The following is a 72,089-nucleotide window of genomic DNA, read 5'->3' on the forward strand; positions in this document are numbered from 1 at the left end:
TTGCCTCCCCAGAAACTGCCCTCTGCCAGTGGTTCTATTCCCTGACCGGCGGCACGCTCGGCACGGATGCCCTGGCACACAGCTGGCCCCAGGGTCTGCGCAAATATGCGTTTCCCCCAGTGAGCCTTCTCGCACAACTCCTGTGCAAGGTCAGGGAGGACGGGGAGCAGGTCTTGTTAGTGGCGCCGTACTGGCCCACTCGGACCTGGTTCTCGGACCTCATGCTCCTCGCGACAGCCCCTCCCTGGCCGATTCCTCTGAGGAAGGACCTCCTGACTCAGAGACGGGGCACCCTATGGCACCCACGTCCCGACCTGTGGAACCTCCACGTGTGGTCCCTGGACGGGATGCGGAGGTTCTGAGTGATCTCCCTCAAGCGGTCGTAGACACCATCACTTCCGCTAGAGCTCCTTCCACGAGGAGCCTCTATGCGCTGAAGTGGAACCTATTCGTCGAATGGTGCACCTCTCGCCGAGAGGACCCCTGATTATGCTCGGTCAGATCCGTGCTTTCCTTCCTGCAGAAGGGTTGGAGCGAAGGCTGTCTCCCTCCACCCTGAAGGTGTATGTTGCCGCTATCGCTGCACATCACCACGCAGTTGAGGGTAAGTCCCTGGGGAAACACGATCTGATCGTCAGGTTTCTGAGGGGTGCGAGGAGACTAAATCCTCCTCGCCCTTCCTCCATACCCTCTTGGGTTCTGACCCTGGTTCTTACATCTCTCTGGGGTCAGCCCTTCGAACCTTTGCAATCAGTCGAGTTAAAAGTACTGTCTCTCAGACCGTCCTCCTGGTTGCATTGGCTTCTCTGAAGAGGGTAGGGGATCTGCACGCATTTTCGGTCGACGAATCGTGCCTAGAGTTCGGGCCCGGTGACTCTCACGTCATCCTGAGACCCCGGCCCGGATATGTGCCCAAGGTTCCTACCACTCCCTTCAGAGATCAGGTAGTGAACCTGCAAGCGCTGCCTTCGGAGGAGGCAGACCCAGCCCTAGCTTTGCTCTGTCCCGTCCGCGCTCTGCGTGTGTACGTGGACAGAACGCGAAGCTTCAGGACCTCAGATCAGCTCTTGTCTGTTACGGAGGCCAGCAGAAGGGAAAGGCTGTCTCCAAGCAGAGGATTGCCCACTGGATAGTGGATGCCATCGCCTTGGCGTATGATTCCCAGGGCGTGCCTTGCCCGCCTGGGTTGAGAGCCCACTCCACCAGAGGAGTGGCCTCTTCCTGGGCGTTGGCTCATGGCGCCTCGCTGACAGATATCTGTAGAGCTGCGGGCTGGGCGACACCTAACACGTTCGCTAGATTCTATAGCCTACGTGTAGAGCCGGTATCTTCCCATGTACTCGCTTCCACTAGCCGGTAGACGCGTTGAACCCGCTCTAAGTGTCGGCTTGCAATGCCATTCCCGCCCCCTGGGCCGGATGCGTGCATATTTTGACTCCAGTCATGTTCCCCGTTTGGCGAACCCTGTCGAGTTCCTCTGCCTCCCCCTTCGGCTCGGACATTGCGGAGTGTCTGATGCCAGGCCTACATCCGTCGCTGATGCTGTCTGTTGGCTGGGGCCCATATGTCGTGACTCCTCTACGTGAGCGGTCCCATATGTGTATCATCCACGGTTTAAAACTCCCTACGGGCGAGTCCGTGTCTTTCCCTTAGCAGAGCCAGCTCTGCTGTCACCTGTCAGATGAGTCTCCCCCTACCCAGGTGGAGCCATCCCAGGGACTCCATATGCGTACTGCCCCCCGGGCCAGTCCATATGTGTATTCTCCACGTAAACTCCTCCCCCATTGGGTTGGTAGTGGCCTCCGCAGCGTCCCCTACGGGTTCGCTTCCCCAGTGTAGTCTAGTTTACTTAATGGGTATGTCGGAACAGCAGTAGACTCTCTCGGCGTAAGCTCGCCCCCTTCACCGTCCAATTGGTGCGATGGGTGGCTAGAGCTTGCACTGGGCACTGGAAGGGGTTTCGTAACTGTGACGCTTTATTTGGGATCCCAATTCGTCGGTCACTACTGACGTACGTAGAACGTGACCGACTGAAAGGGAACGTCTCGGTTACGTATGTAACCCTCGTTCCCTGAAGGAGGGAACGGAGACGTACGTCCCATCGCCACAGTTTCTGTACCCTCGCTGTTGTGCGGACACCAGTTGTCTCCTCAGCGAAAAACAGAGTGCGATTGCATCTGCTTCCTATTTATATACACCTGTCGGAGGCGGTGCGCATTATGCAAATGTCGCACGCCAATTCCATTGGCTTGTTTTAGTTCACTCGAAGCTGATAGGGCTCTCTAGCGATATCCCAATTCGTCGGTCACTACTGACGTACGTCTCCGTTCCCTCCTTCAGGGAACGAGGGTTACATACGTAACCGAGACGTTCAACAATATTACCATTGATTATTTTTTGTTCACCATCATGTCAACATTAAATGCGGGTGCAAAAGTGATGTTGAAAAAATATCACTTCATAATGTTGATTCAATGATATTACCATTGATTTGTGGTTGAAATCTCAACATTGCTTCAACATTAACTGAGGGTGCAAGAGAGATACTGAACCAACATCACTTTGTAACGTTAATTCAGTGCAATTAGTACTGACGCATCAACACTGACTCAACATTATTTCAATGATTACATGCTATCTAGGTTATGATCGAACTCTAAATAGCAATATTGGAGATGCGTCCTTCGATAGGGTGTGATCACACATTTTTCTCACACATTTGTGACAGTTTGAAAGCACTCGAATCGGTCGGCCGCCGGGCAGTTTTTGTTCGTCGGCCGACTAAGTTTTCTCAGTGTGTTCCACACCATCGGCTGAAGTTGGTCCTCGTCGGCTTTTTTCAGCCGATTCGGCATGTTGAGCTCGTCGATCCTCGTCGGACCATCTGATCATTCTGATTGGCTGTTCAGCTACTGCCACCTGCTGGTTCAGCTAATCTATTAAATGTTATCTACAAATAAATATATCTAGCATGAATGTCTAAATATAAAGCTGCTATGTAATGTGTGTTCTTTTATTAATTTGTCTTAAAGTCTTACCAGTGCACTGAACTACTAAACTAGATCTGATTGAGACACACTCAGAAATTTAGATTGGATGTGTTTTTAGTCTAATCAGATAATTTAAAGGTCATTAATTCTCATATATATTATCTGTATGTGATCTAAGACACGAACACTGTCGCTAGATAAACTTTAACAGCATTCCATTAAGTTTTCCGTCCTACTCTGTCAAGCAGCTCGCTCATCTCTGTATATTCAGTTTCCCAAACCTGGCATTTGACGCTTCCCCCATGAATATCGTGGATTATAATCGTATTATTCTATTATAAATAAATAACAAAATTATCTATTTTCACGTTGCAGATCTTGTTTTTGTCCTGATACTGTTCCCTGTATATTGTACGTGTGTTTATTACCTGTTGGAAGAGTCCTTTGTTGATTTTGTTTGTACAGTTGTATTTTACTGTTCAGTCATCACATTGTTGTGTGTGAGGCTGGGAAGGCGCGGGCAGGTAACAAGTCGCGCGACATTCTAGTCACACATTAGACACACTAGTTTAGGAGAGAGTGCCACCCACTGTATATATATATATTTTTTTTTTTCTCTTTTTGGGTTAGGCAGAGTAGTTTAGTTAGTTTCTATACCAAAGACCTTTTTTCACATTTTCTTGGGTAGTTTAGGTTGGTGAAATAGTTAGCTGTGTTTTGTTTTATTTATTTATTTTATTTGGCATCTCTCATGCTCCCATTCCTACCTCTGTATTTGTTATTTGTTTTCTGTAAATACTGTAAATATTGTGAGTTTTGACAACACACTTTCACTTGCTGTGCACTTCTGAACAATAAACACCTTAAACAGAGTTTTCATGTCCTTCTGCCTTTTCTACCATTCATGTATATACACACACAAACTTTGAAGTGTTAAGGCCTGTACACACCGGGATGAATATCGCACGATTATCACCGACGTTTAACGCCTCGTAACTAAACAAAGGGCACGAATGTGAGTGTGTACACCGACGCGAAAAACGGCAGGCGTAAAAGAGTCAATTTTTAAAAAACGCCTCGGGTTCGTTTTTCTGGTTTTACACACCACGTTAAAAACTGGCAGACAAATGAGAGTGGTGCTTTTGTTCACATCCATGGAGCTGCTGAAGTTACAGTAAAACACGACTTGGTGGCGCTCAAGCACAAAACGGTCTTGCCAAGCACACATTGATACCAAGATGATGAAGAGGAAGTAAGTAGACGAGGAAGACACTCAGTAATTCATGGGGCTCACAGATGGAGCTCGCTGCAGAGTTTGAGAGAGGTGTTAATGTCTTTCAGCCTCCAGCGGCGGCTGGCGGGGATGAGCTCCTGGATGATGATGATGTCCTGTCTTTGACATCATTGGATGCAGGAGCGAGTGTTCTTTTGACAGCTAGCCCCTGAGAGCAAGAGATGGCAGTGGAGGAGGAAGCGAGTGAGACCGCTTCTTTCTCCAGGCCTCCTTGCCCAGCGTATGCCGAGTTACTGGAGGTTATGGAGCGCACTGCGGGCAGACTGCAGCTGCCGTGGGAGTGCAAGAGGAAAGAGACCGTACGTGGAAGGCTTGACGAATGTTTTTTCTGACCATAACCCCGCAACTCCAGTGAGCCTTCCATTCCTTCCGGATCTACACGTAGAGATCGAGAAGGCATGGAAGAGCCCGTACTCAGCGAGAATACATCCACATCAGCGGGGAAATTTCGCTGATGTGGAGGGATTACGCCAGCATGGGTATGCGTCGATACCGCCTATTGACGAGACGTTTGCGAACTATCTCGTCACTGGCAGCGCACCGACGCTAAAAGCTCCCGTCCTGCCGTCTAGACCCCTAAAGATGACATCTCGTCTGAACGGCAGGGCATACGCTGCTGCAGGTCAGGCTGGCGTGGCTTTGCACTCTATGGCGGTGTTGCAAGCCTACCAGGCCGATCTGCTGAAGGATCTGGATCATGGGTGTAGGTTTAGGGGGGGACGCTAGGTACTAGTCCCTATCAATATTTTGAGATGACAAATTTGTCCCCACCAATATTTAGCAAGCTCCTTTGAACTGCTATTTGGATCTTTGTACTGTTTTTTGGATCGATTCTAATGGCCAGGACGACGACAGTACAAGAAACGCCATAATTTGATTGGGGGCGAGGTATCTGACAGGCTACACACGCGGGCTGGGACTACTTTTGTGCTTGCTCTAGCAGCGAGCGGGTGGTGTGTGTGTAGGGCATGTTGACGATGCCGACACCAGGGCTGTCTCTCTGCCACATACAAAGGCCAGAGTAAAAACATTTTAATATTCCGTTTTTTTGCCCCTTTTTGTACTTTGTAGATGCCACCCAAGAAGAAGAAAGGGGACATAAGAAGCTTTTTCATAAAGCAGAGTCAGAGTGTAAGTAGGCAAAATAACTAGCTAGCCACACAAATAAACTAGCAGTAGTGACTGACCAGGCTTTCAAATGCAGATTCTACTGTGGAAAATATTATTAACTGGTGATAGTATGTTACCCAGGATGATAGAATGCTACGTTAGCAAGTAACTGAATGTCAATTAGCCTGTACCTTAACTTAGAATCTTGCAGTCAACATAAACATTTTTCGTTTCCTACATTCTGTTTATGTAATGTATTTGTGAGTGTAGCCTACCCTACATGCAGAGAAATAAAAGGGAAACCACCCACAGTTTAATGAAGAACTGACATTGCTAGACACGTGCTGGAAAAACGTGTTGGCAATGTTAAAAAGGCAAAAGTTAACAGTTGGTTATTCAAATATAATAAATCATTATTTAATTGATAATATCCAATAAGACTATCTGGTAGGAGGGTTAAACTTGCTAGCCATAGGATAGACTACAAAATTAATTAACCATTTTGTATGCAGGAAAGACAGCAACAAACCACAACAGATTAGTTTATTTTTATGTAAAAATGTGTATAATAAATATTAAATTTCAACATTTCTGTCAACGAAGATTTGCGTCATAGCCTGCGACACCCGTTTCAGCGCGTTGCAATAGAGGGCATGCATGTCACGTCACCGTCGACTGTTATGACTGCAGTCATGTCCACTGAGTGGCAAAAGACTGAGCGGCAGTTTTCAGCGTGACACACAAAACGCATCCAAAACGGGAAAGAGCTTTGTGATTGACTGCACAAATAGCTTTGACACAAACCCTGAGGTATATATTTAAAAACTGCCGAAAGCTACAGAAAAAAGAAGCAAATGTATCACTGCAATTCACAGAAACAGCTGGACTCCAGGCAGAGAAACATGGATTTGCAGTTATCATTTTGTGTCAAATTGTTGGATTTTGAGGTAAAATCATACCGTATATATTGTATTGTTATATATTGTGTTGACAGCTGAACAATTAAATATTTACTATCTTATATTCTGCATAATTTGGTGTTTTTAAATAAACACTGACAAAAACTATACAAGTTTTAGGGCTGGAAGATATGACGATAGGCTATATATAACATTGATAAGTGATTACTCAGATTTAAACCTTATTTAAACTTATATTCTGCGTAATTGGGTGTTTTTAAATAAACAACACTGACAAAAACTATACTATAAAACTATATATGTTTTAGGGCTGGACAATATGACGATATAACATTGATATAAGTGATTACGCTGATTAAACCTACCGATATTGTAATTATATAAAATATTCACAGGCAGATTTGCTGGTGTCAAATCAGGCACATATAAATGTCAGGAAATACGACTCCTGGCTACATATCAGTATCCATGGATTAGGTTTATTTGACAAGTTGTAAGAAACACTTTTGAGTCCAACCTTTAGTGTAATTTGTTTGTTTTACTCGTGTTTTCACAGTTTCCGCTACTAAATTCGACATCAGTTTCCCGCCGAAAACGTGCTCCCTCAGCTGGAGTGAGTGGCAAAAGAACCTGCTGCGTGACTGAATTTAATGGAAAGTATATGGAAAGTAAGATGGAAAATATTTAATTGATGAGTTGTCAACATAATATATAACAATACAATACATATATATATATGGTATGATTTTACCTCAAAGTCCAACAATTTGACACAAAATGATAACTGCCAATCCATGTTTCTCTGCTGGAGTCCAGTGGTTTCTGTGAATTGCAGTGATCCATTTGCTTCTTTTTTCTGTAGCTTTCAGCAGTTTTTAAATATATACCTCGGGAATACCTCATTATGTATTTGTAGCCTACTTAGTCATTTTGATAGTAAGCTAATATACACTTACAGCCTGTGTTGCCTTCATATAAGGCTTATATAAGGCTTTTAATTTTTTGTGGCTCCAGACAGATTTGTTTTTTGTTTTTTTGGTCCAATATGGCTCTTTGAACATTTTGTGTTGCCGACCTCTGCACTAAAGGGACATGGTGGTGGAAAAGATATGGGATGGGAGGAAAAAATATTTTTAAAAAAATTGCATTCCCTTCAGAATCTTTGTGTTCTCCCTGAACAAACACTTCCTGTTAAAAGTCCCGCTGGTGGTGTGTCCGACATCTCGGTATGGTATGTTCACAATGGAGTGGTTCATAGAGTTTTACTTTGAACTTGGACTTAAAAAGAAATACAGTCAGTGCTTAACTCAAGGAGTTCAGTAAAGTTTCTGGATCAATAACTCGTCAGATAAACATTTTTAAAAACACAAATTACAGTTCTTTCATAGTAATGTAGACAAAGAGCTACAACCTAATTTTCCTCAATACAAGCCTTATAATATTGATGAATGTATGAATGAATGAATGAGGCATTTATATAGCGCTTTCCTATGTACAACTGTACACCCAAAGCGCTTTACAATCATATCAGGGGTCTCTCCTCATCCACCACCAGTGTGCAGCATCCACTTGGATGATGTGACGGCAGCCACAGTACAACGGCGTCAGTGTGCTCACCACACACCAGCTGTAGGTGGAGAGGAGAGAGAGTATTTAATCTCTTCAGTAAAGTATTCTGATCTCTTTGAGAAGGCCGAAGAGACCGTCTGCAAAGTGCAAAACCCCAAAAGCGTTCCTACAAAAAATATTCAACACTTCACTGTAACACACTATACTGTCACCAGATTCACTTTACACATCAATGCTCTCCTGCTGGCCACACTACAACACTTAGTTTGATTAAACAAGCTTATAGTTATTTATTTTTAAATATTACATAACTTCACTGTTATTAGAAAAAATAGTCAATAACTTCACTGTTATACAGTGTAAAGCCATCAAATTCAGTCCACACATCCATGCTGATTATACTATAGCAGTTAGATTGGAAAAAAATGTGCTTTTGGATAATTGTTGAAAATGATTTTATGATTATGTAAAAAGGCATTTATTCAAACTAAGTGCTGTAGTATGACCAGCAGGAAAGCATTGATGTGTGAAGTGAATCTGGTGACAGTACAGTGTTTTACAGTGAAGTTTCTAGGAAAAACAGTCCCTTCGGCCTGCTCAAAAAGATCAATATTATAAGGCTTGTATTGAGGAAAATTAGATTGTAGCTTTTTGTCTACATTACTATCTGAAAGAATTGTAATTTGTGTTTTTAAAAACGTTTATCTCACGAGTTATTGATCCTGAAACTTTACTGAACTCCTTGACTTTTTAAGTCCAAGTTCAAAGTAAAGCTCTCTTCAAAGTAAAGTCGGAAACACTGCCAGCAGGACTTTTAACAGGAAGTGTTTGTCCAGGGAGAACACAAAGATTCTAAAGGGAATGCAAACCTTTGAAAAATATTTTTTCCTCCCATCCCATATCTTTTCCACCACCATGTCCCTTTAGTGGCTCCACTTCAATATTATCTTAAAATAACACAATAGAAATGCCTGAAAATAACTATAAAGAAGAGGAGAATGCCGTGTCTGAAAGCTTTGCCTTCCCTCAGCATGTTCACTGTCTGGCATGTACAAACCTGATTCCAAAAAAGTTGGGACACTGTACAAATTGTGAATACAAACAGAATGCAATGATGCGTAAGTTTCAAATTTCAATATTTTACTCAGAATACAACATAGATGACATATCAAATGTTTAAAATGAGAAAATGTATCATTTTAAGGGAAAAATAAGTTGATTTTAAATTTCATGGCATCAACACATCTCAAAAAAGTTGGGACAAGGCCATGTTTACCACTGTGTGGCATCCCCTCTTCTTTTTATAACAGTCTGCAAACGTCTGGGGACTGAGGAGACAAGTTGCTCAAGTTTAGGAATAGGAATGTTGTCCCATTCTTGTCTAATACAGGTTAGTGATGGGAAGTTCGGTTCTTTTCCGCGAACCGGTTCTTTCGGATGGTTCGATTAAATAAACCGGTTGAAAAAACTGGTTCACCGGTTCTTTTACGCTCCGACGTAATGACGTCATCCGCGATGATGTCGTCTATCGTGGGCCGGGATGAAAAAATGTAACGTAATCATAACATCAGTCAACTAAAACATTATAATCTGAAGCATTTCTTACAATTTAGTTTTGCATCTAAAGCATCCAAACACATGACATATACAGGCAGTGATGGACAAACAAAGTTTTACAGTTATAAAGTAAATAAATTAGTCTTCATCAGAGCAGAAATCATGATCCGCTTACAGATTTATTTGTAATTAAATAAACTTAAGTTTTGCCAGATTGGCCCCTCATTCGAGTCCTCTCATAGTTGTCCTAGTTAACCAGTGCTGTGATGTTACTGTTCGGTAGCTTCAGATCACACGCTGAATCACGCATGCGCAGTATCATCAGCTCACCGGTTCTCAAATCGGACACGTCCGAAAGAAGCGGTTCTCGGTTGTGTACTGATGATCCGAAAACTGTTGCAACCGATTCTACTCGAGAACGAGATTGAGATTCGAGAACCGCGAGAGCGATTCAAAAGGAGTCGCTTGTTTGCTCTTGCTGTAGTTATCTTTATATCACCTTGTTTAGAAATTAAATGGATTATTTATGAAATAAATAAATGTTTCCAATCTTTAAAAAAAATAATTTGAAAGCACAACTGCACAACTTTCACTATATTGCTTTTTAAATAACATTAATATAGAAAAATTAATTTGTAGAACTATTTCTGAACATTATTGATCTATGTACAAAATATTATGTTCATGTTGGCATGTAGTTTATGTACAGTATTATGTACAGTATTATATGCTATCAATCTGCTATGGTGTATTTGGAAAAGCACAAAAAACATTTGTATTTTGAAATAAGTCATAAACATATTTCCAGTATGTTTTATATTATCACACTGTCCGATGTTCAACAAAACTTGACTAACGTGCTTTTCGTTCTCTTGAAAAGTTAAACGCATGCGCAGTATCATCAGCTCACCGGTTCTCAAATCGGACACGTCCGAAAGAAGCGGTTCTCGGTCGTGTACTGATGATCCGTAAACCGTTGCAACCGATTCTTGACTCGAGAACGAGAACCGTGACAGGCCGTGTATGTTCGTTCGTGTGCGCCGCGCATGCGCACTCATATCAGCTGCTCGTGCTCATCAGTTCTCTCTTTACAGCAGGTTAAGTCACTGTACTGTTGGAGTAACTGAATAACTCCGGGATGTTGGTTTATTTTGAGAGGTAGTGTCAGGCACGTCAAAAAGTGAGTAACTTTAGTAATTTGTGGATTCGTGTTTGCTTACTGGAGATGCGAACTGTTTGGAACGATTCAGACCGATTTGGTGAACTGGTTCAACCGGTTCACTGAAAAGAACCGGTTAAAAAGAATGATTCGTTCATGAACCGGACATCACTAATACAGGTTTCTAGTTGCTCAACTGTCTTAGGTCTTCTTTGTCGCATCTTCCTCTTTATGATGCGGCAAATGTTTTCTATGGGTGAAAGATCTGGACTCCAGGCTGGCCATTTCAGTACCAGGATCCTTCTTCTACGCAGCCATGATGTTGTAATTGATGCAGTATGTGGTCTGGCATTGTCATGTTGGAAAATGCAAGGTCTTCCTTGAAAGAGACGACGTCTGGATGGGAGCATATGTTGTTCTAGAACTTGGATATACCTTTCAGCATTGATGGTGCCTTTCCAGATGTGTAAGCTGCCCATGCCACACGCACTCATGCAACCCCATACCATCAGAGATGCAGGCTTCTGAACTGAGCGCTGATAACAACTTGGCATGGGCTGAGGGTCAGGCAGGTACATAGGGGAATGCCCACTGAAGCAGTAGGCTTCTTTTTTGACCTATAGAGTTTTAGCCGGCAACGGCGAATGGCACGGTGGATTGTGTTCACCAACAATGTTTTCTGGAAGTATTCCTGAGCCCTGTCACAGTTCCCTCGTTTCCCGGACTTCATCTCCCATGATCCTTCGTGTTTCTACACCTGCACTCACTTCCTCGTCATCTCCCCATCATCACTCATCACCAGCACCTGGACTTCATCATCTGCACTCCCTTTATAATGGACTCACTCCCTTCACTCCTTGTCTGTTCTTATGTTAATCTAAGTGTGTAAATGTGTGTTTCTCTTTTATTGTTATTAAATACCCTTATTTGTGGTTCTTCATATATGCTTTATCTCTGCAGCACCACACGTAACAAGCCCATGTTGTGATTTTTATTACAGTAGCATTCCTGTATGTGATGCAGTGCCGTCTAAGGGCCCGAAGATCACGGGCATCCAGTATGGTTTTCCGGCCTTGACCCACACAGAGATTATTCCAGATTCTCTGAATCTTTGGATGATATTATGCACTGTAGATGCATAATTTTTGGTGCGACAAAAAAACCAAAACAGCGACTTATAAAGCGATGGCCAATTTCAAAACACTGCTTCAGGAAGCTTCAGAGCGTTATGAATCTTTTGTGTCGAATCAGCGGTTTGGAGTGCCAAAGTCACATGATTTCAGCCGTTGGCAGTTTGACACGTGATCCAAATCATGATTCGATATGCTTATTCATAACGCTCCGAAGCTTCCTGAAGTAGTGTTTTGAAATCGGCCATCACTAAGTGTCACGATCACCATCTGTTCCTGTCACGTTCCTGCTCACTCCGGACTCCATTTTCCATAATCCTCCCTTGCCTATCACATGCACTCACTCCACCAATCACCTGTTGCCACATCCACCCTAGCACACCACACTGATTACCACACCCAGCTGCAGCTCATTATCAGGACTATAAAGGACTCACACTCACACCACCAGTTTGCGAAGTCTTGATTACCCTGTGTGTCAATTCCAAGCGTTATCCTGTCTGTTCCTGTCTGTTCCTGTCTGTTCCTGTCTGTTCCTGTCTGTTCCTGTCTTTGACCCTTGCCTTGTTATCCTGTTCCGTGATTGATATCTGCCTGCCTTTGACCATTGCCTGTATTTTGACCACGATTCTGCCTGTTCCTTGTGATTCCTGTTTGCTCCTGTCTGACCCTGCCTGTACGACCACCCTAACTTCAATAAAGCTGCAAATGGATCTTACCATGAGTCCCGTATCGTTACAGAAGACTTCGCCACCACCACGATCCAGCAGCTTTCCCAGAGAGCATTTGCACGGTATGGACATTATGCAACTATTATTATGGAGTACGCAGGGCACGCGTTCGTTAGAGGAATATGTGCAGGAATATCTAGACATTGCTTACCTCTCTGATCTTCCGGACTGTGCACTGATTGACTTTTTTTGTGATGGCGTCAACCAGCCTCTCCAGAATAAATTAAGACGAGAGGGACCGCGTTCGTCACTTAGCAGCTTCATAGACTATGCTTTATTGACTGTTGGCTCTCTGTTTACTGTGGGTGTCGCGGAGGAATGCGACACCTCGCTTAATCATGTAATGGCTGCCGCGCCAAAGGACACTCACAAGATGGCGGCTCCCATAACAGCAACACCAGTCAACGTCTCCGCTGATCGCCCAGAGTCACGTCACGTCTCCGCTGATCGCCCAGAGTCATGTCACGTCGCTGGTCCTGTCCTAGAGCGGAGAGGATTGCGTTCCAGCATGAATGATCCTCCACTGACTACAGCACGAGTAGCTAGCATTCCGAAACCCACGGCCGCTTCGCTCTCAAGCCAGCCGGCCGCTTCGCTCTCAAGCTCGCCTGTTGCAACGCCCTCAAGCTCGCCTGTTGCAACGCTCTCAAATTCTTCGGTTGCAACGCACTCAAAGTCGCCGATGGCAACGCACTCAAGCGCCCTGGACGCGATGGACAAGATGGCTGCTTTTCCAGTGCCTACGGGCAAGATGGCCGCCCCTTCGGTGCTCACAGAGGTAGGGGGTGTTCCAGCCATTGAGTCCGCTCCAGAACCCACTTCAGCCAGTGAGTATGCTCCTGAACCCGCTCCAACTGGTGAATCGTCGCCTCACCCTCGGAAGAGGAGGAGGAGGAGGAAGAAGGCTTCTTCCACTCAGCTAGGCTCAGAAGCCTTTCAAGAGACCGCTGGGGGTCTGGAGACCACTCCAGAGGTGTCTCCTATGCCACCTGCGCTTCCTGCCCTGCCGGCGCCACCCGAGCTCCTCGCCCTGCCGGCGCCACTCAGGCGTCTTGCCCTGCCGGCTTCACCCATACGGCAGGCCCTGCCGGCGCCACCCGAACTCCTTACCCACGAACCTGCAACGGGCCCCGCTGAGTTCCCCAAGAACTTTTTTGGGGGGGGCAGTATACCTAGGGGTGGGGAGCTGGGGGTGGGGAACTGGGGGATGGGGACCCTGCACAGCCACTGCGGTCATGGGCATTCATGGACTGTAGGCCACTAGGACCATGTATGGACTCTGACCCGCTGGGGTCACCCATGGACTCTGCCCTGCCGCGGCTGCCCAAGCCGCCTGACCTGCCGTGGCTGCCCGAGCCGCCTGACCTGCCGTGGCTGCCCGTGGCCCCTGACCCGCCGTGGCCGCCCGAGGCTCCTGACCCGCCGTGGCCGCCCGTGGCACCTGACCCTCCGTGGCTGCCCGAGTGCCTGGACCTGCATTGGGGACCCTGTTCTTGTCTGCATGCAGGTCCCCAATGCACCCCCCCCCCCCAGCTGTTCCTTTCACGCCGCGAGGACGCACCTTCCGGGAGGGGGGCGTTATGTCACGATCACCATCTGTTCCTGTCACGTTCCTGCTCACTCCGGACTCCATTTCCCATAATCCTCCCTTGCCTATCACATGCACTCACTCCACCAATCACCTGTTGCCACATCCACCCTAGCACACCACACTGATTACCACACCCAGCTGCAGCTCATTATCAGGACTATAAAGGACTCACACTCACACCACCAGTTTGCGAAGTCTTGATTACCCTGTGTGTCAATTCCAAGCGTTATCCTGTTTTCCTGTCTGTTCCTGTCTTTGACCCTTGCCTTGTTATCCTGTTCCGTGATTGATATCTGCCTGCCTTTGACCATTGCCTGTATTTTGACCACGATTCTGCCTGTTCCTTGTGATTCCTGTTTGCTCCTGTCTGACCCTGCCTGTACGACCACCCTAACTTCAATAAAGCTGCAAATGGATCTTACCATGAGTCCCGTATCGTTACACTAAGTAAGTCATTATTTTAGGTTTTTTGGTGCACCAAAAATATTCTTGTGGCTTTATAATACTAATATTGAACCACTGTACTCACATGAACTGATTTAAATGTGTTTTAGTACATAAAAATGGATCTTGACAGAGGAAATGTCATTGCTGGCTATGCAGGCCTCACTGAGCCATCGGATTTCATCAAAAATATCTTAATTTGTGTTCTGAAGATGAATGAAGGTCTTACAGGTGTGGAACAGCATGAGGAGGAGTAATTAATGACAGAATTTTCATTTTTGGGTGAACTAACCCTTTAAGCTAGAATAGGGAGGGATTAAGGAATAGTGAGACTCCCAGAACTTCCAGGAGAGGTGGGATGTCTGGAATAGACCGATGAAGACTGACAGTGTTTAAACTTGGTGTTTAAAGCAAGATACATTAATAAAATGCTTGTATATTTTCTGAATACAGATGTACACATGAAATACAATAAAAATTATGGGTCAACGGAAAATCACAAAGAACATTACATTTGCATCTGCTGATACATTTGTGCCTTTGACAGAAGCTTTTATCCAAAACAGCTTACATTGCATTGCATATATACATTGCATTGCCTGGTGAAATTATTATTATTATTTTTTTTAAGTATTAAGTTTTTTTATAAGTATACTTTTCTATAAGTATACTTGCAGCCAGAAATATTATTAGTATATTTGTTAATAATTGTATTAATAATTAGTTGACTTGAAGTGTGCTATTTTGGAACAACTAATTTCATACTAAGTATATTTTAGTTGTAATTAAATTGTAGTAAAGCATACATTTAAGTGTATTTAGTGTACATTTATGTGTTAAATTGGAACAACTTCAAATATACTTAGTAAACTTTAAGTATTTTCCTGTGTAGTGACTAATTACATGCTTAATTAGTGTATTAAAGTGTACTTTATTTGTTTTATAAGTACATTACAAATTTATTATGAGTGTATTCAAAACACACAAGCAATAAACCATGAATATATTTTAGGTAATAGTATATGCCCAGAAATACCTTTGCTGTTTTACTCTGTCAACCCAGAAAAGAAAGAATTAAATATCATAGAATAAAGTGTTTCTTAATGTTCAGAAAAATATCCCTTTTATAGCACAATACTCTGTTTCTGGAATTAGCGCTTTAGAACTTTTATAATCATTTTTGAACTTAAAATGTATGTAATATTGCAAATCCAATAAACTACAAAACTGTTTGATCTAAAGGTATCAAACCAACTGTAAATGATTCAGAATATTATTGGCTCTATTGCACGAGGCTTGTTTTTCAGATTGTTAATCAGGTATTTTTTAAAGGGGTGGTTCATTGCAATTTAATTTTTTTTTTTTTTACTTTAGATAGTGTGTCATGTTGCTAATTAAGCATAAACAACATCTGCAAAGTTACTGTTGGATATCAGATGTTAAATATCCAAAGTTCATCTGAATTGTAGAGACTTGGGGGTGTGTCTGATTAAAAGACTGGAAAATGTTCTAGTCCTCACAGTCTTTAATTTATTTAGTTCAGGTTTTTAGTCTTGAATTCTTTGGATGACCCAAAGCACATGGAGATACAAGGAGCAAATTCACATCACAGATCTTCATAGAAGGACAGGAATAACAGGATGGAGAGGATGATCAGGATGTATAGGATGAACAGGCTGGTCTATAGTCACTACAAACCATACAAAAAGATAATCAGACTCATACAAACAATTCATAAACAAACATTAACAATATGTATTCAATCCAAGATAATCATTAAACCCAAATCAAATAATTCAAATAAATTCAGACCATACAATTGTCAAAATCGAACTTACTTAACGCATCCTAAGGAAAGAACTGTTCATTCAAACATCCACACCAATACAAAAGAACAAAGAAAGGAAATTAGGTGTATTTATAGACCTTGACCAGGGGATTATGTGTAATGTAGTACACCAGATATGGTAATGTAAGTTGCTGGGATTTGTGGGAAATTTGGTACAAAGAAAAATAAATGGAAAAAAGGAAACAAATGAGTCAATTTACAACAGTTACAGCGCGCTGAAAGTTCAATGCAAACTCTTTTAAAGGGAAATACCTACAATTCGACTGGTTTGGAATCTTTCCGGGTTGGTGATATCATAAACCCTGTTAAAGGTGCATGGATGTGATTAAAACAAAGGCGTTAACACCAGGTGTTACTGTACATCACAGTAAAAGAATGAAGCAGAGCATTATTAACATTACTGGAGCGAGCAGGAGCGAGTGTTGTGGAGCTGAACGAGGAGCTGGAGTGATTGATCAACACACGCCTCACGAGCAGCGGGACTTTTATTATGACACAATCGCCGGCGCCTCTTCCTCTTTTCCGGTCATGAGTATGAGGAAACACAGCTCTGTTTATCATATTAGATACATTTGAGAGTGTTGAAAATGATGTTATAACGTTACTCTGAGCGTTCGCTCGGCGGCTGCTGTGAGACACTGTTACACACTGCAGTAAGATAGATCGATTTTACAATATCATATTAAATGCTGGATGGCTTGTGTTGATAAATGACATGCAATTAATTTTAAAACGTATTGTATGATGGAGAAAATTCTGTATTACTGTAACTAAAAATAAAGCAGCTTCTGATTGTCACAAACACCAGCACTTGCACTCCATTTCCCAGCATCCCTCTGGTTCCTCGCCTGCACTCGCTCACCAATTTCCTGCACCTGCAAGTCATCAACACTCCCTATTTATGCAGTCACCTTCCTCACCATGGTCTCGTCAATGGAAAGCACTGTTACATGTTCCTGGACTACTTACCCAAGCCATCTGGATCTTCCTCCTCCCATTTTCCTTCATCTGTTTTCCCATCTGCTTCACTCCATACTTACAAAGAGACATTCCTCAATTACTCTTCAGCTAAGTGACTGTTCATAAGTGCTTGTGCCATTACTCACCTGCATTCTCCGTCTGCCAGTTTGCGAGCCTCTGATCTAAACAGTGTTGCCAGATTGGAAATGACCAGAAGCTCAAAATTATCATATTTGGAAGAAAATTATCGTACACAGGTTTTTAGTATAGGTAAATGAACTAAATTCATAACTAGTGATTTTTACAACGGAAAGAATCAATACTGAACTAACTTAAGCTGGACAATCACACTATTTTAGCTGCTATTTTACAGCCAAAATTATGTTCCCTCTATCTCTGTAAAGCTATACTTTGACACAATCTGCATTATAAAAAGCGCTTTATAAATAAAGGTGATTTGACTAGTCAAACATACAGAATACAGCTATTTATCTAGACCAACAACTTGTTGACATGACCTGCAAATTACCACATTAGATAAATAACTAGGCGTACCTTAGTGGGAAACAACTGACCTAATAGCGCCGCGGCAGGAGCGTTAACTTGTGCTCGTGAGAGAGTCATTCTCCATGATGTTTGGCCGAGAAGACATAACATGAGATGAGATGGAAGACATGCCTAACATTCACGTTCTCCTTACAATCATGATCCACAGCTAGATCAAGGAGAATAAGCCAATTATAACAACCATCATTTGAAGTGTCACAAAGTTCTGAAATTATCGTACATTATGGTATTGTTTTCATTATTGATCATACATCGTACAGAGGTCAAAATTATCATACAAATATGTTAATTATCGTACTTCTGGCAACACTAGATCTAAATAAACTACCTGTTATACACTTACCTGTCTGTGTTCCTGACAATTATGCTATGTTAGCTACTTGACAAAATAGTGTTTTTCTCTGAGGCATGGTGTTACATAACTACCCATCTAGGGGTGGGGAGCCAGTAACAAAATAAGAAAATAAGTAAAAATAACTAAAGAGAAAAAAAAAAGCCTTGGAGAGAGAACCAGGGCAATTCAACCTCCCGTCCCAGAATCAACACAAACACCAGTTCAAATTAGTTTTGTTTTAATTGAAAGAATCTCAGAATGTTAACAAAGGAATTGGGAACAAAACTTCAGGGGAGGGCTAGGCCAACATAACAAACAAAACCCAAACTAACTAACCCAATAATTTTCTAACTTACTTGGACAAAGATAACGCACAAATAAAATACATAAATCTTCCCTCTCTCCCTCCCTGGCTATAACCAAGAGAAAAAGATAGAAGTACAAACAAAAATGGCACCCTCCCCCTACATTCCCTTAAAGAAAACGGAACATAAAACGTTAGCAAACAGGCAACGTAAAACAAACAAAATCAAAGAATATTAAACAACGTCAATTCTCTCTCTGGTAAAGAGCACGCCTAAGTTGTAATACTGAGTTCACTCACTCATACACAATATACAAGAACTACAACAACAAATGAGTCTGGGCCACGGGAGGAAGTATTTGCCCGGTATTTACCGGACTGAACCCCTCTGATTGGAACACCTGTCTCATAACGAGAGGGAAAAAGAACAGGAGAGAGAAAAAGCAAACAACCAACTCCAACACACACACACCCATTACAACACAATGAATACGTCTTTAGACGTAGCAATGGTAAAGCATGGTACTCGCAAAAAATTAAGAAAATTTGATTTAAACAGTAAGACTAAACGTGTTGAGCTACAGTACAGTCCAAAAGTTTGGAACCACTAAGATTTTTAATGTTTTTAAAAGAAGTTTCGTCTGCTCACCAAGGCTACATTTATTTAATTAAAAATACAGTAAAAAACAGTAATATTGTGAAATATTATTACAATTTAAAATAACTGTGTACTATTTAAATATATTTGACAAAGTAATTTCCCTAGTGAAAAAAAAGTATACTTTATTGTATTTTAAATATATTCCCTTTTTCTATAGTACACTGCAAATATACTAACAAAAAATGTACTATCATTAAATATATAAAAAGTATATTAGTATCATATTTTCACAATGCAACTTTTAACACACTTTAAAATAATTGTACTTTAGTATATTTTCTAAAAAATATATTTTAGAAAAATATACTTGAAGTGTAAGTTCAGTTTATTTTTTAAACGTGTATTTATTTGCACTTTATAAAAATATATTTGAGGTATATTTTAACATTGTGTGCTGAAAATGATCATTGTAACAATGCACTGAAAGTATATTTAAAAAATACATTATTTAATATCCTGAAGTTGTAGTGTATCTAAAATTAAATTTGAGTATATTTTTTAAGTTTACTTCTTCATCCTTGGAATTCATTATATTACTTGTGCTATTTATTTCAGTATGAATGCATTACAAGCCCATTCAGTATATGCAGTGTAGCCTATGCAATTTCCAAATATGTGTAAATGTTTATTAAGTTTACACTGGCAGAATCATTTTACAATCGTACACACAAATCTATATTAAACAACACACCAGCAGCACAAGTAATGCGAAAAAATATGTCGAGTGGTTAAACTTATAGGAATTCAAATGTCTCTTCAACTTGGTCTGTGACCAATCAGATTTTGTTGCTCACTGCCTTCAGCCAATCAGAGCTGCTGACGTCACGGTCTTCGTCTGAATCCCCTCGCTCAGTCACTCAGGGGAAGTATAATGTCGCAATGTATAATTTATTTAATAAAACACTGAAAGCGCAATACATCGCTCAATCTTGGGGATTCTGACCAGTTCAATCAAGTGACATCGCAGACTGACCGTGATGGCGACGACAACCGGCTAATCTAATGTCCTACGCGATCCTGAAAGAACCGGAGAAAAGTGCTGCTATTGGGAGGTGAGTTGTAGTCTACCAGTTAACAAACTTTATTTTATTTTCTTTAACAAACGGAGAGCGATATTTCGGCTTGATATCTCCTTTTTGAGTCTGTGTGTGGTGGTTTATGGCACATGTTTGTATGCAGCACCAAAACATTCATATGATTGGTCAAATCGGCCCGTATTCTGTACGATAATTAATTCATAAAGTTTTTTTAATTCATTTTATGCTTGACTATGTACCGAAAACAATATTGACATGCCATTCTGATACAGTTCCCTGCTGCTAATCCTCATTTACTGTTCAAAAATAGTATTGGTTCAATATAGGATTCAGACAGACTATTGTAAACGTGAATAAAGAGTTGAACATGCTGTCTTATATCTTTGGTATATTCTGTCAACAGATGCTGTTCTTCACGAGTCTCTGCGGTCATCATTGTGCCATCAGACACATGAGAAGCTCATCAGAAAATGGAATATAATGTGTCATTTGTATTTGTGTATAGAGGGTCACCATGGTCCAATATTTTTTTTCTTTAATGAAAAACATGGTAAGTTTTGCTGAATCTATATTAAGTTTAAGTAAAAACTATTGGATTTGTCAATGAAATATGTCTCTTCATTAGTGATGTTGTTACATTTTATTTGTTTTAATGGCCTTGAAAACAAATGCATTCAACTTTGGGAAAATGTGTTAAACTGTATTTAAATAGTAGCACTAGATTGTGTGAGATTATGTAATTCAAAGTACAGTAGTCAACATTTGAAGTGGATCAAAAAAGTTAGGACAACTTTGATTAAAGGTTTTGATCCGCTTTAAATGTTGACTATATTATACAAAGTATAAGTAATAACAAAGTGTATTGTTATTGACTGCAAAGTGTGTAATGTTTAATATTTGGAATAAGCCAAAGGTACTGAGCATACAGTATATACTATTACCTGTAAAATAATATATTCAGTGTATATTGCTTGTGTTTTCTGAAGACACTCGTAATTATTTTGTAATGTACTTAAATCACAAATAAAGTGTACTTATAACACAAAGTGTACTCATAACAGAAATAAAGAATACTTATAACAGAAATAAAGTATACTTATAATACAACATATATTATAACAAAAAAATATACTTTTAACACAAATAAAGTATACTTATAACACAAATTAAGTACACTTTAATATCACTAATCAAGCATGTAATTAGTCCCTACACAGACATATACTTAAAGTGTACTAAGTATACTTGAAGTTGTTCCAATTTAGTACACATAAGTATACTAAATATACTTAAAGTTGTATTTTAATACTACTTAATTTCAACTTAAATATACTTAGTAAAAAATAAGTTGTTTCAAAATAGCACACTTTAAATGAACTAATCATTAACACACTTGAAATATACTAATAATTAGTCTTGCTGCAAGTATACTTAGTATACTTTTTTTTCACTAGGGTTATTCCTGTGATGCAAAGCTGAATTTTCAGCATCGTTACTCCAGTCTTCAGTGTCACATGATCCTTCAGAAATCATTCTAATATGCTGATCTGCTGCTCAAGAAACATTTATGATTATTTTCAATGTTGAAAACAGTTGTGTACTTTTTTTTTCAGGATTCCTTGATGAATAGAAAGTTCAAAAGAACAGCATTTATCTGAAATACAAAGCTTCTGTAGCATTATACACTACCGTTCAAAAGTTTGGGGTCAGTAAGAATTTTTATTTTTATTTTTTTTGAAAAGAAATTAAAGAAATTAATACTTTTATTCAGCAAGGATGCATTAAATCAATCAAAAGTGGCAGTAAAGACATTTATAATGTTACAAAAGATTAGATTTCAGATAAACACTGTTCTTTTGAACTTTCTATTCATCAAATAATCCTGAAAAAAATATTGTACACAAATATTTTGTACAATTGTACACATTAAATGTTTCTTGAGCAGCAGATCAGCATATTAGAATGATTTCTGAAGGATCATGTGACACTGAAGACTGGAGTAATGATGCTGAAAATTCAGCTTTGCATCACAGGAATAAATTACTTTGTGAAATATATTCAAATAGAAAACAGTTATTTTAAATTGTAATAATATTTCACAATATTACTGTTTTTTACTGTATTTTTAATTAAATAAATGTAGCCTTGGTGAGCAGACGAAACTTCTTTTAAAAACATTAAAAATCTTAGTGGTTCCAAACTTTTGGACTGTACTGTATATAACAACAATTCGTTTTGTCTATAAATATATCAAAACAGTTGTTCACTTATTAAAGCGTCATTGGTGTTTCCATGATTTTGTCATGGCAAAAATCAACAGGACTCTCACTGCATTAGAGATAAACACGTCCAATTGTCTTTCAAAAGTTTTATTTCTTGCAAGAAAGGTCAGACAGTCAACAGAAACACAAGTAGCTGCAGAGTGTAAGACAAAGAACGAAAGCACTTTTATATCTCTATCCTCCAAGGCTGAAGCCTCTGTCCTTTCACCATATCAGGAACATGTCTACCACTTCTGTGGTTTTTCACTTTTATCACCCTCAGTAGGCATACTTAAGCACTTCTTAGAAAAACTAAATCATTTAACCATAACCATATAAGTAAAATCATATGGAAATTATACAGAAACTCAAAATTTGCCCCACAATTCCCCCCTTTTTATCATTCATTGATAACTAATCACTACATCTATTGCAATGCTTCACTAAGGTAAAAATCTTCTCAAAAAATATGAAAACAAGCAAATTTACGTTATTGCATAACATTTACTGTATACTCCTCATCTCTGATCTTCATACAAACAACTAATTGAGGTACATCGCCATGCAATCATAAAACTAAAGATCACATCCTTCATTTTACAGACATATTGCATGTATCATCAGTTTTATAACATCTTTTCACAACAGATCTGTTTTGTAGCCCACGATGTGTCATTGACGAACCTCAGTGGTGATTTGGTATTCCTTGAGCTGATTTCACCTGTACAAACGTTAGACAGGATAGAAAACATTTCTTTACAATAGTCACACAATTCTGTTGATGCCACTCATTCTTTAGCACCTTCCATTTCTAAAAATGGGGTCTTCCAACCTAATTAAAAAAATTTCAGGCATATTTTCAGCTGTACATTAATTTAGTTACCATCCTCCCTTTTTGATGCATTGCCCAACAATTTATCATAGTGGTTGGAGACATGTTTCTCTAAACAACATTTGCCATCAACACTAAACTAAACTCCATCTTTAATTCTGCCACCAGATTTCCTCCAGCTTTCTCTGTCTCTGAACATGCTCTGTAAAGAGTTAGAAGAATCCAAGGTTATTTTCAGATAACAGATTACACACAGTCGCCGTGTCTGCTCTGGCACTTACAGAAACAGAAACTTTTTGCATTAGTTTGTTACAAACAGAATTCAAACCACAGCACCTCAAAGATCGTCTACCACCCCGAACCAATAATGGGCATCTGTGTAGATAGTCACAATTTTGTCAGTCATCAGTCTTCCCGCTCCAGTGAGGGTCACAAGTAGGGTTGCAAAGGGGCGGAAGGTTTCCGGTAAATTTCCGGAAAGTTTCCACGGGAACTTAACCTGGGGAATTTTTAAAATATTCCAATTTGGAAACTTAACAGGAATTTATGGGAATTTATTAAGGTTTATTAATTGGAAATTTTGGGAAATTTATATAAATTTATAATATTTATATAAAATGTATCATATAAAAACAAATATAAAAATTTTGTTTGGTCATAACACTCCATGGTCACAACTTATTCTTCACAATTCTGGCCTGTTGTTTTGTCTCTGAAGGCAGAGCCATTTACAAACAACACATTCTCACAGTTATCAAGTGGTTTAATTAGCAGGACCCCTTGTGAAAATGGTGTTTAGCCATTATTAGAATCTCACATATTAGATGTGGTTCAAACTCTTTCTTTTGTAATTATTTTTAGCACATCATTGATTAACACGCATTTTAATATGTATTTCGCTGATATATGTTTTATTATTTGTATGTGTATTTTTATGCACATTTCTGACTGTAGCGTGTGAACAGGACTTTTATTTTGGAGTGGCGACATGACGTCGTAAGTCGGCGACGCGCTCCTGCATCTGTTGTGATTCGGCTGAAGAAAGGTTTGTTTTAAGCATTTAAAGTGTTTGAATCAATGCAGACTGTTCAGGCATTAACTGTTCGTTTTATCAAGAACCGTTAAATGAATGTTTGATTATTGAATGTAACACAATGCTTTATCTAACATTAATGAACATTTTATTTTTTTGAGTAAAGCTCATCCACACAGAGTAACAAGTAAAAAAAAGACGCGTCTCATTCTCTCTCTATATCATGAATCAGATTATCATAAACATAAATTCTGTCACTGGCATGTAGTGATCAGAGAAAAGGCATTTATGGAAGCTCAAGAGTCAACCGCTGCACAGAATGATTCACTGTTTGAAAGCACTCGAATCTTCTTAAACACCAACGACTCCTGCTGGTCAAACTGTGTAAATACAACGAGAACAAACAAACGTGTATAATGATAACTTGTGCAAAACAACTACTTATTTTTCACGAAAGAGTAATCTAGTAAATGTAATCTACAAATAAATATGTCTTAATATAAAGCTACTATGTAATCTGTGTTCTTTTATTAATTTTGTAGATGCTTAGTTTTGAGTGTTTTGAGTCTAATCAGGTCATTTAAAGGTGCCCTAGAATGGAACATTTAATTTATCCTTGGCATAGTTGAATAACAAGAGTTCAGTACATGGAAATGACATACAGTGAGTCTCAAACTCCATTGTTTCCTCCTTCTTATATAAATCTCATTTGTTTAAAAGACCTCCAAAGAACAGGCGAATCTCAACATAACACCGACTGTTACGTAACAGTCGGGATCATTAATATGTACGCCCCCAATATTTGCATATGCCAGCCCATGATCAAGACATTAGACATTCAAGGCATTAGCCAGTATTAACGTCTGGATCTGTGCACAGCTGAATCATCAGACTAGGTAAGCAAGCAAGAACAATAGCGAAAAAATGGCAGATGGAGCAATAATAACTGACATGATCCATGATAACATGATATTTTTAGTGATATTTGTAAATTGTCTTTCCTAAATGTTTCGTTAGCATGTTGCTAATGTACTGTTAAATGTGGTTAAAGTTACCATCGTTTATTACTGTATTCACGGAGACAAGAGCCGTCGCTTATTTTCATTTTTAAACACTTGCAGTCTGTATAATTCATAAACACAACTTCACTCTTTATAAATCTCTCCAACAGTGTGTAATGTTAGCTTTAGCCACGCAGCACTAGCCTCAAACTCATTCAGAATCAAATGTAAATATCCAAATAAATACCATACTTACGCGATTAGACATGCTGCATGACGAACACTTTGTAAAGATCCATTTTGAGGGTTATATTAGCTGTGTGAACTTTATTTATGCTGTTAAAGGCAAGCGACGAGCTCCGGGGGCGAGGGGAGCACGAGAATTTAAAGGGGCCGCAGCCTGAATCGGCGCATATTTAATGATGCCCCAAAATAGGCAGTTAAAAAAATTAATAAAAAAAAATCTATGGGGTAATTTTGAGCTGAAACTTCACAGACACATTCAGGGGACACCTTAGACTTATATTACATCTTTTAAAAAGCATTCTATCGCACCTTTAAGTCCATTAACTCTCACTCTGACTCTCTCACAAGTGCACTGAACTACTGAACTAGATCTGATTGAGATAGACTCAGATTTAGATTTTGAAAGTTTTTTTTTTTAATTTTTTTATTTAAGTGTCCAAACAACTCCTGGTGAAGCGACTGAGATCCACATGACACACTGTTGTAAAGATGGAGTTTATTAAAGAGGAGAGTGAAGACGTGAAGATTGAAGAAACATTCAGAGTCAAACATGAAGAAACTGAGGAACAAACAGGTTGGTTTCATTCTCAAAGCTGAACTCAGTCATTTGATCCTTATTAAAATGTCTAGAGCTACAGAAATTAATGATATTTTTGAAGAGTTGAAAGTGACATGGAGCGGTCGGCCTCTTGTGGACAGACATGCTTGGGATCACATGACTGGACTAATACTAATACATACTGCTTCAACCTGAGAAGATCTGACTTGGGTGTTCACTATTAGGATGTGACAGATTAAATTAAGAAAATTAATTCAGAAGTGGCCTAAAAAATTAATTTGAGTAACATTAAACCAAATATCTATTTCTTTTATTGTAAAGAGATATTTACTTGGGAATATCTATAACAAATGTGAAATATGTAAACGCACTAAGAATATCAGCACATTCCCTTTTTCATTATAACAATTCAATATGAACAGGAAAGAAAAATAAATGGGAAAATAAATAAACAAATAAAAATTGAGAATGAATTAACACAACGTAAATAAAAACGACAAGTAGTAAATAAAAATAAAGTCCAAAAGTAAAACAAAAGAGGGAAAATAATAATACATAAATTAGTCAGTCAATAGTGTCTACACAGTAGCAAGGCATCAAGTAGGGGTCCAAATTTAAGCAAAGTTTGGGTTTTTGCTTTAACAGAATTTACTTTTAGACCTTTATTGGATGGTCTAAATTATTCTGTTAGGTCTTCAGGCCCTCATATGACACTGCAACACTCATCAGCATGATTGTGTTAATGACATTACTAAATGGGCCCAGAAATACTTCCACAAACCACTGTCAGGTAAACACCAGAACATTTTTCGTCATTGATGGAATTTTTTTGCAGTGATGGAAAAATCTGAAGGTCCGTCCGTCATTTTGACAGATTAAAGGTGGTAAAGAGGATGTTTTGTTTTATACATTTTTGCAATATTACTTGAAACTGTCTTCACTAAGTGATAAAAGACTATTTATTAGGTGCACTGAAAGGAATATTATTAATATACATCATCTGTGCACGAGGTAGGGCCTTAAAAACATCAGCCAATCGTTTACGCGATCATCGCGTAAATGATTGGCTCTCTGGCTTGTCAATCACTGCCATTGTGAGAGACGTGCGCGGATTGGCCCTCTGGCTTGTCAATCACTGCCATGACGTTCCTTGTGAGAGACGCGCGGCTGCGCACTCTAGAAACTTTCAATACTACATGCGTCGCATGCAATGTTTTTGACAGGAGTAACAACTGCAGATTATGAGGTGAGTCAGACATAATGGATCCACTAAGTGTGTGCGCGGCTTAACGATTGTAAGGCTGATTATAAATGTACATTGATACTTATGACTGATCGCGCTCAAACGCGTCCAGTCAGTTGCTTTCAGTCTGCGATTACAGTCGGTGTTCAAATTCCATGTGAAAGTATATAAATATGCTTCAGGAGCAGGAAACTATCGCTGTATGTTGAGCATAGTCAGAATGTTTTAGCTAGTCGTAAAATGTGCATCATTTCAAACGCTCATTTCAAAAACTCAGTCGACGAAAACATCCTCTGTACCACCTTTAAACTGAGGCTGATGTAACTTGTAACTGTAATTCACACACCTGTCCAGTAGGTGGTGAGTGCGCTCCAGTGTGGCAGCAGAGCGTGAGTTCAGAACAAAATGAAAACGATGCGTTTGATTACACACAGGCGAGCACTCAATTTAAGTCCATTTTATAATAATAAAAATATAATTATCCCCTCCAGACGACACCTATTTCAAGGAAGGCCTTGTGTATTTCCTCAGAACAATGTAAAACCACATCTGCAGCTATTACAACAGCATGGCTTTGTTGTAGAAAAATCCAGGTGCTGAATTGGCCTGACTGCCGTCCAGATCTTTCACCTTATAGAGAAAAATACCTCAAAGACGACCCCGAACTCCTCAGCAGCTGAAAAACTATATCAGGCAAGAATGGGACCAAATTTCAACACTAAAACTCCAGAAACTCATAACCTGATTTTGAAAAGAAGAGGAGATGCTACTCCATGGTAAACATGGCCCCATCCCAACTATTTTTAGACCTGTAGCAGGCATCACATTTGAAATTAGCTCATTTTGTGCATAACATTTAAAAATTTCTCAGTTTAAGCATTTATGTAATACACTCTCCCAGTTCACCTTCCACATGTATTTTGGTACAAATGGATAAATTCATGTGCTGTATGTAGCCTATAAATCCAACTGACAGGACTCTCTGAACTGATGCACAAACTAACAATGCGGTGCCCATGTCATGTTACAGATTAAGATCAAGGTCATTATATAGGTTTTTAAATGACAAAACATTCACTTGCAAATACTTGAGAATCGGAATATCAGATAGTTGATGGCATGGTGAGAAAAGCGATGGACTACATCTGTCATACAGTGTGGCCGCAGTGTGTCACGTGACAAGCTTGACTGTGTCGTCATGGAAACAATAAAGGAAAATGTTTTAAAGCCCCGGGTATACTTCACTTTCCGCGCCCGGACGCATCACGCACGCGTCTTTCAAAGTATACTACACCGCGGATGCGCGACCGTGTTCGTCATGTGCAGTACAGTTTTTTCCTATGCTTTACCTGACATCGGAGAGCAGCACTGAGTCGTGTCATCAACGTGACATTCACTGGGCATGATCGGAGAAGAAAAGAAGTGCATCCTTTCCCATATTTTACTTATCCCCCTCCATGAATTTGCCGCCCTAAACACATCTTTGTACCCTTTCAAACATGAATTGTACAAATGTGGTTACTTTCTAATCTGCTCAAACGCTCGTCAAATTCGCCGTCCATTGTCGTGTTTTTCTCTTTTTTTCAAGCGTGTTGTTGTCTTTTCACACTCTTCTTTGACGGCTGAACACTGTGCTCAATACTATGCGTATTGCCACCTAGTGGACTCTTCTATACTGCTTGTGCATGCGCTGTTGCACGCGGACTGTCCGCGCAATCTCGAAATTTGGCCTGCATGCGGCCAGGGTGTGCGGCCGAAGTATACCCGGGGCTTAATGGTCGCCTTAACTCTGGGAGGTCAGGCAGAATATTTTAAACTTATGTGTGAAAGGATTCATTTAATTTTAATTCAATTCAATTCAGAATTTAATTTCTTCCCAGTGTTCATTTTCAAATAAAGTTGTTGTGTGACTCTTGTTGGTTGTTGTCGAGTTAACGGTCCTTTCACACTGGACGCGATTTTGACGCGCAATGGTTTTGTTTTTTGATCAGCTGTTTTTTTTTTCAAACGCCAATGTGCTGCTGCGAAAAAACGACGTTTGTTTGTTTTTTTAGCTTCAATGTCGATTTTTTTTCACATTCGAGGCGACAGAAAAGGCTTCAACCAATCAAATACAAGGAAACAAAGGTGATGTCACAGCAACAATGACGGATCATCTGATAGCTTGTGTGTCGACGCATTTACAATAGAAAACTACCGTGTGAATGTTTATTTAAACTATATCTAGTAGTTAAACATCTGTAGTCCATAGGCATACAATTTCCCCATTGTGGGACAAATAAAGGTTTTCTTATCTTAGACAGAAGCCTATTTATAGCCTGGACTACTCGCAGTATATGTGAGTGAGTTTCTTTTCTGTAAACGAAATGTCCATGTAGATGTCACTAGCTATTCAATCAACATTAACCTTTGACAGGTAACGCATTTCTCACGAGATAACAGCTCCTGTGGGAGTACATGCAAGTCGCTGTAGGCTACAAGGATAACATAACCTTCTGAGGTAAAACTTTTGTTTTTTTGTTTTTTTTAAACCTAAATTGTGTCCGTGACTATGGAAAGTGAATGTGTTGTTGTTAAGACTGGGTGCACCCAAAAACTTATTTTTGGTCTTTGAAAAAAAATGAAAAGCTCATCTTCACTGGATGATGAAGTGTCTATGTTGTTTGTCCTGAGCAGTTAAACTGACCAACCTTTCCAACAGGATGAAGATTATTTTGTTGAAATATATATATATTATATATATTTCATTCAGCTGTCGGCACAAATGTTTTGGAATCTTTCAGAGCACAAACGTCGCAAATTCGCGTCGCGGCTGATGTGAATGGTTTTGACGCGAACTATTCGCANGAACTGATGCACAAACTAACAATGCGGTGCCCATGTCATGTTATAGATTAAGATCAAGGTCATTATATAGGTTTTTAAATGACAAAACATTCACTTATAAATATTTGAGAATCAGAATTTCAGATAGATGATGGCATGGTGAGAAAAGCGATGGACTACATCTGTCATACAGTGTGGCCGCAATGTGTCACGTGACAAGCATGATGCGTCGTCATGGAAACAAAGGAAAACGTTCTAATGGTCGCCTTAACTCTGGGAGGTCAGGCAGAATATTTTAAACTTATGTGCGAAAGGATTCATCTAATTTAAATTTACTTTAATTCAGAATTGAATTCCTTCAGAATGTCCATTTTCAAATAAAGTTGTTGTCTGACTGTTGTTGGTTGTTGTCAAGTTATTGTCAGCTTGTGAAGTGTGTAACCTCCTGTTGCGGTTCTTTTACGTAGTGACTCCACAGCAGGTCATGTAGTCTGAACAGCACAGCGATCCGCTAACGTTTAAAGTCCTGTGGTGTAAACTTGGCATTACCTGACATTCCAAAGTGTTTGAAGTTTCTGGCAGAGCCAGGAGATCCACATGCCCAGGAGTAGTTGGCCATGGAGAAGAGGCTGAGGAGGAACAGAGGGGCTGACGGGTGACAGCTGAGACTGGGCAGACGGACAGGCTGTGGTCTGACAGGCATTAGTTGATCTGAAGATGAAAAATCGGGTGGGTTTAGAATGGGGCAGGGAGTTATCCTCTTCAAATTCAAAGTAACTGTCCATAGAGTCCAACAGAAACTCACTCAAAGTGGCGGCAGTGTGGACAGGGCTCCAATCCATTCCCTAAATGTCCACTGTGGCGAGGGGGGCGTGGTTCAGCGAGGTCTGCAACTGGAGAGAATAGCGGGAGACGCTTGGTAAGTGAGTGAGTTGAATGCAAATCACGAACACCTGTTTCTCATTCTAGTGATTGGCGCGGAGACAGGTTAAGACGCCGTGAGAAGCAGGAGTGTGTGAGAGAGAGGGGAACTGCTGACTGAGGCACAGCGCGTTGCATGGAGTGAAGCCCTTGTGGATTGTGTCTACCAAATCTTGGAGTGAAGCCCTTTGTGGATTATTTGTGTTGCTGTCATTGTGCGTTGCACAGTCTTTCTGTTGAACTTTGTTCTCAATAAAAGCTCAGTCAGCAGTTGTTCGCCGTCCCCAACCGCTTCCTTCCCACACACGAACTTTAACACTACTACATCCACTAAATCTCCTACAGCAATGGATGATGTTGCCGCCTCACACACCAGGTCTGACTCAGTGTGGTGCTTCATCTCCAGGGTGATTGCCAGTGCTGCCATCCTCACATGCTCCACCATCGTGGCAGGCAGAAACTTCCCATCTGCAGTGGGTTCATCTCCGTGCCTTGGGGTAATGCTTGGCGGGAATCTGTGTTCGGTGAAATGGACGCTGGTGAGAACAGAACACTGAAGAGTGAAGTGACATGTGGCCAAGTATGGTGACCCATACTCAGAATTTGTGCTCTACATTTAACCCATCCAAGTGCACACACACAGCAGTGAACACACACACCATGAACAAACACCCGGAGCAGTAGGCAGCCATTGCTGCGGCGCCCGGGGAGCAGTTGTGGGTACGGTGCCTTGCTCAAGGGTCTCACCTCAGTCTTGGTATTGAGGGTGGAGAGAGCGCTGGATATTCACTCCCCTCACCAACAATCCCTGTCGGACCTGAGACACGAACCCATGACCTTTGGGTTACAAGTCCGACTCTCTATCCATTAGGCCATGACTGCCCCCTGGACTGTGGATAGAGACTCTCCAGACAGCGTAGGATGGCCTCCCTCAATGTTCCTTCTGACAGGTCTGGAAAGGCTCTTGGGAGGTAATAGTTTGCTCCAGTTGGGCAAGTTGACAGAAATGCAGTGAATATTCTATCAGTGAAAGCCCTTCCTGGGCTAGAGTGCTAAAACACTGCATATTCCATCTTCTTTTGGGGTCCGGTCTTTTCCGCAGTGGCGTGTAACACAGTCACTGGCCACTTTGGCTGGTTGAATTTTATATTTAATATAGGTCTATAAATTTTTCATTTGTAGTCTTTTAAAAATGCATTTGAAATAATAAACAAAGTATAATAGTGTTGTCAAAAACATATTTTTGATATCTGAAATGCTTCTAATACTCGTTTCCCGCAGAACAGATACACAATACCAGCTGCACTTTCTTGCTCTCATCTCTCCGACCCACTTGATTCATTGCTCCGGATGAAGATTGTTGGTGCTAATTTCAGCATATGTTGCGCAGATTACACTTAAATTGACTTATTCCCACAGGTTTTGTACTCACACCCAAAGTGCATGTACAGTATAATGGGTCCATGCATCAGGTCTTAACGTTACAGCAGCCCTAATATAGCCTATCTGGCTGCCAAATTATGGAGATATTGGAATCATAAGATAATAACAGAAATTAATCGATCAAAAAATTGCTTAAACTGAACAATGACTTTCTTCTAGAGGTTCTGTACAGCCAAAACAATCTTTGTTGCATTAATTTCTTATTATTACTGTAAAGCTGCTTTGAAACAATCCATATTGTAAAAAACACTATGTAAATGAAGGTAACTTGACTTAAGTTGACATACTTGCTCTTGGTTTCGATGCCTTAAATGTGTTAATATCTTGATGTCTGTTTTTATGTGCCATTAAACTGGGGTTAACTTGTATTTGTCCCTTATAGATCTGATGGCACTGAAAGTGGAGAATGAAGAACTAATTGAAATGAAAGAGAAAGATTGTTATGGGAAACATTATATCATAAGGAGAAAAATCTTTTAGTTGCTCACAGACTGAAAGCATTTCCTCAGAAAAAATCACTCAAAAGACTTCAAAGAGTTTAACTGGAAAACGACACATGAAAGTTCACAACGGAGCAAAGTCAATTAGATGTAATCAGTGTGGAAAGAGTTTCACAAAAAAATCACAGCCTTAAAAGGCATGTAAAAATTCACACTGGAGAGAAGCCTTTCACCTGCCAGCAGTGTGTAAAGAGCTTCAAGGATAAAGGACACCTTAAAGGCCACATGAGGACTCACACTGGAGAAAAGTCTTATACCTGCCAACAGTGTGGAAAGAGCTTTACTGCAAATGGACATCTTACAGTCCACATGAGAATTCACACTGGAGAGAAACCTTTCACCTGCCAACAGTGTGGAAAGAGCTTTGCTGAAAAAGGACACCTTAGATCCCACATGAGTATTCACTCTGGAGAGAAGCCTTACACCTGCAAACTGTGTGGAAAGAACTTCACTGATAAAGGAAACCTTCAAGTCCACATGAGAATTCACACTGGAGAGAAGGTGTTCACATGTGATCAGTGTGGAAAGAGTTTCACTCAAAAAATACATCTTAATGGCCACATGAGAATTCACACTGGAGAGAAACCTTTCACCTGCAAATTGTGTGGAAAGAGCTTTACTGATATTGGAATCCTTAAAGTTCACATGAGAATTCACACTGGAGAGAAGCCCTTCCCCTGCCAAGAGTGTGGAATGAATTTCACTCAAAAAGGACATCTTAAAGTCCACATGAGAATTCACACTGGAGAGGAGCTTTTCAGCTGCCAACAGTGTGGAAAGAGCTTCACTCAAAAAGGAAACCTTAAAGTCCATGTGAAAAATCACAATGGAGAGAAGCCTTTCACCTGAAAACTGTGTGGGACAAGCTTCACAACAGAAATAAACCTTGGGTATCACATGAACATTCACACTGGAGAGAAGCCATTCACATGTGATCAGTGTGGAAAGAGTTTCAAACATAAAGTAATCCTTAATGGCCACTTGAGAATTCAGTGCTCATGAAGTGTTGAAAAATTTTCAGTTTAAACTTACACCTAAAATGCCACCTGAACCCCTTTAGGACGAATAAAGGCCAGAAAACACCAAGCCGACGCTGACGAACTAGTAGCGACGAAAGCAGACTGCGGGGTTGGCTCATGTCGGCAGCACCTGTGTCCAAAGTTGGCCTGACACACCAAACCAACGCTAGACAGCCGACGGCCATGTAGCACCTCCATTATGCATGTAAGATGAAATGCCTTTCTGTACCAGCAGGTGGCAGTAGCTGAACAGCCAAACAGAATGATCAGATGGACCGACGCTGATTCAACATGCCGAATCAGCTGAAAACAAGCAGATGAAGACCAACTTCAGCCGACGGTGCGGAACACACTGAGAAAAAAAGTCGGCCGACGATTAAAAAGCTACCCGACGGCCGACTGTCGGCTTGGTGTGTTCCTGCCTTAAGGTGCCAGTGTGTTCTGCTGGATTTTTTGTTTCACATAGCAGCAAAATCGACTCAAAATAATCTGGCATTTATGGTCATACAGATAAAAGATGCAATACTTCATGTGAAAATGTAAAGGGTCTTCATTTGAGTCCGCTTACAATCTAAACAAAACATTGTGCTATTGTAAAATAAAGAAAAACAAGCAGGGTGTACTTTCTGCCATCTCAATCTCTGAACTTTTTTCTGGAGTGCGTCACAAAAATGAAACAAGTCAGCGAATACTTGTCACACATATATGAACAATACACAGTATCTGCTTTTAAAATATTTAAATCAATTTAAATCTAAACACAGCAGTACTTTTATTTTAACAAACTTTAAAACAGAAACTCGGGTAACAGGAACAGAACAACACAACAAACTCTAACGCAACAGAGAAGTGACAAAGAACAGACTAAACACATGGCTTAAATAGACTGATCAGACAAAGGAACTAATTGGATGAGCAATTTAAATTGAATGTTTTATTAAAGGCTTAACAAAAGCCAATATATCAAGTAAATAAACGAAGATCAGTAAACAGATAACCAACTTAAATAAACAGGGGTGTGTTTCCCAAAGCAAACTATGGTCACAAGTTCCAATACAGTTCAATGGGACTTATGACCATGGTTCACCAACAATGCTTTCGCGAAACGCAAACAATAACAAACTAAAAAAGGTCTTCCTAGAAAGATAAATTCCCTAACAAAAGAAAACAAAATTAAAGTCTGTTATCTTAATTCTCTCCCATAAACAGAAGAAAAAATTAGGAGTGGGTAAACCCAAATCTCCCTACACGGTTTAACAGTTCAAAACTCGCACAGAGTCATGAAAACATCGTTGAACTTACAAAACAGATTTCATAGATAAACATTTGCTCAACAGCAATTAAAACAACACTCTGGGATAGCAGAAAAGGGACTCCTCCTGAACTCTCTAGAGAAACCACACTCCCATTAATTACTGTGGGAACAGCTGTGGATGATTAGGAGTGCTGCATGACAAAGAGAAAGAGAGAGAGGGGAGAAAACATTTCACCAACACAACATACACAATAGCAAGTACGTCACTGGGCGTAACCAAAGGATCAAAGTACACAACGCATAATCAAGCAAGATAATAACAATGAAGAAACTCCACCCTCTTACAACATATACCAGGAACTGACTGATTGATTATTTCACACCTTTCAGTCTTTTCTGACTTCTGAGACGTTTGTTTCTGAACATACAGAAGATCTTTGTGATTCTCATGGTTATTTGTTTTTGAAACCATTGTTCAGAAAGTGAAAGTAAAGTTCAGATTGTTGGAGCTCAAGCTGTGAATATGGATTCATTACATGTATCTGTAGAAGAACTTTCTTGTCCTGTGTGTCATGAAGTCTTCAAGGATCCTGTTCTTCTGTCATGTAGTCACAGTTTCTGTAAAGAGTGTCTTCAACAGTTCTGGACAACCAAGAGTAATCAGGAGTGTCCTGTCTGCAGGAGATTGTCAAGACATGAACCTCCATGTAATCTTGTGTTAAAAAACTTGTGTGAGTCGTTCCTGAAGGAGAGAAATGAGAGGGGTTCATCAGGATCTGAGGAGATCTGCAGTTTACACAGTGAGAAACTCGAACTCTTCTGTCTGGAGGACAAACAGCCTGCGTGTGTAGTGTGCTTTACTTCAAAAAAACATGTCAATCACACATTCAGACCCGTCAGCGAAGCTGCTCCCTTTTTCAAGGTAAAACAGTGTCATGGTTTGATGGGTTTTATGTTGCCTGGATGGTGACTGTATCTCATGGCGATGTCTGTAAAAGTACATTTGCTTGGCTCCTCTGTGATGAAACTCATGCGTTCAGGTGATGAATTATTCACGGTGGTGGAGCGAGTCTGTGGTACGAACCTGTAAATGTGCTTCTCGTGTGAACAAAGTCTGTAATTACTTGTTTAATAAATTGTTTAATAAATTGCTAAGTTATTTTTTTCAACAAATGTTTATTTTGCACATTTAATTCCACAAAAATAATTGACTAGTCAAATTCATACTATCGCAAGGCCAGTTAAACTCACAATCTCGGCCCCACCATCGAAAAGATCTCCACTGTGTTTTAGAGCCTTGAAGAAGGGACTGAAAGTAAGTTAAGATTACCAGATCTAAACTTCTGGGAGGGTTGTAGGGACACAGTAAATCGGACAGAAAATTTGGAGCGAGGTTATTTAAACATTTATACACAAATAAAGAATTTTTAAATTGATCCTGAATTGAACTGGAAGCCAATGGAGCGCATGTAAAATGGGAGTGACATGATTGTATTTATGACTATTCTTTAGAAATTTGGCTGCAGCATTTTGCACCAGTTGAAGTCAAGCAACCTGTGTCTTTGAGATACCGTAGAACAGAGAATTGCAGTAGTCCAACCGCATAGTTATAAAATCGTGGAAAACTATCTCAAGAGACTTTTCAGATAAAAAATGTTTATTTTAGCAAGTGAGCAAAGCTTAAAAAAGCTTGAAGCAATGACAGTGGAGACATGTTTTTCTAATGTTAGCTGGCTACCTAAGAGAACACCAAGATCACGTACACAGTTTGAATTAAAAGCAGACAGGTTACCCACTGCGGTATTATTAAACTCGAATTTATCAGATGGACCAAAAACAATAATCTCCATCTTGGAGTCATTGAGAGTTAAAAAGTTATTGGCTAGCCAGAGTTTAACCTCGTAGAGACAGGAAAATAGAGTATGTAAAGCAGAAGCTACTTCGACATGAAAAAAAAAGATGCTGTATTTTTAACGCAATTTATTTATTTGAAATTAACATGTTTTTTTTTTTTTTTTTTTATACATTATATCTGTCTTTATTTATATAGCACAATATTATACAACTGTAGTTTACCCAATGTGCTATCTAAAAGAATGCCTTTCCTTATCTCTGTATTAGGTTGGAGTTGAAAGTTTATTATGTATAGTGTGCAGGGCCAATAGTCCATGAACAAATTAGCATTTTAATTTCACACATAAAAGTGCAATAGATCCTGTGCAAATCCAGAGCAAATAATTAGGTTAAACAGAAAAAAGGTAAGAAAACAGTTTCTCCTCTGCCATAGTTGTCTATTCAAATTCTAGTTGTCTATTCAAGCAACACCTTGGAATAAATGTAATTGAAATTTGCATGGCTAATGGGGCAAAGAATAGTTAGGAATTTAAACCAACTTCCAAATAAATTGAATAAATAAACAAAAAATTACTAATTATAATAAGTGTAATAATATTTTTAAAAGGGCAGATTTAATTGGCTCTTACACATCATGTTCAGAAACTGGTGTTTTATATATTTTTATTTTGTTAAATATTAGGAGGAGCTCAATACAGCACTGAAGGCCTTACAGGAGAAACTTACACAATGCAAAAGTGAAAAGAGAGTTTGTGAAAACAGTTCAACATGTGACGGTCACGGAAAGACCGCACGTTTAATATGGACTTAATATGGACGTTGAGCACGCACACATGCACACACAAACGCACACATACAGAGACTGTTTACTGATGCAAGAGTTTATTAGGATTACCAATTAAATGAGTGAATGAAATACCTGTGAAAATCTGTTATTTCGGACAGTATTGTATGTCCCATGGTTTTTAGAGTCCCGACGGGAAACGGTGGCGGGAATTGTTGGTTCCGCTAATATTGGGAATGTACCACTTATTATTGGAGGGTGGGGGTTTCAGGGACAACGCGGCCGAGTTGTTACTGTTATTTCCTGCTCAACTTGATAAAGTGTGAAGGGATTTGTAGTATAAAAGTGTATTTGTGTGTTCGGAGTATTATGAGAACATGTTTCCTTTAGATTCTATACATTTATAGGAATATGTGTAAATTGTTGTGTGTGTGTTTGTCCCTCCCCATGGGGTAATGGTGCTGGCCGCCAATATAAATGTGCATGTCTGTTTAATGGAGTTAGTCTGGGTTTGTTGCTGCAGTGGAGAGTGTGGCCTGAGGGTTGCAGGTATTTTGTATATTTTGTATATTTTGTATATTTTGTATATTTTGTATATTTTGTATATTTTGTATATTATTTCCATTATTTCCATTTTGGGTTTTTTTTCTCGTTTTGGTAAAAGCTATTTTTGGAAAGATTATATTTTGTATTTTTCTAATTTGGATGTTTCTTTTTGGATAAGATTGTTTTTCATTAGTTTGGTGGTATTTTTCTATTAATATTACACTATTGGGTTGGAATTATGTTATGTAAGTTTAAAATAAACATTCATTTATACTTTAAATTAGTTGTGTATTCACTCTGCATCTGTTTAATTTGGCCATATAATTTTTGGTGCCCATGAATGGGCTACCATTACACAACACATCAAGGTGAGGAAACAGAATCAACATTGGGTCCCACTTTATATTAGGTCTCTTTAACTACTATGTACTTACTGTGTTGCAAAACATGTTTACTGCTATAAAGGTTGGATATGGGTGAGGTTAGGGACAGGTTTGCTGATATGGGAAGGTTTAAGGGTGTGTAAGGGAAGGGCCAACAGTGTAATATAGATAAAATTACATAAATTAATTACAGATGTAATTACATGCAGGTGTCTTTAAAATAGAAGTACAAAGTAAAAACATGTATGTACACAATATGTGAATTGTATGAAATTATTAATTTAAATGTTAGAACATACTGTAGTAGTTAAGGACACCTTATACATAGTGGGACCCAACATTACAAATTTCTAGGCACAGAGTATATTTGTCTACAAAACAAATTAAGCATTTAAGCAGAAGCCTGAAGATGAAACTTTTTGTTTCTTATGATCTTTTAAAAAAAAAAAAAAAAATTCCAAAGGGTCCAAACTAGATGATATGACGTGTTTATGACTTCTCATTCAGATGATTGAAGTGAATGTGATCTGATTTCAGTCTCAAGCTGAGCACACAAAGCGTCAGATTAAACAGCAGTTTGAGAAGCTTCATCAGTTTCTCAGAGATGAAGAAGCTACAATCACTGCACTGAGGGAGGAAGAGGAGCAGAAGAAGAAGATGATGAAGGAGAAGCTGAAGGAGATGAACAGACACATCTCAGCTCTTTTACACACAATCAAAGACATCGAGGAGATGATGAAAGCCAATGACGTCTGCTTTCTGAAGGTCTGATTTCAGATCATTATGTTGATCATTGATTCATTGATTGAGTTCTTGATGATAAATGTGTTTGTTCTGCAGGAAAGGTGGAAAGGTGAGTGATCTGCTCCTGTCTCTGGTCTCTCTGGTTCTGATCCAAAGCCATTGCAGTTCTGACTCCTGAATGTTCTTCCAGAGTCCAGAGCTCACAGCCGGATCCACAGATGGCTTCTGGAGCTTTGATTCATGTGCCACGTTACTTGGGCAACCTGCCGTTCAGAGAAGAAGATGCAGGACATCGTCTCCAACAGCAAGTCTGGAGATGATATGTGCTGTGACACATATTGCAAGAACTATTGCACAATTTTAGCATTGTGTGTTAAGTAAACAAATGATCTACTAAAATGATTAGTAAATGAGAAAAGTTACAAGAGAAAACCAGGTACAATTGATACTATGTGAGTTATATTCCTATAAGTGGCATGATATTTTTGATAAACATAAACAGTGAAACGGGGTGTCCAAACTTTTAGGACCTGTTTACACCTGGTCACTTCATGAATTTTCTCTGATTGGATTGCTATCCTATCGTGAAAAGACCAGGTCTAAATGCCCTCCAAAACGCATTTGAGACGAATTTAAATCTGATCGCTTAAACCACTTCAGGAGGTGGTCTGGGCTGCATTTCAGTCAAAAGTGAACAAGTTTAAATGCATTTGGTTGTTGAAATCACATATGCAAATTTTACTCCTCTTAACAATGCTAAAAAATAAATATGTGAGAGCCAGGTGCTGATGGCCAGTTGCCTGTATCCAGAACACTGATCATGAAGCATTTCACTTTCAAACGAGAGGTGCTTCTCCATGTTGTTGATCATACTTTGTAGGAAATGCTTTGTATTGATTGGTGTGAGCTTTGGACTCCATGGGAACCGATCCAAAATGTCCCTGTAAGTACCTCCTCTGAATTCTCTTCTGGGGTGTCTTTGAATGACGCCAGCGCTCCAGAAGCTGGTCTACTCTCAAGAGTGTGATTGAATGGGCCTGGAGTTGCTGAGACAGGTTTGCATGTTCAGACAGCATCGTACATGAGTCCAAGGTCACAACTCTGTAAGTTTGTCTCTCTTTGCTGTTTCTTCTTTGGTTTCCTGCAGCATTTTCGAAATGCCTGTTGAGCATTTCATACGACCTCCACCCAGCTTTTACAGAATGGAAGCTGCTGGTCACCCATCATGTACATAAAACTGTGCCAATTTTCCTGACTTGAGCCCACTTCTTGCTCTGCTTCCAGAAGCTCCCATGAATTTTTATTGGACTGACTGTAGAGATTGTGGATCTGAATACAGGATCTGTCTCAGCCAACACAGTCTCTGACACAGCTCTCACCAAATTTCCAAGTAAATCCTGTCCACCCTCAGTAAGCACTGGAGCTTTCACAAAACATCTTAGGAAGTAGCTCCTACTTGCCGATTTAAGGAAACTCTTAAAAATAATGGGCGTGTCATCCTAATTTTAGGAGTCCTACATTTTTGCGCTAAGAGAATTTCACAAAGCATTTTAGGAAAAGTGTCTAAATCTGTGATGTTGGAGTAGTCGTATCTAAATGTTCACTAAGACCAAAGCACACAATTGTCCTAATCCACCCAAAGACACTGATTTTGAAAGACTGGATCACCCACTCCTCTGATATCCCAAACTTTGTTTATAAAACATCATTTGTCGCTTGATTCTGCATTCTGTTGAGATGCAGACATGAGGTGGACAATTAACTGTATATACTAGTTTAATTAGTGACACTTAGCCTGCACTTTAAAAACTTTACGGCAAAATTTTATTAAAAAAAATTATTTGAATAGGGCAACATTTGTATTTTAAAACTTATATTTTAATGTGGAAACATGACACCTCATTCTACAATATTTCTATGATTACATCAGTGACTGCCAATCACTGTGTGAAACTCCATAGCAACGAGGTCAACCCCGCCCTTACTCTTAGCTTAAGACTTCAGTCTATTCCTTAAAAAGTTTGTCTCAGCAGCTTTGTGAATAGGTTTTAAGAGAAAACTCTTAGCTAAGAACTTTTACTGCTATTTAGGAGAACTCTTAGTGGTAAGACGGCCCCTGGGCTATTTCATGTGCCCTGGATGTCTCATGTTGTCGTATCTTGTTCCTCAAAGCCACAATTGTTGATATTTTTGCGTTTGAAGACTGGATCACCCACTCCTCAGATATGGACACTCTTTTTTCTGAGGATGCCAGTTGATTTTGTTGTGCTTCAAACAGCACAACCTGGAAGTAAACAAACCATAAATAATTAGCATCATCATACAAGCAGCAGCGTAGCAGATCAATTCCTCAAAGACCAACATTGTTTTACCCATTACCATGCCAAGCACTCAGAGTTGTCATGACAGAATTATAGTAGTTACAAAGTTTCAGCTCATCTCATTGTGATTCTTTGGTATGAACTCGCCTTAAGGGTGTGTTCACACTTGTAGTTCGGTTTGTTTGGTTCATTTGGTCCGGACCAAAAAAGAAAAAAATTTAGTCCTGGTCCGATTAGATTGGCAATTTTATCACTGAACCAAAAGATACCAACCTTAAGGCACAGGGATTCATTCACAACCTGATTGGTCGGATTTTATGACATATTGCTTTTTTTGAAAAACATCCAAAACAATGCTGTGTGATGAGATAAATGCGCTCGTTGTTTGTGCGTAGCCTGCATATGATGGTATTTTGGCCAGCTGGTAACTTGTGAAGAGCTTATAAAATGTCTAAAGAGCAGAGTCAAAACCGCGGCGGGAATCCCTCGGTCACACACACGATCTGCCTTGAGGAGACTCGCGTCTGATGCCTGTTATGGGCAAACGTGCAACTATGACAAGAAAAACCGATATGCGTGAGGATTCTGTCCTTTTTAGGCTCTCATCTTCCTGTTTTTGGTTCGTTTGCATGTCTTTGGTCCATGTTGCATTCATATATCATTCAAACTGCACCAGAGTTCGTTTGGAAGCGGACCGAGACCCATCTTTTCAGTGGTCTCGCTCCACTTGTTTGGTGCGCACCAGGGTTCGGATAGCAGCGTTCACACATGCTCAAATGAACCGCACTAACCAAGCAATCGCACCAGAGTTCATTTTAATCATATCAAACATGACAAGTGTGAATGCACCATAAAAGCCCCCCAAAAACACCTCAACACTGTTTCAAAAATATTGCTTCCAGCGCTCCCTGAAGTGAAACGCTACCGTGCAATTACCATTTTTAGTTCCTCCATTTCTAGCGTGAAGAACATTTTAATAATTTAGTAGTAGGTTCTTTGTGTTATCATAATACTATTAAAGAACCTTTAATTTTCAAGGTGGAACAGTTACAGTTATACAGTAGATCTCCACAGTTCTGTTTTGTTTTGTTTTTTTGCCAGAATGAAAGCATGTTCATTATGTCTCAACAGCGCCTGTGATTCTGGATCTAAACACTGCAAATCCATTTCTTGTCCTGTCTGATGATCTGGCTAGTCTGAAAGACAGTGAGAACAAACAACCACTTCCTGATAATCCAGAGAGATTTGACCATTATTCCTGTCTTCTGGGTTCAGAGGGGTTTAATTCAGGAACACATTGCTGGGATGTGGAGGTTAAAGGCTGTTCACGCTGGGGTCTTGGAGTAACTACAGCAACAAACCAAAGGAAGGGACGTGATTTCTTTAACACCAATGCCTGGAGTGTGCAGTACAACGTGTTTACAAAGTCTGGCTTTCCTGTTAAACAGAAGCTTGATTGTGTGAGAGTTGATCTGGACTATGACAGAGGAACGCTGTCATTCTCTGATCCTGTAACTAACACACATCTACACACATTCACAACCACCTTCACTCACACAGTTTTTCCTTTCTTTTGCTGTAATGACACATTTACCTGTCTGAGGATTTTACCAGTTAAACTGACTGTAACAGCAGAAAATCACTGATGTATCTAATCCTGCTGATGAAAACAGTTATGTAAAAATATGAGTTAAAATCTGCAAAGGGTTAATAATGGAACAACAGATATAAATTACAATAAAAACAAATCTATGCATGAAAACCACTCATTTTCTGGTTAAAAAAATTAAATTGAGTTTCAAAAGTCAACAAATTTGCATCAGCTGAATGTAACATTTTTGATATGTCAGTCACTGGGTAACATAATTTAAGCCATGAAATAATCTTAATTTTGTAAAATAAGTATAATGAGATTAAAATGTGAGTGAACAAGAAATAAAGAAAGATTTAGACAATGTAACAAAAGTTTATTATAATATGTAAACCATATATTTTATTATTCATATGAGCAAAATTCAAATTATTGCTTGGAAATAGCACTTCAGAAGTTTTTATCATTAAAATAAGAAAAAAGAGGGAGTTCATCACTTGCAGGAACATAAAGTGTATAATCTTCTTCAGCCGGCAGCTGCTATCATAACAAAACATTCTCTCCCCAGCCCAGTGCTCTTCCTCCTGTCATGACTCAATCCACCACACATTACCGTATTATTGCGAATATCTCACACATGTGACCAAAAAACAAACAAGGTTCTTTTTCAGTGGATGATGGATAAGCAGGTGCACATGCATGTTGTGAGCTTAAAAAATTAGAGTTCAATGTTTGCAGAATGTCATCCTCCTCATCAACAATGCAATAGATGAGAGAATTCACCTGATTTCCCTCTGTAGACGAATATAGAGGAACAGTTTCTATCCAGCAGCCATCAGAATGTTAAATGGGTCAAACATTCATTGACCCTGACATCATTCTAATATACCTTATACATTCATATACATTCAGTCTTACACCACAGTCACTAATGACACTATATAACTATATTGTTATATTGCACTATTATATATTTCGCTGTTTGTATATTTGTAATTTATGTGTTTCTTCTACTTATGTACGTATATTTTATTCCTTTCTTTTAATGGCATTCATGGTGGAAAGCAAAGCAAGTTTTTTATTGTACTGGGAGCTGTGCATGTGACAGTAAAGACTTTGGACTTTGAACTTTATCTTGTCCCAGCACCTGACTCAGAATGTGTGGCGCAATGTCATTAATGCCAGAGCTCAGTGAAACCTCCACAGACAGTGCTGCCTGTCTATTTCTGTATGTCATTTTGTCTCTTAACTATATATTTCAGTGTGGTCCGTCTGTCTTTGTTTATCTGTCTTTTTTAATGTTGTTTGTCTCTTTTTACCTGTAATTTTGCAATCATTCTACTAAATGGCATGTCAGAAATGTTGGGTCTTTTAACGACAGATAGTGAATCTCTGCATAGTTTCACTTACGTGTTGTTTGTCTCTTGAAAAACTGGTACTGGTTTAACAGATTTACGTTTAGAAGAAAAAAACCTTCCCTCAGGTCTTTATGAAAGGAGCTTCAGAACTTCTGCTCAAGACGCCAGTTCAGGGGAGGAACAAGAAACATCGGCACGGTTACATGGTTAGTAAATACTACTTCATAAAATATTTATAGATATAGATTTAAATGAAATGTATACATTCAAATCGATTCAAGACTTATCAGACAGCTTTGAGACTGCGCATATCTGTTTTTAGGTTGTTAAAAACTTTTAAATTCAAATTTACAAAACATAACTTTCTGATGTTTCATACGTTTCTCGGCTCATATGACTGTATCTTTGTTTATATATATGAACATTCATCTCACAACCTTTATTTTAACTAATTAAATTGTAAAGGTCTATTTTCATCATTTTGCCTGTCTACAGTCAAGTCACCTTTATTTATATAGCACTTTTTACAGCAGCTCTTAAAGAAAATGGTGTCAATGCAGGCAGATGCAAACCATTGTTGAATATGAAGTGTAACGTACAGTAACATTCTGTGTCAGAATTTCTCAAAATATCTATCATACACAATAATACTTAAGAGTTCTAAACAAGGCTTTTAGAAATATTAATACGCATAAATGCTCCCGTTTTGTTGCAAGAAAAAATTTGAAAATATAATCAGTGTGTAACGATGGGCAGACTCAGGCAGGGGATCCAAATGCAGCGTTTTATTAAAGGTAAGCGTGGTCGTACAGGCAGGGTCAAACAGGATCAAACAGGTACAGCAGAGGGTAGACAGAATCGTAATCCAGATACAGGCAGAAGTCAGGACTGGCAGATATCACTCACAGGTCGGTATACAAAGCAAGGGTCAGGACAGGCAGCAACGGATCAATAAACAGGTAACAGGCAGGATCAGTAACAATAAACAGGCAGACAATAAACACAGGGAAACGCTCGGAAATGTCACACAGGGTAAACAAAACTTTGCGATCAGGAGGGGTGTGTGTGAGTCATTTATAGTCCAGATAACAAGCTTCAGGTGTATGTGGCAGATGATGATTGGAGTGGAGTGTGTGCATGTGACTGGCAGGGAGGATTATGGGAAATGAAGTCTGGGAACTGACAGGAACAGACGGTGATCATGACACAGTGTGATGTATGTATTAATGATGACATAATCATAATGTAGTAATCTGATTTACTGATCTCATGCAGTATTTAATATCTTATTATGTAAGTGATGTTTTATTAATTTTGAATTGTTCATTATAGTAGCTTGAGATCCAGCAGTGTTGTGAGAAAAAAATGACAAAAATTTAACTTTTCAGGCACACAGAGATAAAAATCAGAATATGAATCTCAACAATGGTGACAATATACAAAAAAAAACAAAAAACGTTATGCTGCAATTCATTCTGGGTACCAGCAAAGTACAAAACTCTCTATTCTGGCCCCAAATGTCTCACTGCTTTACATGTTGTGCAGCTCAAACTTGATTTTTCCATTACAAGCCAGGGGTAGTAGGTCTGTCTATCTCTGATTTGAGCTTCTGTTCAATTATGCATACCATTTCTGTCCTGTTGCTACAAGTCCAAATGCAAGCACTCTCCTCTCCCTCCATATGCAACCTGCAATTTACCTCCTCTCGCTGTTGAAACTGGATAGCTAGTGCTGTGCGGTGCATTTCCCAAAAGCAACTATGGTCACAAATTCCATCATTACCAACAGAGATCTTGTGAAAATATTTGGCTAGCAAAGTTTTTGGGAAATGCCCCCCTGCTCGGTTAACTGCGCTGGTAACCTCCTGCACCTTAACTCTCTTTGACATTTTGCTGTGCACAATTCTGATCTCTACTTCCAATTTTTTGGCTTTTTTCTGCATATGTGATGTTCACAGTGTTTTCCCTACTTGATTCCCATTTATAAAGAGAACAATCTAAACAAGTGTTTCCCTAACACATTCCTGGAGGCCCCCCAACACTGCACATTTTGCTTGTCTCCCTAATCAAACACACCTGATTCAGACCAGCAGCTTATTAGTAGAGACTCCAAGACCCGAAATGCATGTGTGTGCAGTGTTGGGGACCTCCAGGAACGTGTTTGGGACACACCGATTGTTAGATAAAATAATTTGGAGATCAAGTATTTTAAAAAGATCTATTCAGGTTGAGCGATCTAGCACAGAAAAGCAGGTATACCTGGGTACCAATGACTAGACAGACACATAAAGTGCAGTTCAATCATGGCACACAGTTCATTGTCCAGGGGTACATTATATAATTAGAAAATAAGAAGTGAAACTAACAGTTCAGTAACTGAAGTACATATAAGGACTATACGTTCACTTATAACTGTGACGCGAGGCCTGAATCCTTTTAGGGTGTACAGAGAAAGATCACATGATGAAAAGAGACAGGGCACAAGATGTTTCTAGAATCTCACACCGATCTAAACTAATAAAGAATGTGAAATTTGCTTGCAAATTAAGCAATAATTAAGCCTTGTATGTAACTCTTGTGTGTCACTGAGGGATCAGTGAGTATGTTTACATGGACAACACCGTTCCGATATTAACACGATTAAGACAATACTCTGATTAAGAAACTACCATGTAAATAGCGATTTTTGATTACCTTAATCCGACTAAAGTCATACTCGAAGTAAACACAAATCGAATTAAGACAGGTGGAGTATTCCTATTTTAGTCGCATTATTTAGTCGCATTATAGACATGTACACACCTTAATCACGCTATTAACCTCATGTGGGAGTTTTCGCTGCAATTTGCTACAGGACACATAATACACACACGGCAGTGGTCAGCCGTTTGACGGCAAACAAGAGAGTAAGATACAAGCAAGAAGCCACAAATCAAATTCCTCTCACCTCACCTCTCATCCAGTTCCTCTGAGTTTGTCGCAGTGGCATGAATGAAATGTTGCCGAATTAAAGTGCACAGGAGGCCTGTTGCTGGAGAATTTGTATCTACCGTCTTCTATTTACAGAGCCCCACACATGAGAGGGAAACTAAATAGTAGGCTAAACGATTTACTAATTCGTTCCCTCCATTTACTAAATAGTGCGCACAGTTACTAATTTGTTCCCTCGATTTATAAATCATGCACATGATTCAAAATGAAGGAAAGAAATAGTAAATCATGAGGTCCAGACACAATTTATTTATTTTTTCTTGCATGTCATATGCGGGGCTTCATATCTGTTTGCACGTATAGCATGTCAAATAATTTACTGCACTAGAAGCTTTCGTAAAATTAAAAGTGAAACACTCAAAATTGTATATGGTACCATAACGAAGACGAACTGTGTGGTGAAATGTGAAATTCTGTAGAGGATGTCGGACGGAGTGCCGTGGGGACGTAATAACATTTGCCATTAATCAATCTATGTCCTATAACATGTAAAATGGGAACATGAAAGGAATATTGTAAAAGCAACTCATGTAAACATCTTAATCATAATATTGTCTTATCCAGAATAAGGTCAATAAATAGATTACTGCTGTCCATGTAAATGTAGTCAGTGACTGTTTAAAAGATTGGAGAGTTTGGATGAGGTGTCCTCTGAGACTCGTCATCTGATCACAGCTTCAGTTCATAGCCCAAATAACATGTTAAGAGTGAACTACTTAAGATCTTTTTTTCTTTTTTTTTTTTTGCAGCTGTGAATCAGTGAAGGATGATGGCATCAGTTAAAGAGCTGCTTGAGAAATCACTGAATGAACTGGAAGAAGCTGAACTGAAGAAGTTTCAGTGGCACTTAAGGAATGATCAAGAGTGTATATCAAAGTTTGACATGGAGAATGCAGATAGGTTAAAAACTGTGGATAAGATGGTGGAGTGTTTTGGACCAGAAGAAGCTGTGAAGATCACGGTGGACATCCTGAGGAAGATGAACCAGAATAATCTGGCTGAGCAGCTGGAGAACAAACTCAAGCAAGGTAATGTTTAATTCACAGTGACTGTGATGGTTTGACTTTTAGCTTTGCTGATGTGTTTGTGTGATTTATGTATCCCAGTGAATGATATATATGGTATATCATGGTATACAATTTTGGCTGCACAGCAGCTCTTAAAAAAAATTGGTGTCGGTATCCATCTTAAGTAAATTCAGTATTGATTCATTCCGATGTAAGAAACAATAGTTATTAATTTAGTTAATTTATCTATAACACTGTTGAAGTATGAGTGTGATTCATTTCAATGTAGTAAAAGCACAGAGTTCAAGTTATCACACATGTGCAGTTGTTATGTTTTTGGTAATAGAAATCAAAGACCAGGTTAGAATTTATCTAAAGATTTTATTATAATTTTATTAAAATTGATCACTTACTTTTTTCCTCTTTCTCAAAGGCTCAAAGCACAGTAAGGCTGCTCTTCATGAGATTAGCGTCCGTCTGAAGAACAAATTAAAACAGGACTACGAGAAGATATTAGTTGGTAATTCACAGACGGGTCATCAGAAAAACCTGAACAATATCTACACTGATTTATATGTGGTGGAGAATGAGACTGGAGGGAGAGTAAATGACCATGAGGTGATACAGATCGAATGTAATCAGAAACAATATGATGCCAAAGACACACCGATCCAATGCAATAACATTTTCAAAGTCCATAATGGTCAACAAAACAGAAAGGTGCTAATGATGGGGATCGCAGGGGTGGGAAAAACAGTCTCTGTCAATAAATTTATCCTTGACTGGGCTGAAAAAAAAGAAAATAAGGATATATCCTTCATTTTTCCTCTGCCGTTCCGTGAGCTAAACCTGATTACAGAATACTGCAGTCTTATGGGACTGATTCACAAATACTTCTTTAGTGGTACTGAAGAGCTGCCCTCTATTCCAGAAGATGATGGTAAGGTCTTGTTCATTTTTGATGGGCTGGATGAATGTCGCTTCCCTTTGAGATTTAAAGAGGGTGACATAATTACAGATGTTCACAAAATAACAACAGTGAGTAAAATAATAATAAACCTTATCAAGAGACACCTGGTTCCCTCTGCTCTCATCTGGATCACATCCAGACCAGCAGCAGCCAGTCTGATACCCCGAAACTACATTGATCAGGTGACTGAAGTGCGCGGATTTAATGATGAGCAGAAAGAGCAATACTTTAATAGAAACAGCAGTTCTGAGGTTGCTGGAAACATCATCTGTCATATGAGGAAATCCAGGAGCCTGTACATCATGTGCCACATCCCCGTCTTCTGCTGGATCTCTCTCACTGTTCTTCAGCCTCTACTGGATAAAGAGAGCAATGACAAAACACCAACAACCCTCACAAGGATGTACACAAACTTCTTAATTTCTCACATGCAACAGATGAAAGAAAAATACTGTGATGATCCTGAACCTAAAGCCAATACAATGTCTTTTGATCAGATCATATTGAAGCTTGGGAAACTGGCCTTTCAACAGCTGGAGAAAGGAAATCTGATTTTCTACAAAGAAGATCTTGAGGAATGTGGACTGGATGTCAGTGAAGGGTTGGTGTTCTCTGGGTTATGCACTCAGATCTTTCAGGAGGAAAAGGCTTTTGCAGCAAGAAGTGTTTTCAGCTTCATACATCTCAGTGTCCAGGAATTCCTTGCTGCTCTTTATGTGTTTTTGATTAGCCAAGAAAAGAAATTGAACCCATTTCTTGAATCCTGGAGAGAAAAACTGAAATGGTATTTCTCCAAAAAGTCACAGTTTCAGCTTCATAAAGCTGCAGTCAACAAAGCTTTACAAAGCGAGAATGGACACCTTGACCTTTTCCTCCGGTTCCTTCTGGGTCTGTCTCTGGAGTCCAATCAGAGTAACCTGAAGGAACTACTGCCAAAACTGGAACTGAAAGCAAAGAATGTTAAAGACACTGTTGAGTATATCAATAAGAAAATAAAGAAGGAGAAATCAGTAGAGAGGACCATCAATCTCTTCTACTGTCTGAGTGAACTGAAAGATGACATTGTGGAGGAAATTCAGGAGAATCTGAGCTCAGGAAATCTTTCAGCACAGTATCTCTCCTCTGCTCAGTGGTCTCGTCTGATGTCTGTGCTCCTCAAGTCAGAAGAGACTCAAGAGATGTTTGAACTTCAGAAATACAGAAGATCTGATGAGGCACTGATGCGACTGATGCCTATGATAAAAAATACTAGAAGAGCACTGTAAGAGTCTTCTTTGCATTCATTTATATATACTGTTAGTCATTTTAATTAGGCCTTGATTTTACTTGTTGGCAAAGAGTGTTCAGAAAAATGTACATAAATGTGTGTGATGATATATAAAAATTGTTTTGAAGTTTTATGAAGAGAAAATTGTTTTAGCTTTGAGTACATCACTACAGTTAAAGGATGTTTCGAACTCCAGACTATAAACGCATCACTGTTGTTGTTGTTGTAGTTGTTGTTTGTTTTGTTTTCTACACAGGCTACAGTGCTGTAATCTCACTGCTCAGTCCTGTGAAAGTTTGTCTTCAGTTTTACAATCCTCAAACTCTGTTCTGATAGAGCTGGACCTGAGTAACAATGACCTGCAGGATTCTGGAGTGAAGCTTCTTTCTGAAGGACTGAAGAGTCCAAACTGTAAACTGGAGATACTGAGGTAAATGATTTTCCATAAAATAATCTGGGCTGCAAAATGTTTGTTACATTTAACCTCAAAAAATAGGGTTATGACACCAAAAGCTACTAGAATAACTCACTTACATTTTAAATATTGTTAGGCAAATAAACAGTAAGGAATAAAATAGTAACAAATAATCAAATTACGAGTAATAGCACAAATAAATACAACAGAATTTTTTTTTATCATTCTGATTACTGTTTATGCATAATTTATAGGCCTATTAATTTAAGGATGCGTAGTCAATATGCTAATGAGTGTTATTTATAATAATAGTAATAATGTTAATAATTTCTGTTCCCAAAAATCTCTCTGAAGATTTCTAAGCCCATCTTTCACATAGAAAGCACTATGGTCTGATGTGAACAGGTGCTGGTGGTGTGATGGTGTGTAGGATATTTTCTTGGCCCATTTGGGCCCCTTAGTACCGATGCACCATATGCACGGGACATTCTTTAGAACTTATGCAATAATATAAGCCAGCTGGAAGACTTCCCGTGAAACGTCACTTGTCTTCAATGTCCTGAGTTACCTTTAACAAAATCAATAGTACTTAGTTTATGATCAGAATATAGCTTTAATTTAGTTATTCAAACGTAAGACAACATTAAAAAGATGCATCCCTCAGTTTCTCCTCTGCAAATTAAATTCGATATTTAAATCTTTTTTTTTTCTAAAAAGTTTTTTTGTAAACTAAGGGTTTATTGTGCACTTAGATTCACTGAACAAAATGAGAGCTTTCACAAGTAGTCGAAATCAGTGAGCTTGTGCTGCACTGACTGACAGCTTCAGTCAGTGATTAAGGGAGGGAGAGCTGGTTTTCTGTGTAATTCGTGGACAAGAAAAGTTATTGTTTTTCATGAGACTTTGTGAGTACTTCTTACTTAGCCTTGACATTTATTTTTAAACCTATTGATTTTATGATGTTTAATATTTTTTCAAAAGTGAAATTTGTGGAAACAATATTACGTGAAATGTCTAATATGAGCCAATAAATGCTCCTCTGCTGACATCTGTTGGTTAAAGTGGTAATTAATTAATGTGCTTTTTATTTTTTAATGATAGTGTTTTCTATCAAATGTTGTATTTCCTATATCTTGAAATGTTTGGTTTACAAATGGGGACAATCTCAGAAGGATGAACAAATATTTTTAGTCATCAAATTAAAAATAACATTTAAAATGGTGGAAAAATGTTGCATGTGTATGCGTCTAATAACAAACACTGTGTTTCTTATTCAAACGTTCCCATTAGCTTCATCTTAATTGCAATCAATAAAACTGGTTTGTTGGCAAATTAGGTAAGTAGGTAAGGGTAACTGAAGGGTTAGGGTTAGATTTAACCGGGAAGTAACTGTACATATAGTCAATTGAGGGAAGTAACCGTGCATATAGTCAATTGAGCATCATTTAAACACCACAGCTCGGTATTGTTGCTGACCATGTCCATCCCTTTATGACCACATTGTACTACCTTCTGATGGCTACTTCCAGCAGGATAACACCAGGTCTCAAAGCTCAAATCATCTCAAACTGGTTTCTTGAACATGACAATGTGTTCACTAGACTCAAATGACCTCTACAGTCTCATGATCTCAGTCCAATAGAGTGCCTTTGGGATGTGCTGGAGTTTTGTGGCATGATAGCATGCACAGTGTACAGTGTTGAAAAACATTTGCAGTTGAGAAGCTTTAAATAAAATTTTGTAAAATTAAATTGTTTCATAGAAGAAAAAAAAATAAAAAGAAGAAAAAATAGGCCTATGAAATTTGTTTATGTGACCCAGAGAATGACCCTATTCTGTGTAGTCTAAAATGTTTCTAAAATGGAGAAGTGGGAAATTTAGACATCACCAATGAATTTTAGGAGCAGGTCTTGGTGGGGTGCTTTCTAGTGTGTGAAAGAGGGGTTTAAACATCCTTATGTTTTGGGAATAGAAATTATTACTATTATTATATAAATAATAGGCCTACTCATTAGCATCCTGGACTTTATCATTTTATTAATATGATGGATAAACAATCAGAACGATAAAAAGAGTAAAACATAAAACTATACTGATAGAGCAAGCAATAATCTCAGACAGCTTGTTTAAGATTATTTCTATGAGTAAAGGAACCTGTTGTAAAGCACGGCTCACTCGATGCGTCTGTTTCAGCACTTCTACAGACACGTGAGCGTGCTCACCTCACAATAAGGTGCATGAGCGCCAGGCACGTTCTCTATGAGTCGTCCTAACCATAAATATCTATGCCTCTAATAACGTACGGTTATATCACTGACGGACGTGCATAATCTTCAGAAACATTGACATTTCTCTGTTCTTGCTCAGCTTCATCAGTTTATGCCTCGCTCTTCTTGGCTATGCTGCCGCCATGTTTCCAACACCTGGCCCCACCTTGATGCAATGATTGACAGGGCGGGGCGGAGACGTGATCGGCTTGAAATGCATTTTCAAATCCACATTGAATTTTGCTACATTCATTGCGGCATATTGAATGAAAATGCAATCTCAAGTGTCTTAACTGTGAATGCAAATGCAATTAAGAAAAATAACATTTAAATGATCATTTTGCTACAATTTTTGCTTGATCATGTTATACATATATATTTGTATTTCTGTGATACATTTTAATTTTAATTTTGCAACTTATAAAGCGTTAAAATATGTTTAAATTATATATTAAAATTATGTTAGGAAATAGCAAATGTAAATTATATTGTTAAATTTGAATTATCATTTTGCTCCAAACATTGCTCATATGATATGGAAAATGTAAATTCAAATACAGAAATGCATTGCCATTTTGCATATTACATTTCAAATTGAAATTTGCTACACATATGCTTCCATACATGCGTGCACTCAATGGGTGTATTTTTGTTTGTTGTTTGTAAAGTGAGGGACATAATCGATAATATCAGATCATTAAATCAACAATTACGATATCATAGATGATATATAACGCACACCCTACAGCACTGGCCCGATCGGGCAAGTGACGTTCCGTCTTCTGTCCCGATCGTCGTTCACACTGGCCCCGGGCCATCGGGCAGTCCTTATTGTTGAGTCCTCTAGAGCTTTCAATTTACAAACATTTTTGATCAGAATTCCCCAATCTCTGGGTCGCAATCCAATACTGGGCCATGGAAGAATTGCTACCAGATCACAGAAACATTCTGGGAAAGAATGTCTACATAGCTATTCCACTGTATTGTTCATTGTGTGTTTCTTTAGTTAAATCACATTTATTGATTGTTGTGTTATAAATGTCTCTCATATTGTGTTCTCATTCTATATCCCATGTGCATAATATGTGGAGATAAATTAGCTAATGAGTCAATGAGCTATGAGCTAATTGAGTCAACAATTGGTTCAACAGTAACTGTTGAAAGCCTCCACGTTGCTGCACTGAGAGCAAAGCTGTAACTAACAGGATAGGCCTGATTCATCTTTCTCTTGAAACTTAAACTGATCGTGCACTACTGTCTTCCTTTATTTCTTCAGCAGAAAAAATGTTGACTAGCTAAGCCCAGTGTAGAGCCTAGACACAACTTTTTTATATCCAGGTAGACTGGCCACTGGTGTCTAGTTACAACGTAGAAATACTTTGTTCGTGTTCTTAAATAGATTTCTACTTTACTAAAGTATAAATGTTAATACATTACTACATTTAGGAAAATAAATAAATAATTCTGTATTATTCAATTTTTGTATTTGTATTTGTATTTTTATATAGCGCTTTTTACAATGCAGATTGTGTCAAAGCAGCTTTACATTGATAACTGGTACTTCACGAGTTCGTTTCCTCATAAATTCTTTGAGCTAATAAGGTTGAGCGTATTTGGCTTGCTGTCCGCTGTGGAGGGGCTCGAGGAAGCAGCTTCAACTCGAGCTTGGATATACCCCCCAGGGACTTCTAGTGCCTGGAAGAGGAGTACGATAGATGAGATGCCTAATTTATGTGGTGGAGTTGGGAAGGTGGAGGGATATCGAAACAACTGATGCCAGAGCAGGGTGAGTAGCTGCTTATATGCTCTGGATGTAATTGAAAGATTAGGGTTCCCTCCTCTTGATATTATGTTTGAGTTTCACTGATTGAAAGATTAGATGGGTTCACTCCTCCCGAAATTACGTTGTGAACTTCACATAATTTTGGCAGCACAGCAGCTCTTAAAGAATAGTGTCAATGCAGGCAGATCAGAAGCACTGTTGTATAAATGTCAAGAATACTGTTGAATATCAAATGTCAAGTCAAATGTCAAGTGTCCTCAACTAAGCAAGCCAAAGTTGACAGCGGCAAGGAACCCAAAACTCCAACAGGTGACATCAGGTGGCAAATAGGTGTTAAAATGGAGAAAAAAACCTTGGGAGAAACCAGGCTTAGTCGGGGGGGCCAGTTCTCCTCTGGCAAACAGTGCTTTGTTACGAATCAAAATGCACAGATGCTTTTACTGAAAAAATAAAAACAACAACAAAAAAACTCCAAAAGCAAACTGCACAAGTAACTGTATGAAAGCCAGTTTAATGATATGTGGACTGTTGCTGTGTTTGCAGGTTGTCTGGATGTATGGTGACAGAGAAAGGCTGTGATTATTTGTCTTCAGCTCTGAGTTCAAACCCCTCACACCTGAGAGAGCTGGATCTGAGCTACAATCACCCAGGAGATTCAGGAGTCAAGCTACTCTCTGAAAAACTGGACAAACTCAAGTATGTTGAGCACAAAGAGGCGTGTGTGTGTGTGTGTTTGTGTTTACCGATTGTATTACAGTAGATGTGCCAAATGTGAGACTGTGTGTGTTTTCTAGTGTGGATCATGGAGGAGAATTCCGAATTATAGCAGGACTACACAAATGTAAGTATACACACACACACACACCCCTTTAGTGATTTTTGTTGTGTTATAAATGTCTCTCTTCTTGTGTTCAGATGCCTGTGATCTAACACCGGAGCCAAACTCTTACACACACCAACACAAATGTTTGTTTCACCATATTAGTTAGGACGTTGCATTGACTTCCATTGATTTTATATTAGTTTAATGATATTTTCTATTGCCTAACCCAACCCCTACTCCTTAATCATCCATCACAGAAACATGTGCAAAACACTAGATTTAAATAGAAATATGTTTTAGTTGATTTATAAGTCTTTTTAACTAGCAAAAACCAGTAAAAATGTCCCCACAATTCAGTATGTCACTATATAAGTGAGGACATTTGGCCCCTACAATTATAGCCAAACTTCACAACATTCACAGACACACAGCTTTAGTGATTATTGTTGTGTTATAAATGTCTTTCTTCTTGTGTTCAGATGCCTGTGATCTCACACTGGATCTAAACACAGCAAACACTCATCTCATTTTGTCTAAGAAGAACAGAAAGGTGACATTTGTGAAGGAGAATCAGTCATATCCTGATCATCCAGAGAGGTTTGATTCTCGTCATCAGGTTCTGTGTAGAGAGAGTCTGTCTGGACGCTGTTACTGGGAAGCTGAATGGATTGGAGATGTTGATATATCAGTGACATATAAAGGAATCAGCAGGAAAGGAAGGAATGTAAACTGTTGTTTTGGATTCAATGAAAACTCCTGGAGTCTGAACTGCTCTATTTCCGGATTCACTGTCTGCCACAATAGTACGGAAACCAAGTGTGACCCTTCAGGCTCCTCAAACAGAGTTGGAGTGTATGTGGACGTGTCAGCCGGCATTCTGTCTTTCTACAGCGTCTCTGGCACACACACACTCACGCACTTACACACATCCACCTTCACATTCACTGAACCCCTCTATGCTGGATTTGGAGTTTCTGATAATTCCTCAGTGTCTCTGTGTGAGATTTAAAAGCCTGTGAGCAAGAACAGAGACATCACACACACCTGACTGAAAAAAAAAAACACTTTATTTACTGTTTACTCTCAGTTACATAACATGCTTTATATCTGCATGCACTCAGGCTAGGTTTTTGTCTATTTACTCTTAGTGACTGTGTAATTATGTGAAGGGGGTTTGTTCTTTAGTTAAAGATCCAGAATTGTGTATAATATCATGTGTATGTTTTTATTATTATTGAGTTGTCTAGTCTCATAAGTGTAGTGCAGCTTGATGGTATGTTCAAGCTAGTAATGGAAGAAATTGAGCTTTACAAATCTCTGAGTGAACTAAATCAATAGCTTTTTTTATATGATTGTTTTCAAGGCACTCAAATTTTGGGTCACTTTTATAATGTAGGTTCAGTTTTAATAAACATGCATGTATAACATGGGTGGGGAATGTTGATCCTGGTTTAGCTCCAACCATAATTAAACACACCTGAAACTAATGTGACAGCTCACAAAAGCAAACATTACATTAATAAATGAACAGTCGTTTTGTAAATGTCATATGATGCAGATGTGTTTTTGTAACATTTGCACTGACTTGGCCAGTAAATGTTGCCAGGGCAATGGTGTTTTGAGCACTTTCAAACAGTGACTCATCTTACAAAGCAATTTGTTCCGTTGATTTAGAATAAAAAAAAACTGTAATGTTTCTTGTAATACACTTAGATACACCGTGGGATTACAAATTTAAGAATCTGTTCAAGATCTACTGATTCTGCATCCTGACATAATATCACATGAAAAACTGAGGTGAAGTACATTGCAGGGTTGTGAGCTCGAGTCACATGATTTGGACTTGACTTGGATTCGAGTCCCAGACTTGAAGTCTTGTGATTCGACTCGATGCGACATAATCGAAGAAGACTTGCATCTCGACATTTATACCTTCTAAAACCAGAGATCAGAGTTGTGATCGATATACCTAGTCAGCCCAGTAAGTTATCTGCTAATTAAGGACACAAGTAATTAGCAGATTATTTCCAAACAATGTTCGACTCAGTATGTGAGTAAGGTGGTTCATGTAATATCTCTATGTGCCATGAATGGTTTGGTTATGTAATGTCATCAAAAAACTGCATTATCTTACACTTCATTGACTCTTCATATCAGCAATATTTACAGACCATACAACCCTGATCTTATTTACTTAAATACTCGATCTGTAACCTGTGTGTTGTTCCCAATTTTCTGGTATGTTTACAATTTGTTACAGAGCTCTCTTTGCAAGTTCGGCGGAGATTTGTGTTGTATGATAATGGGTGATGTTCGTATGAATTATAGATGCTTTTTTTCTGATCATTCTCAGACATATCAAGACAGAAAAAAGTAATTTTATTTTGTCTCAATAATTCTTCCTGCTGTAATCAATGACTACTAGCTCATTCAGTGTTCAGTCAGGTGGTCCCTGTGTTAATTTTTCCAGCTGGAATGTTAAATGTTTAAACACGATTAAACACAGCAAAGTGTTGTCACATTTAGAACATTGAGATACACATACAGTATTGGCTTTTTGCAGGAGACCTACTGATCATGCCCCACTAACACTTTCTTACCAGTTTTAAGATAGGATGTTTAGCTCCAGATGCTGGAGATTTAATCCCCTGCTTCTATTTAATAAGAAGTTTTATGATTTGTTAAAAAAACAATTACATATCTTTTTGGAGTTAAACTCCATTCCTGAAACTTCACCTTCCTTAACTTAGGAAGCTATGAAAGCATATGCTCTAGGTCAAATTATTTCTTACTCAGCTGGTATAAAGAGACAACGAAGAAAGAAACTTGAAGAATTATCTCTTGAAAATCTTCAGCTAGACTCAAATTATGCAACTTCTTCAGATCCAGGAACTTACAAGAAGAGACTCAAATTTCAAACTGACTTTAATATGTTATCAATTTACCAGGCTGAGAAGTTATTGCTGAAATCTGAACATACATTTTTGAACACGGTGACAAGCCAAGTAAACTCGTAGCTCTTCAGTTAAAAGAAAGTCAGCTCAAAAATTTATTTAACAGATTAGGTCTTCTGACTGCAATTTGATTACTGATCCATTAAGTATTACCACACATTTTAAGGACCATTACTCTTTGCTTTTACGAGTAGATCTCTTATGGAATGTTTTATTTCAACCGTTGCTCATACCTTTAATTTCAGATGCAATGAGAGAAGAGTTAGATACACATTTTTCCACAGAAGAGATAGTGCAAGCTATCCAGAGCATGCAGAATGGCAAGACTCGACAGGTTCCCTGACAATTTTTTTTTTAAGGTTTTCTCTCAAATCCTTAAAACCCCACTCCTTAACATGCTATTGGACTCCATTGACAAGGGCTGCCTGCCTTTAACTCTGTCAGTCTTGTATGTCTTTGATCTTTAAAAAAGACAAAGATTCACTTGATTGTGGCTCTTACAGGCCAGTCAGTCTTTTAAATGTGGATGTAAAGATATTGGCTAAAATGCTTGCAAAACATCTAGGGCCTGTTTTACCTACTATCATAAACAATGACCAAACTTGTTTTATTAAATAATAGATTATTAATAGATTATTTTTTCATAATATAAGAAGAGCATTGAATATCATTTATTCTTCAAACTCACAAAGCCTTTGATCAGGTATAATGGGATTACCTCTACTTTGTGCTACAGAATGTTGGTTTTGGTAACATTCAACATATTGGTAATGTATCCTAGAATAAACTTTTTTATTCCCTTTTAATATTTGTGGTCCATGCCAATGGAGTATCTTCTTCTAACTTCCTCTTTAAATGTGGTACAAGACAAGGCTGCCCACTTTTGCCTTTGCTTTTTGCGAAACCTTGGCAATAGCCAATTGCACTGAGCAGGCCTGTTCACAAAATTTCATTATACACTGATGTATTGTATGTATTGTTTTATATTTCAGACCTAGCTGTTCCTTTGCCTGAAATTTTGAGAATTATAAACTCCTTTAGTAACTTCTCTGGTTATAAATTGAATATTAACAAAAAAGTGAGCAATATCCAATAAATTTCCCAATTTCCAATTTACCAGCGGGTGCTTCAGTGTTAAAAGTTGCTCTTCATAGTTTATATATTTAGGAGTAATAATTAAACACAAGTGCTTAAATCTTTTCAAGGTCAACTTTACTGCACTCATCCAGCCGTCCAGTAGATGTGGTGAGTGAGTGGTCAGATGGGCAGCTGGAGGAGTGGCCAGGTGGATGGCTGGATCGAGGCGATCTGTGACTTGTGAAGGCATAAACTTACTCTCCTCGAATATGTCTGGAATATAAGGCCAAATTCCACTGCACTTGAATCCAGCTTGAATATTCTTTGGTGTAGCTGCAGATAAAAGTGTGATCCTCGCTGACCTGGTATGTCATACATTGTCATGTTCTTTTCTGGATTCATTCTCATCCAGCAATCACTTGCACTGTTTACCATCCTCATGAGTGGGCCATATACATTCCTTTTAAGGGGTTGGTGTTTATGACTCTGACATTCCACCTGAAAGTGTTATTATATTGTAAGTTGCTTTAGTTTTAAGTAATATCCATCCATCTTTTGGCAGAGAGGGATGGTGAACTTTTAGAATGCTGAGCAGGGCTGATAATGCAACCAGGGAAATGCCAAACTCAATGGTCCAGTCAGCAAGAGCAAACATTAAGTCATCTATTGCTGTGCATGACTCTGTATGATTCATTTCCTCCCCATCAGATGCAAATCTATCTTTTAGAATCTGCTTATTCTGTCCAAAGGTGAGTTTGGAAATAGAAGTAGTTGTTCATTTGTTAATGGGAAGAATTGAACTGAGAGAAAGAATTAAAGAGGGCTTAATAAAAGAATGGCAGAGAGGGTAGAAAATGTAATTATGGGTAGACACTATTCTATACAACCTGAAGTTAGTAAAAGATGTTTCTGTCCTTTTTTGTCCCTTAGGGACTCAGTTAAATTGTGTAGACCTTAGACTTATATTACATCTTGTGAAATAGTTTTCTAGGGCACCTTTAACAGCATCTGTGCTCCACATTGAACTTAACAGAAAATTTTTTGAAATGCACCGTAAACATTTATCAACACAAACGTCTTTACAAAAAATCTCTTCACATGATGATATAGTGACAACAGTATAATGTGACATTTGCTGTTATTGGTTTGTGCTGCAGAAGCAGCTGAAGAAGACACAGAAGTCGTTCCAGCAGAGGATCCAGCAGAGAGAGAAAGATCTTCAGCAGCTGAGAGAGGCTGTGGAGTCTCATAAGGTGAGTCTGGAGAAGAAGAGAAATTTGAGAAGTCTCAGTCAGGACTCACTGAAGCCACTGTGTGATTGTGATGTGTGTCCTAACAGCGCTCTGCACAGACAGCAGTGGAGGACAGTGAGAGAAGCTGCTCTGAGGCCACACAGCGGATCAGAGATCAGGAAAAGACTGCAGTGAGTCGAGCTGAAGGACGACTGGAGCGACTGGAGCAGGAGATCAATGATCTGAGGAGGAGAAACGCTGAGCTGGAGCAGCTTTCACACACACAGGATCACATCCATTTCCTGCAGGTAAGAGAGATCTAGAAGAACAGGATCATAGTGGACTTGAGCAAGAGACTCACAGAGAAACATTTCATGAGAGCAGAATGAGCCGTTGACTGAAGTGTTGATCTGTGTGTTTGGTTATTATATAATCAGTCATTCTCATCTAATAATCTTCTTTTGAAAGAGATGCACTTACAAATGCAGTTCAGGTCAGGAAATCTGATTAAGAAAACTCCTTCTGTATGATATATTTAGCTGCCAAACTCCACTAGCGCAACCAACTGTTTAAAACTTCAAACAGATTTAAGTCTTTCTGATTTCTTATAAAATGGTAAAATCAGTGAGCGTGATGGTACCAGTTTTGAGTAATGATCACCATTGTTGCCTCAGATGATCTTCAGACCTTCAGAGGCTGTATATTAGCAATGCTTCAACATACTGAAACTGCACAAAACTTGACCTTGTGAATTTCAGAGCCACTATTTGCTAACAAGTTATAACTGCTTTTACAAGTCTACAATGTGACCATTTTGACCCCCTTCCAACAACTTATAGATTCAAAACTTAAAGGGGTAGTTCACCTAAAAATGAAAATTACCCCATGAATTACTCACCCTCAAGCCATTCTAGGTTTATATGACTATCTTCTTTCAGACAAATATGATCTGAGTTATATTAAATAATGTCCTGGCTCTCCTAATCTTTATAATGGCAGTTAATAGAGGATGAGATTTTGAAGCCCAAAAACAGACGTCATATAAAAATCCTCCGACATTTCTCTTTAAAATGTTAGGGTTAGGGTTAGGCTTCTAAATTTGTGACCAGTGTTATGTTTTAATCTACAATGGGTACGGAAAGTATTCAGACCCCCTTAAATTTTTCACTCTTTGTTATATTGCAGCCATAAATTCATTTAAGTTCATTTTTTTCCTCATTAATGTACACACAGCACCCCATATTGACAGAAAAACACAGAATTGTTGACATTTTTGCAGATTTATTAAAAAAGAAAAACTGAAATATCACATGGTCCTAGGTATTCAGACCCTTTGCTCAGTATTTAGTAGAAGCACCCTTTTGATCTAATACAGCCATGAGTCTTTTTGGGAAAGATGCAGCAAGTTTTTCACACCTGGATTTGGGGATTCTCTGCCATTCCTCCTTGCAGATCCTCTCCAGTTCTGTCAGGTTGGATGGTAAACGTTGGTGGACAGCCATTTTTAGGTCTCTCCAGAGATGCTCAATTGGGTTTAAGTCAGGGCTCTGGCTGGGCCATTCAAGAACAGTTATGGAGTTGTTGTGAAGCCACTCCTTCGTTTTTTTAGCTGTGTGCTTAGGGTCATTGTCTTGTTGGAAGGTAAACCTTCGGCCCAGTCTGAGGTCCTGAGCACTCTGGAGAAGGTTTTCGTCCAGGATATCCCTGAACTTGGCCACATTCATCTTTCCTTCGATTGCAACCAGTCGTCCTGTCCCTGCAGCTGAAAAACACCCCCACAGCATGATGCTGCCACCACCATGCTTCACTGTTGGGACTGTATTGGACAGGTGATGAGCAGTGCCTGGTTTCCTCCACACATACCGCTTAGAATTAAGGCCAAAGAGTTCTATCTTGGTCTCATCAGACCAGAGAATCTCTCTGGAAACTCTGCCATAAAGCCCCGACTGGTGGAGAGTTGCAGTGATGGTTCACTTTCTACAACTTTCTCCCATCTCCCGACTGCATCTCTGGAGCTCAGCCACAGTGCTCTTTGGGTTCTTCTTTACCTCTCTCACCAAGGCTCTTCTCCCCCGATAGCTCAGTTTGGCCGGACGGCCAGCTCTAGGAAGGGTTCTGGTCATCCCAAATGTCTTCCATTTAAGGATTATAAAGGCCACTGTGCTCTTAGGAACCTTAAGTGCAGCAGAAATTTTTTTGTAACCGTGGCCAGATCTGTGCCTTGCCACAATTCTGTCTCTGAGCTCTTCAGACAGTTACTTTGACCTCATGATTCTCATTTGCTCTGACGTGCACTGTGAGCTGTAAGGTCTTATAATGACAGGTGTGTGGCTTTCCTAATCAAGTCCAATCAGTATAATCAAACACAGCTGGACTCAAATGAAGGTGTAGAACCATCTCAAGGATGATCAGAAGAAATGGACAGCACCTGAGTTAAATATATGAGTGTCACAGCAAAGGGTCTGAATACTTAGGACCATGTGATATTTCAGTTTTTCTTTTTTAATAAATCTGCAAAAATGTCAACAATTCTGTGTTTTTCTGTCAATATGGGGTGCTGTGTGTACATTAATGAGGAAAAAATGAACTTAAATGATTTTAGCAAATGGCTGCAATATAACAAAGAGTGAAAAATTTAAGGGGGTCTGAATACTTTCCGTATCCACTGTATCCTCTGCTCTTCTGTGTTCGTCAGCATGTCATGTGTCATGTGTCAGGTCAGAGTTCACTCTTTTACTGTAAATCAATGCATACGGCCGTCTGTCAGAAATGAGAGCTTTAGGGTAGGTTATACCAGGAAGACTCTAATGCCACGCCATTCATTCATAATAACAGTTCTGGCCAATCACTGCTTGACACCTGGAGTTTATAAGCATTGAATTCTCTGTTTTACATTCGCAGTTGATGACGCTGATGTTCCCTTCCCAGCATAGGTAAAAGCTTGCTTAAATATTAGCCTGACTTTATTGTAGTCCATTAAATTAACTGACATTTTAATATTAAAGTTAAGCTTCGGTGAACGATTGTGTATAAGATTGTATGGAAAAATCACACAGAGGTCATTTGACTGTCCTACTACGACATAATTTTTTTAACTTATTTTAATGAGGAAAACGTGATATGCCACAGTGGTACTTTTAAATCCATCATGTCAGCATATTCCAATGTTCATTGAGCTAATCATCAGATGCAAGGTTATTGCTATTGGAGAGCAAAATCTTGCTTTTCACTTTTCAGAAGTAAACAGGTCCTCTCCTCGTGAATTTCGTCTTCGAATTTTGCCCCAGCAATTACTTTCTTTGAGGAATCTCCATGCTACTATCAAAGACACGGGTAATAATCTTCATTAGCATTACAGTGTCATTACTACATCAGCTATTTCATCTCAGTGATATATACTTTTATCACTTTATCTTTTGATGTTGACTGCGTGGAAAACTTTACTCTTTTGTCCTCTTTTCACACAAACCAATGTAAATTTTATGTCATAAGCAGGGATGTAGTGCAGTTGACAGCTCTTGTTGTGCAAAGTGAGCATTTTACATTTATTCTTTTTGCAGACGATTTTATCAAAACTGACTTACAAGTAAGAAGCGATTCATCGTAAAGAGGCAAATAGACACAAGAAGTGCTCACAATACAGGTTTCAGCCATTGCTTAGAGTAGCAAAAGCTAGAATTTGGAAGGATTAAAGGAAGTGAAAGCATAGATTTTTTTATGATGAGGTGAAGTGCTCTCAAAAGAGATGAGTTTTCAACTGTCTTTTGAATACAGCCAGGGATTCTGCATTCCAGATGAAGACGGGGAGATCATTCCACCAGCATGGAGCAGTGATCGAAAATGTTCTGGAGATCGTGCCTCGTGATCGTGATTTTGTGCCTCTTTGTGAAGGTACCATGAGCCTTTGCTCATTTCATGAGTGTAGGCTTCTGGTATGAGTGTAGACTCGTAAGAGTGAGTGGAAATAGGAGGGTGCTGAGACTGTGGTAGATCTGCAAGCAAGCGACAATGCCTTGAACTTGATGTGAACAGCAAGTAATAGCTAGTGCAGAGAGATGGATTGTGCATCCTTCGTCTCAGCTCTGCCCCCGTAGGATGTGAGGGGAGGATTGCAAGGAAAGAAAACGAGGATGGAGAAATCTAAGGAAGTGTTATTTGTATATTGGAATGTTCTTGATCACTCAAGTGTCACTTTTAAAGCGTCATCAGCTGCACTCGAGGGATCTGCCCTTATGTTTTTAAAAAAATCATAATAAATATTATTAATGCAAGATGTCCCATTGAAATATGTAAGATGTAAAGTTTATCTAGTAAAGAATACAATTAAATTATTGTTGATAGATGTGACAGGGAGGAGAATTTATACGTGCATCAGGTAACAGGTTTCTCGATGAGAAAGACTTCCGCAAAGGATACATCTGTGTATCCTCACTCATATCTCCTCAGGAAGCTTCCTCGCTCCACATTCCTCACCTCCTTCTGGTGCAATTAGAGAATTGAGATGTCCTACAAGATAGCTGAGCTTGATCGGTTTCTGGGTCATAGGATGGAGGACGGAGGAGCGAGGAAACAAGGAGGGATATTGAGACGCACCCAAAAAGAGGTGTGACGTGGGCCCTTTTGGGCTGATTAAAGGATTCTGAATTCTGATTCTGAATCATTTGTAGAGGTTTTATTGTGCATAATGGCAATCCAGCCAGAAGAGCATTGCAGTAATCAAGCCTAGAAATGACAATGGCCTGGACAAGAAGTTGTGCTGTAAGATCTGTTAGGAAAGTGATGTTGTGTAGTACAAATTTGCATGACCCAGCTGTCTTTGTAATGTGTTCTTTGAAGGTCATTTGGTCATCAAAGATTACTCCAAGATTACCATGTTCCTGTATGACGGGACCCAGTGATGAAGTGGAGAACAAGAGAGATCAAAGAACTGAACCCTGAGAAACTCCTGTGATCAGTTGATGTGCTTTGGATACCTCCCCTCTCCAAGCAACCCTGAAAGACCTACCTGTGAGATAGGACTCAAACCAGTGAAGTGGAGTACCTGTGATGCCCAGTGATGAGAGGGTGGACAGAAGGATCTGATGATTCACAGTGTCAAAGGCAGCAGATAGATCCAGCAGAATTAGAACTGATGATTTGGAATCAGTCTTCGCAATCCACAGGGATTCCGTGACCGACGGTAGTGCAGTCTCGGTTCAGTGGCCACTCTGGCTCTTGATGTCCAGCTGTTTATTCTGTAAAAGGAGAGATAGTACCTGGTTGAAAACAACCCATTCAAGTGTTTTTTGTTTTTTTTTGCTATGAATGGTAGGAGAGAGAAAGGTCTGCAACTGTCTACAAGTGATGGGTTTAATGTGTTTTTTTTGAGCAATGAGGGTTACCCGAGCCTGCTTGAAGGCGGTAGGGAAAATGCCAGTGTAGAGAGATGTTGTGGTTTGTTTATATGTAAGGTTAATCTAGGGCTTTATGATTCACCGAAGTTAGGCTGGAATCGCGAATTGGCTCAGCATTATGAAATCGGCAAGTTCTAATTAAATTATTTCTACACTGAGCGTGTTTTGAAAGTACAACACTCTCTTCAGTGCATCTATCAGTTCGCATCAAATGTTGCTCACTTCATCTTTGCAAGTGCTGTGAGACTGTCACTTATAATGTGCATTTTATAGTAACATGACCTAACATCTTTTCAAGCTTATATGGAAGTGATTACGGGCACGTTGTCCAGCAGAAGAGAATATTTAACAATGTTTTTGCACAAACTCACTCTGTGACATTCAGAGTTTGAAATACTTACTTTTGTGATCTGATGTTATCTGTATTTACGATAAAGGCCATGCCATTTGCATGCCTTTATAAACATGCTTTATTCTTGTGGAAATACATAATATATCTGGTGGAGCACAAATAGACCTTCTATTAGTAACTGTGTGCTTTGTGTTCATGTTCCTTTAGGTAATATATCTCTATCTGCCTTTTATTCTGCTACAGTGATATCTGGATGCCTTTGTCCATATTAGGGATTCCTAGAATGTCAAGAGTGTTAAGACTTGTCTCACTTATAGACTTTCCAAGTGAGGGCGCCCTCTGGCTACGATTATGAATGAAACTTTTTATGTGTACTCTTGCTAAAACTCACAAGACCATATTTTGGGTATATTTTTGGGTATGTACACAACAAAGGTTAAAATTATTCAACAGCAGCCCTAATTTAATTCCGTACTCAATCTGACCCATTTAACATAAAGATTGCATCCCAAACCGCACCTGTAATAGCAACATGGAACCATAACATTTACTTAAATTGTCTATGAATAGAGAAAGCGTGAATCTGAATGTCTAACATCCAGTGTTGAGCACGTTACTTTAAGAAAGTAGGGGAGACTGGGTATGGTTGTAACACTTTTTTTTCAGCACCTAAAATAGCACCTTTTTTTTTTTAGGCTACACGTCTGAAACTTTTAGGCAAAGTACCCACATTTGTCTACTACAAATGGCAACAATTTAAATTTATTCAACTATGTCACAGACTTTGTGAGATGATGACAAATACAAGGTGGTCCATTGTTACAACCTACCCCACTACTGGGGTAGGTTGTAACAGGTAGACAAAATGCACAAAAACTAAGGGTACTCCAAGTGATATGCCACAACAACAGTTTTATTTTAAATGAATGGCTGCAACAATAAAATATGTGTGAATATGGGGAGTGTATGAGCATATTGTGTGTTTTTGTGCATGCACATGTGTACGTTTGTGTGTGCATGTCTGTACGTGCGCATTCATATGGGGGTGTGTGTGTATGTGTGTGTGTGAGTGAGAGCAAATTAACATAAACATATTTATCCCCACTCCACAGAACAAACAAATGAAATGCATTCTTTATCAGTCACTATGGTGACAAGAACAAACTAATTAAATGCATACTTAAGTCACAATGGTAACAAGAACAAACAAATTAAATGCATACTTAAGTCACAATGGTGACAAGAACAAACAAATTAAATGCATACTTAAGTCACAATGGTGACAAGAACAAACAAATTAAATGCATTGTTAATCAGAGCATGGGTGTAGGTCTGGTCTCCGCTTTGGTGGGGACACCCCCCCGGAATTCTTTTGTTGTAAGATACCAGTGCTTTAATGGTGATTTCCATTTTTATATCAGACTGTTGGCAATACAGAATATCACAATACAGAAGTGAATCTACTTCATTTCATTATATTGTATCCTGAGTCAGGATTCCTGACCCCGATATACCATCCTGTACTGTCCCTAAAGAGCTAGTATAACTGTATAATCTCAAAAATGCACTCTCAAAAAATAAAAATAAAAACCTGAGACTGTGTAATGCTGCACAACCAAACGTTTTATTAACAGAAATTATTATGTACATTAGTATTTACACTAACAAAAAATACTCTGCCACAAGGAACTATTGTTGAACTATTAACTCTTGTTGAACTATATAACATTGATTAGTATAACAAAAATAAAAAATAGTGCATTAGATTAAACTGGGTCATAACACTTGCATATTGTTGTCCTAGATTTACTGCTTCTATTGTTCTCAATTGTAAGTCGCTTTGAATAAAAGTGTCTGCTAAATGAATAAATGTAATTGTAAATCTGTTGTGGTTTGTTGCTGTCTTTCCTGCATATAAAATGGTTAATTAATTTTGTAGTGTATCCTATGGTTAGCAAGTTTAACCCTCCTACCAGATAGTGTTATTGGATATTATCAATTAAATAATGATTCATTATATTTGAATAACCAACAGCGTTAACTTTTGCCTTTTTAACATTGCCAACACGTTTTTCCAGCACATGTGTCTAGCAATGTCAGTTCTTCATTAAACTGTGGGTGGTTTCCCTTTTATTTCTCTGCATGTAGGGTAAGCTACACTCACAAATACATTACATAAACAGAATGTAGGAAACGAAAAATGTCTCAGATCCACCGTTTATGTTGACTGCAAGATTCTAAGTTAAGGTACAGGCTAATTGACATTCAGTTACTTGCTAACGTAGCATTCTATCATCCTGGGTAACACATACTATCACCAGTTAATAATATTTTCCACAGTAGAATCTGCATTTGAAAGCCTGGTCAGTCACTACTGCTAGTTTATTTGTGTGGCTAGCTAGTTATTTTGCCTACTTACACTCTGACTCTGCTTTATGAAAAAGCTTCTTATGTCCCCTTTCTTCTTCTTAGGGGCAAAAAACCGGAATATTAAAATGTTTTTACTCTGGCTTTTGTATGTGGCAGAGAGACAGCCCTGGTAACTTACCATTGGCGTCGTCAACATTGTTTTTGCTTTTCTCACTCCCCAAGATTTTTTTTCTGATGTTTTTCCCTTTTCGACGCTCCTCCTCTTCCAATGCCAGCTTCACTGGTGTATCAGTGAGGATTTCCGAGCGCCTCTTCTTCCTACCCCTACCTGTCTCTTTCCTTGGGTCTGCTTTTGGAAATGGCCTAATGAGTGATGGACTGAACGACTGACCTACGATGGACCCTGAGGTGCTCGGCATCTCATCAGAGTGCAGGTGGACAGCATGAGTGGCTGGAGAGGAGCCGGGCGGCAGGTGAGCTGAAGAGGAGCCGGGCGGCAGGTAAGGAGGAGAGGAGCCGGGCGGCAGGTGAGCTGGAGAGGAGTTCTGTTGAAGAGCCCCAGATGGATCAGGACGATCTGTGACTTGAGAAGGCGCAAAGTCACAGTCCTGAAAAATTTTACAATTGTATGGCCATATGCCTGTACACTGGAAGCCGGGCTGTATGTTTTTCTGTGTTGTGGCTGTAGGCAGGGCGATCCTCACAATGCCTGGAATGTCGTAAATACTCATACCTACTTTTACCTGGATTTCCCCTCATCCAGTCATCGCTTGCCGAATTCACCATCCTTTTAAACGGACCAAACACACTACGATCAAGTGGTTGGAGTTTATGGCTGCAATGTGGTGGGGAACATAAGTAGTACAATACTTGCTTCATACCCCGGCGTGCTACGACTCGGGATGGTGCCTGGACAGTTGTCTCGCTGGTTTCGTCGACATTCCATATGTCACTGCCATCAAACACATTTTTATCAATCACCTTCCCCAGTCGACTGAAGAAGAGTTCCACATTAGCACGATTAAAACTGGTAGCTCTTGAAAGGCTACTTGCCTGTGGACTCCTCACAGAAAGTCTGGGGTTCCGCTTCATAAACGAGCTAAACCAATCAGGCCCCGCCATTTTCTTTCCATTCCCAGGTTTGTGGATGCTGTATGTTGAATTCCACCGCGAGTTGATTGACAAACTTTCTGACCTAAAAGAAATCATAACATGATGTCCGAGTAGGGACACACATTTTTTTAGAAATGGTCTAAATGTATGTGTTGGTATTTATTTAACTTTTACCTGATTTTAAATATTTTATTCTTCATTCACAAACATTAAATTGAGTTTGCATGAAAGGTCTAATACACATTAAGAGGTCTTGAATCTTGCCTTTTCTACCCTGTTCTCAAGACGCTTATCCATCATGCTCACCTCACGTGGAGTTAGCCCATAGTATATATCGGCTGCCTGGCTTATATACTGTGACAAAGTCTCCTCCTGCTCCCTGGTGAAGACCTGGTGAGGACTGTAGTATCCTACACGAGGAAGGTCCCTCGATCCCTGGTCTTTCAGTTCTTTATATTTCTGCCAATATCTGTTCAAGGTTACATGGCAGATTCCATGGGATTTTGCCACTGCCCTAACAGACTTTCCTTTCCTAACTTCCTCTGCTGCTCTTTTTAAAAGACTGGCATCGACTCCACGATCTGTTTTTCTCACCCAAGTTCTAGGCATTCTGTAAAATTATTAAAATCACAAAAATGTTCTTAGTTGTATAAAAGGGTATGGTTGTAACACTTTTAAAACACGTGTTACAACCTACCCCGCCACTGTCACCCATTGTTTAGCTAGCTGTATTATCATGGTGCTTTGAAATTGGCAGGAGGTTGATACACGATTCTTTACTAGAGAAACTACAGTTTGACCTGATATAACTCATACAACATTATCTACAATGGTAGAAGTACTAAACAAAATATTATCTTGTTATTTTTTTTTTACTTTCTTACCTCAGAATTAGATTTTCTGCTGTAGCTTCAGGAGAGATAGCAACACAGACTGGAAAACCTCCATGTGGGATCGTAAAGGAAGCCTGATGAGACAGAAACTGTCACATGACTCTTATCTTATCCCTGATTTGTGGAATTGGTAGCGTTACAACTCTCCCCATGTTACAACTATACTTCATTCACTTCATTAAGTTTTGTTTTATAGAAAGCTTCTCTTTAAAGTGAATTTCGTTTTGTAAAAATTGTATCTTAATTTTAATCAATG

At 39.1% G+C, this 72,089-nt stretch overlaps 2 protein-coding genes across 4 annotated transcripts; both read left to right on the plus strand.

Moving 5' to 3' along the window:
• Positions 1–24,295: 24,295 nt before the first annotated feature.
• Positions 24,296–34,713, plus strand: LOC125246343 (gastrula zinc finger protein XlCGF57.1-like). Its single transcript, XM_048157312.1, has 3 exons — positions 24,296–24,345; positions 26,014–26,154; positions 32,955–34,713. The coding sequence occupies exon 3, from the start codon at positions 33,298–33,300 to the stop codon at positions 33,919–33,921; it is 624 nt and encodes a 207-aa protein (XP_048013269.1). The 5' UTR covers positions 24,296–24,345; positions 26,014–26,154; positions 32,955–33,297; the 3' UTR covers positions 33,922–34,713.
• Positions 34,714–44,031: 9,318 nt separating this feature from the next.
• Positions 44,032–58,093, plus strand: LOC125246276 (NACHT, LRR and PYD domains-containing protein 12-like). 3 transcript variants are annotated; one of them, XM_048157217.1, is made up of 8 exons: positions 44,728–44,797; positions 45,053–45,133; positions 48,667–48,945; positions 49,358–51,155; positions 51,418–51,591; positions 56,170–56,322; positions 56,421–56,467; positions 56,929–58,093. In XM_048157217.1, the coding sequence occupies exons 3-8, from the start codon at positions 48,684–48,686 to the stop codon at positions 57,456–57,458; spliced, it is 2,964 nt and encodes a 987-aa protein (XP_048013174.1). In that variant the 5' UTR covers positions 44,728–44,797; positions 45,053–45,133; positions 48,667–48,683; the 3' UTR covers positions 57,459–58,093. The 3 variants fall into 3 exon arrangements, with proteins under 3 accessions (XP_048013175.1, XP_048013174.1, XP_048013172.1); XM_048157215.1 differs by having other exon boundaries at positions 44,748–44,797; positions 45,020–45,133; XM_048157218.1 differs by having other exon boundaries at positions 44,032–45,133; positions 56,542–56,961.
• Positions 58,094–72,089: the final 13,996 nt, after the last annotated feature.

The sequence above is a fragment of the Megalobrama amblycephala genome, linkage group LG14 (genome assembly GCF_018812025.1).
Source record: "Megalobrama amblycephala isolate DHTTF-2021 linkage group LG14, ASM1881202v1, whole genome shotgun sequence".
Lineage (NCBI taxonomy): Eukaryota > Metazoa > Chordata > Actinopteri > Cypriniformes > Xenocyprididae > Megalobrama > Megalobrama amblycephala.

Coding starts and splice junctions, on each gene's coding strand:
- LOC125246276 (XM_048157217.1), top strand. CDS start 48,684: ATGATGGCATCAGTTAAAGAGCTGCTTGAGAAATCACTGAATGAACTG. Junction 51,592..56,169: donor TGTAAACTGGAGATACTGAG/GTAAATGATTTT, acceptor CTGTGTTTGCAG/GTTGTCTGGATGTATGGTGA. Junction 56,323..56,420: donor GAAAAACTGGACAAACTCAA/GTATGTTGAGCA, acceptor TGTGTTTTCTAG/TGTGGATCATGGAGGAGAAT.
- LOC125246343 (XM_048157312.1), top strand. CDS start 33,298: ATGAGGACTCACACTGGAGAAAAGTCTTATACCTGCCAACAGTGTGGA.